Here is a 72,089-nt window from a genome sequence, read left to right on the forward strand (position 1 = left end):
GCAGCCCAAGGGGGCTGCGCGCCTCCCCCCTTCCCCTAGTCCTATTAGGACTAGGAGAGGTGGCCGGCCACCCCTCTCCCTCTTTCCCCCTTGGGAATCCTAGTTGGAATAGGATTGGAGGGGAGTCCTACTCCCGGTAGGAGTAGGACTCCTCCTGCGCCACCTCCTCCTGGCCGGCGCCTCCTCCCCCCCTTGGCTCCTTTATATACGGAGGCAGGGGCACCTCTAAACACACAAGTTGACACAAGTTGATCCACGTGATCGATTCCTTAGCCGTGTGCGGTGCCCCCTGCCACCATATACCTCGATAATACTGTAGCGGAGTTTAGGCGAAGCCCTGTTGCTGTAGTTCATCAAGATCGTCACCACGCCGTCGTGCTGATGAAACTCTTCCCCGACACTTTGCTGGATCGGAGTCCGGGGATCGTCATCGGGCTGAACGTGTGCTCGAACTCGGAGGTGCCGTAGTTTCGGTGCTTGATCGGTTGGATCGTGAAGACGTACGACTACTTCCTCTACGTCGTGTCATCGCTTCCGCAGTCGGTCTGCGTTGGGTACGTAGACAACACTCTCCCCTCGTTGCTATGCATCACATGATCCTGTGTGCGCGTAGGAAAATTTTTGAAATTACTACGAAACCCAACAGTGGCATCCGAGCCTAGGTTATTGATGTTGATGTTATATGCACGAGTAGAACACAAGTGAGTTGTGGACGATACAAGTCATACTGCCTACCAGCATGTCATATTTTGGTTCGGCGGTATTGTTGGACGAGACGACCCAGACCAACCTTACGCGTACGCTTACGCGAGACCGGTTCCCTCGACGTGCTTTGCACAGAGATGGCTTGCGGGCGACTGTCTCTCCAACTTTAGTTGAACCAAGTATGGCTACGCCCGGTCCTTGCGAAGGTTAAAACGGAGTCTATTTGACAAACTATCGTTGTGGTTTTGATGCGTAGGTGAGATTGGTTCTTACTTAAGCCCGTAGCAGCCACGTAAAACATTGCAACAACAAAGTAGAGGACGTCTAACTTGTTTTTGCAGGGCATGTTGTGATGTGATATGGTCAAGGCATGATGCTGAATTTTATTGTATGAGATGATCATGTTTTGTAACCAAGTTATCGGCAACTGGCAGGAGCCATATGGTTGTCGCTTTATTGTATGCAATGCAATCGCGATGTAATGCTTAACTTTATTACTAAACGGTAGTGATAGTCGTGAAAGCATAAGATTGGCGAGACGACAACGATGCTACGATGGAGATCAAGGTGTCGCGCCGGTGACGATGGTGATCATGACGGTGCTTCGGAGATGGAGATCACAAGCACGAGATGATGATGGCCATATCATATCACTTATATTGATTGCATGTGATGTTTATCTTTTTATGCATCTTATCTTGCTTTGATTGACGGTAGCATTATAAGATGATCTCTCATTAAATTATCAAGAAGTGTTCTCCCTGAGTATGCACCGTTGCCAAAGTTCGTCGTGCCGAGACACCACGTGATGATCGGGTGTGATAAGCTCTACGTCCATCTACAACGGGTGCAAGCCAGTTTTTGCACACGCAGAATACTCAGGTTAAACTTGACGAGCCTAGCATATGCAGATATGGCCTCGGAACACGGAGACCGAAAGGTCGAGCGTGAATCATATAGTAGATATGATCAACATAAATGATGTTCACCATTGAAAACTACTCCATCTCACGTGATGATCGGTCATGGTATAGTTGATTTGGATCACGTAATCACTTAGAAGATTAGAGGGATGTCTATCTAAGTGGGAGTTCTTAAGTAATATGATTAATTGAACTTAAATTTATCATGAACTTAGTACCTGATAGTATCTTGCTTGTTTATGTTGATTGTAGATAGATGGCTCGTGCTGTTGTTCCGTTGAATTTTAATGCGTTCCTTGAGAAAGCAAAGTTGAAAGATGATGGTAGCAATTACACGGACTGGGTCCGTAACTTGAGGATTATCCTCATTGCTGCACAGAAAAATTACGTCCTGGAAGCACCACTGGGTGCCAGGCCTGCTGCTGGAGCAACACCAGATGTTATGAACGTCTGGCAGAGCAAAGCTGATGACTACTCGATAGTTCAGTGTGCCATGCTTTACGGCTTAGAATCGGGACTTCAACGACGTTTTGAACGTCATGGAGCATATGAGATGTTCCAGGAGTTGAAGTTAATATTTCAAGCAAATGCCCGAATTGAGAGATATGAAGTCTCCAATAAGTTCTATAGCTGCAAGATGGAGGAGAACAGTTCTGTCAGTGAGCATATACTCAAAATGTCTGGGTATAATAATCACTTGATTCAATTGGGAGTTAATCTTCCGGATGATTGCATTATTGACAGAATTCTCCAATCACTACCACCAAGCTACAAGAGCTTCGTGATGAACTATAATATGCAAGGGATGAACAAGACTATTCCCGAGCTCTTCGCAATGCTGAAAGCTGCGGAGGTAGAAATCAAGAAGGAGCATCAAGTGTTGATGGTTAACAAGACCACTAGTTTCAAGAAAAAGGGCAAAGGGAAGAAAAAGGGGAACTTCAAGAAGAACGGCAAGCAAGTTGCTGCTCAAGAGAAGAAACCCAAGTCTGGACCTAAGCCTGAAACAGAGTGCTTCTACTGCAAGCAGACTGGTCACTGGAAGCGGAACTGCCCCAAGTATTTGGCGGATAAGAAGGATGGCAAGGTGAACAAAGGTATATGTGATATACATGTTATTGATGTGTACCTTACTAGAGCTCGCAGTAGCACCTGGGTATTTGATACTGGTTCTGTTGCTAATATTTGCAACTCGAAACAGGGACTACAGAATAAGCGGGCACTGGCAAAGGACGAGGTGACGATGCGCGTGGGAAACGGTTCCAAAGTCGATGTGATCGCAGTCGGCACGCTACCTCTACATCTACCTTCGGGATTAATATTAGACCTAAATAATTGTTATTTGGTGCCAGCGTTGAGCATGAACATTATATCTGGATCTTGTTTAATGCGAGACGGTTATTCATTTAAATCAGAGAATAATGGTTGTTCTATTTATATGAGTAATATCTTTTATGGTCATGCACCCTTGAAGAGTGCTCTATTTTTATTGAATCTCGATAGTAGTAATACACATATTCATGATGTTGAAGCCAAAAGATGCAGAGTTGATAATGAAAGTGCAACTTATTTGTGGCACTGTCGTTTAGGTCATATCGGTGTAAAACGCATGAAGAAACTCCATACTAATGGACTTTTGGAACCACTTGATTATGAATCACTTGGTACTTGCGAACCGTGCCTCATGGGCAAGATGACTAAAACACCGTTCTCCGGTACTATGGAGAGAGCAACAGATTTGTTGGAAATCATACATACCGATGTATGTGGCCCGATGAATATTGAGGCTCGTGGCGGATATCGTTATTTTCTCACCTTCACAGATGATTTAAGCAGATATGGGTATATTTACTTAATGAAACATAAGTCTGAAACATTTGAAAAGTTCAAAGAATTTCAGAGTGAAGTTGAAAATCATCATAACAAGAAAATAAAGTTTCTACGATCTGATCGTGGAGGAGAATATTTGAGTTACGAGTTTGGTGTACATTTGAAAAACTGTGGAATAGTTTCGCAACTCACGCCACCCGGAACACCACAGCGTAATGGTGTGTCCGAACGTTGTAATCGTACTTTACTAGATATGGTGCGATCTATGATGTCTCTTACTGATTTACCGCTATCATTTTGGGGATATGCTTTAGAGACGGCCGCATTCACGTTAAATAGGGCACCATCAAAATCCGTTGAGACGACGCCTTATGAACTATGGTTTGGCAAGAAACCAAAGTTGTCGTTTCTTAAAGTTTGGGGCTGCAATGCTTATGTGAAAAAGCTTCAACCTGATAAGCTCGAACCCAAATCGGAGAAATGTGTCTTCATAGGATACCCAAAGGAAACTGTTGGGTACACCTTCTATCACAGATCCGAAGGCAAAACATTCGTTGCTAAGAATGGATCATTTCTAGAGAAGGAGTTTCTCTCGAAAGAAGTGAGTGGGAGGAAAGTAGAACTTGACGAGGTAACTGTACCTGCTCCCTTACTGGAAAGTAGTTCATCATAGAAAACTGTTTCAGTGACACCTACACCAGTTAGTGAGGAAGCCAATGATAATGATCATGAAACTTCAGATCAAGATACTACTGAACCGCGTAGATCAACCAGAGTAAGATCCGCACCAGAGTGGTACGGTAATCCTGTTCTGGAGGTCATGCTACTAGAACATGATGAACCTACGAACTATGAAGAAGCGATGGTGAGCCCAGATTCCGTAAAGTGGCTTGAAGCCATGAAATCTGAGATGGGATCCATGTATGAGAACAAAGTATGGACTTTGGTTGACTTGCCCGATGATCGGCAAGCAATTGAGAATAAATGGATTTTTAAGAAGAAGACTGACGCTGATGGTAATGTTACTGTCTACAAAGCTCGACTTGTCGCAAAAGGTTTTCGGCAAGTTCAAGGAATTGACTACGATGAGACCTTCTCACCCGTAGCGATGCTTAAGTCCGTCCGAATCATGTTAGCAATTGCCGCATTTTATGATTATGAAATTTGGCAAATGGATGTCAAAACTGCATTCCTGAATGGATTTCTGGAAGAAGAGTTGTATATGATGCAACCAGAAGGTTTTGTCGATCCAAAGGGAGCTAACAAAGTGTGCAAGCTCCAGCGATCCATTTATGGACTAGTGCAAGCCTCTCGGAGTTGGAATAAACGTTTTGATAGTGTGATCAAAGCATTTGGTTTTATACAGACTTTCGGAGAAGCCTGTATTTACAAGAAAGTGAGTGGGAGCTCTGTAGCATTTCTGATATTATATGTGGATGACATATTACTGATTGGAAATGATATAGAATTTCTGGATAGCATAAAGGGATACTTGAATAAAAGTTTTTCAATGAAAGACCTCGGTGAAGCTGCTTACATATTAGGCATTAAGATCTATAGAGATAGATCAAGACGCTTAATTGGACTTTCACAAAGCACATACCTTGACAAAATTTTGAAGAAGTTCAAAATGGATCAAGCGAAGAAAGGGTTCTTGCCTGTGTTACAAGGTGTGAAATTGAGTAAGACTCAATGCCCGACCACTGCAGAAAATAGAGAGAATATGAAAGATGTTCCCTATGCATCAGCCATAGGCTCTATCATGTATGCAATGCTGTGTACCAGACCTGATGTGTGCCTTGCTATAAGTTTAGCAGGGAGGTACCAAAGTAATCCAGGAATGGATCACTGGACAGCGGTCAAGAACATCCTGAAATACCTGAAAAGGACTAAGGATATGTTTCTCGTATATGGAAGTGACAAAGAGCTCATCGTAAAAGGTTACGTTGATGCAAGCTTTGACACTGATCCGGACGATTCTAAATCGCAAACCGGATACGTGTTTACATTAAACGGTGGAGCTGTCAGTTGGTGCAGTTCTAAACAAAGCGTCGTAGCGGGATCTACATGTGAAGCGGAATACATAGCTGCTTCGGAAGCAGCAAATGAAGGAGTCTGGATGAAGGAGTTCATATCCGATCTAGGTGTCATACCTAGTGCATCGGGTCCAATGAAAATCTTTTGTGACAATACTGGTGCAATTGCCTTGGCAAAGGAATCCAGATTTCACAAAAGGACCAAACACATCAAGAGACGCTACAACTCCATCCGGGATCTAGTCCAGGTGGGAGACATAGAGATTTGCAAGATACATACGGATCTGAATGTTGCAGACCCGTTGACTAAGCCTCTTCCACGAGCAAAACATGATCAGCACCAAAGCTCCATGGGTGTTAGATTCATTACAGTGTAATCTAGATTATTGACTCTAGTGCAAGTGGGAGACTGAAGGAAATATGCCCTAGAGGCAATAATAAAGTTATTATTTATTTCCTTATAATCATGATAAATGTTTATTATTCATGCTAGAATTGTATTTACCGGAAACATAATACATGTGTGAATACATAGACAAACAGAATGTCACTAGTATGCCTCTACTTGACTAGCTCGTTAATCAAAGATGGTTATGTTTCCTAACCATGAACAATGAGTTGTTATTTGATTAACGAGGTCACATCATTAGTAGAATGATCTGATTGACATGACCCATTCCATTAGCTTAGCACCCGATCGTTTAGTATGTTGCTATTGCTTTCTTCATGACTTATACATGTTCCTATGACTATGAGATTATGCAACTCCCGTTTACCGGAGGAACACTTTGGGTACTACCAAACGTCACAACGTAACTGGGTGATTATAAAGGAGTACTACAGGTGTCTCCAATGGTCGATGTTGGGTTGGCGTATTTCGAGATTAGGATTTGTCACTCCGATTGTCGGAGAGGTATCTCTGGGCCCTCTCGGTAATACACATCACATAAGCCTTGCAAGCATTACAACTAATATGTTAGTTGTGAGATGATGTATTACGGAACGAGTAAAAAGACTTGCCGATAACGAGATTGAACTAGGTATTGGATACCGACGATCGAATCTCGGGCAAGTAACATACCGATGACAAAGGGAACAACGTATGTTGTTATGCGGTCTGACCGATAAAGATCTTCGTAGAATATGTAGGAGCCAATATGGGCATCCAGGTCCCGCTATTGGTTATTGACCAGAGACGTGTCTCGGTCATGTCTACATTGTTCTCGAACCCGTAGGGTCCGCACGCTTAAGGTTACGATGACAGTTATATTATGAGTTTATGCATTTTGATGTACCGAAGGTTGTTCGGAGTCCCGGATGTGATCACGGACATGACGAGGAGTCTCGAAATGGTCGAGACGTAAAGATTGATATATTGGAAGCCTATATTTGGATATCGGAAGTGTTCCGGGTGAAATCGGGATTTTACCGGAATACCGGGAGGGTTACCGAAACCCCCCGGGAGCTATTTGGGCCATAGTGGGCCTTAGTGGAAAAGAGAAGGGGCTGCCCTAGATGGGCTGCGCGCCCCCCCCCTTCCCCTAGTCCTATTAGGACTAGGAGAGGTGGCCGGCCCCCTCCTCCTCTTTTCCCCTCCGAGGAATCCTAGTTGGACTAGGATTGGAGGGGGAATCCTACTCCCAGTGGGAGTAGGACTCTCCTGCGCCTCCCCCCCTTGGCCGGCCAGCCTCCCCTCCTCTCCTCCTTTATATACGGAGGCAGGGGCACCTCTAAACACACAAGTTGACACAAGTTGATCCACGTGATCGATTCCTTAGCCGTGTGCGGTGCCCCCTGCCACCATATACCTCGATAATACTGTAGCGGAGTTTGGGCGAAGCCCTGCTGCTGTAGTTCATCAAGATCGTCACCACGCCATCGTGCTGAGGAAACTCTTCCCCGACACTTTGCTGGATCGGAGTCCGGGGATCGTCATCGGGCTGAACGTGTGCTCGAACTCGGAGGTGCCGTAGTTTCGGTGCTTGACCGGTTGGATCGTGAAGACGTACGACTACTTCCTCTACGTCGTGTCATCGCTTCCGCAGTCGGTCTACATTAGGTACGTAGACAACACTCTCCCCTCATTGCTATGCATCACATGATCCTGTGTGCGCGTAGGAAAATTTTTGAAATTACTACGAAACCCAACAATGTATTGTTAGTTATGTGAGTTGATGTACCGAAGGTTGTTTGGAGTCCAGGATGTGATCACGGACATGACGAGGAGTCTTAAAATGGTCAAGACATGAAGATTGATATATTGGAAGGTTATGTTTGGACACTGGAAAGGTTTCGGATTAGTTCGGGTATTTTCCAAAGTACCAGGGGGTTACCGGAACCCCTTGGGGGCTTAATGGGCCTACATGGGCTTTAGTGGAAGGGAGGAGGAGGCCGCCAAGAGGAGGGGCGTGACCCCCAAGCCCAATCTGAATTGGGAGGGGGCCGACCCCCTTTCCTTTCTCTCCCTCTTCCCTTCCTTCCCCCTCCTCCACTCCTTCATATACGGGGGAGGGGGGCACCCCATAGACACACAAGTTGATCTCTTAGCCGTGTGCGGTGCCCCCCTCCACATATTTCCACCTCGGTCATATTGTCGTAGTGCTTAGGCGAAGCCCTGCGTCAGTAACTTCATCATCACCCTCAACACACCGTCGTGCTGACGAAACTCTCCCTCGGCCTCAACTGGACCTAGAGTTCGAGGGACGTCACTGAGCTGAACGTGTGCAGATCGCGGAGGTGTCGTGCGTTCGGTACTTGATCGGTTGGATCGCGAAGACGTTCGACTACATCAATCGCATTACTTAACGCTTCCGCTTTCAGTCTATGAGGCTACATAGACACACTCTGCCCTCTCGTTGCTATGGATCTCCTAGATAGATTTTGCGTGATCGTAGGATTTTTTTGAAATACTATGTTCCCCAACGGTGGCATCCGAGCCAGGTCTATGCGTAGATGTTATATGCACGAGTAGAACACAAAGGAGTTGTGGGCGTGGGTGTATACATATTGCTTGCCGTCACTAGTTGTTTCTTGATTCAGCGGTATTGTTGGATGAAGCGGCCCGGACTGACATTACATGAACGCGTTCATGAGGCTGGTTCTACCAACGTGCTTTGCACACAGGTGGATGGCGGGTGTCAGTTTGTCCAACTTTAGTTGAATCGGATTCAATGAACATGGTTCTTTCTGAAGATCAAAAAGCAATCACTATACCGCGTTGTGGTTTTTGATGCGCAGGTAAGAACGATTCTTGCTAAGCCCGTAGCAGCCACGTAAAACTTGCAACAACAAAGTAGAGGATGTCTAACTTGTTTTTGCAGGGCATGTTGTGATGTTATATGGTCAAGCCGTGATTATATAAATTGTTGTATGAGATGATCATGTTTTCTAACAGTTATCGGCAACTGGCAGGAGCCATATGGTTGTCGCTTTGTTGTATGAAATGCAATTGCCATGTAATTGCTTTACTTTATCACTAAGTGGTAGCGATAGTCGTAGAAGCAATAGTTGGCGAGACGACAATGATGCTTCGATGGAGATCAAGGTGTCAAGCTAGTGGTGATGGTGATCATGACGGTGCTTTGGAGATGGAGATCAAAGGCACAAGATGATCATGGCCATATCATATCACTTATTTGATTGCATGTGATGTTTATCCTTTATGCATCTTATTTTTTTAGTTCGGCGATAGCATTATAAGATGATCTCTCACTAAATGTCAAGGTACAAGTGTTCTCCCTGAGTATGCACCGTTGCTACAGTTCGTCATGCCGAGACACCACGTGATGATCGGGTGTGATAAGCTCTACATTAACATACAACGGGTGCAAGCCAGTTTTTCACAAGAGGAATACTCGGGTTAACTTGACGAGCCTAGCATATGCAGATATGGCCTCGGAACACTGAGACTAAAAGGTCGAGCGTGAATCATATAGTAGATATGATCAACATAGTGATGTTCACCATTGAAAACTACTCCATCTCACGTGATGATAGGACATGGTTTAGTTGATATGGATCATGTGATCACTTAGATGATTAGAGGGATGTCTATCTTAGTGGGAGTTCTTAAGTAATATGATTAATTGAACTTTAATATATCATGAGCTTAGTACCTGATAGTATTTTGCCTGTCTATGTTGTAGATCAATTGCTCGCGTATAGCTTCCCCGTTTTATTTATGATATGTTCCTAGAGAAAACTATGTTGAAAGATGTTAGTAGCAATGATGCGGACTAGCTCCGTGATCTAAGGATTATCCTCATTGCTGCATAGAAGAATTATGTCCTTGATGCACCGGTAGGTGACGGACCTATTGCAGCAGCAGATGCAGACGTTATGAATGTTTGGCATGCTCGGTATGATGACTACTTGATAGTTTAGTGCGCCATGCTTTACGGCTTAGAACCGGGACTTCAAAAATGTTTTGAACACTACAAAGCATATAAGATGTTCCAAGAGCTGAAATTGGTATTTCAGACTCATGCCCGAGTCAAGAGGTATGAGACCTCTTACAAGTATTTTGCCTACAAGATGGAGGAGAATAGCTCAACCACTGAGCATGTGCTCAGAATGTCTGAGTACTACAATCGCTTGAATCAAGTGGGAGTTAATGTTCTAGATAAGATAGCGGTTGATAGAATTCTCTAGTCACTGTCACCAAGTTACTATAACTTCGTGATGAACTATAATATGCAAGGGATGACGAAAATGACTCCAGAGCTCTTCGTGATACTGAAATCGACGAAGGTAGAAATCAACAAAAACATCAAATGTTGATGGTTGAGAAGACCACTAGTTTCAAGTAAAAGGGCAAAGGAAAGAAAGGGAACTTCAAGAAGAATGGCAAACAAGTTGCCACTCCCATGAAGAAGCCCAAAGCTAGACCCAAGCCTGAAACCGAGTGCTTCTACTGCAAAGGAAATGGTCACTCGAAGCAGAACTACCCCAAATACTTGGCAGATAAGAAGGATGGCAAAGTGAACAAAAGTATATATGATATACATGTTATTGATGTGTACTTTACTAGTGTTCATAGTAGCCCCTGGTTATTTTATACCGGTTCAGTTGCTATGATTAGTAACTTGAAACAGGAGTTACAAAATGAACAGAAACTAGTTGAGGGCGAGGTGACGATGTGTGTTGGAAGTGATTCCAAGGTTGATAAGATCACCATCGCACACTCCCTTTACCTTCTGGATTAGTGTTGAACCTAAAATAAATGTTATTTGGTGTTTGCACTGAGCATAATATGATTGGATCATGTTTATTGCAACACGATTATTCATTTAAGTCAAAGAATAATTGTTATTCTGTTTACATGAATAAAATCTTCTGTGGTCATACACCCAAGGTGAATGGTTTATTGAATATCGGTCGTAGTGATACACATATTCATGATATTGATGCCAAAATATGCAAAGTTGATAATGATAGTGCAAAAAACTGCCGTTTAGGTCATATTGGTGTAAAGCGCATGAAGAAACTCCATGCTGATGGGCTTTTGGAATCACTTGATGCTTGCGAACCATGCCTCATGGGAAACATGACTAAAACTCCATTCTCCGAAACAATGGAGCAAGAAACTGACTTATTGGAAATAATACATACCGATGTATGCAGTCCGATGAGTGTTGAGGCTCGCGGCGGGTATCGTTATTTTCTGACCTTCACAGATGATTTGAGCAGATATGGGTATATCTACTTGATGAAACATAAGTCTGAAACATTTGAAAAGTTCAAAGAATTTCAGAGTGAAGTGGAAAATCATCATAACAAAAAAAATAAAGTTTCTACGATCTGATTGTGGAGGTGAATATTTGAGTTATGAGTTTGGTCTTCATTTGAAACAATGTGGAATAGTTTTGCAACTCACGCCACTTGGAACACCACAGCATAATGGTGTGTCCGAACGTCGTAACCGTACTTTAGTAGATATGGTGCGATCTATGATGTCTCTTACCGATTTACCACTATCGTTTTGGGGTTATGCATTAGAGACAGTTGCATTCACGTTAAATAGGGCACCATCTAAATCCGTTGAGACGACACCATATGAACTATGGTTTGGCAAGAAACCTAAGCTGTCGTTTCTTAAAATTTGGGGCTATGATGCTTATGTGAAAAAGTTTCAACCTGATAAGCTCGAACCCAAATCGGAGAAATGCGTCTTCATTGGATACCCAAAGGAGACTGTTGGGTACACCTTCTATCACATATCCGAAAGCAAGATATTCGTTGCTTAGAATGGATCCTTTCTAGAGAAGGAGTTTCTCTCGAAAGAAGTGAGTGGGAGGAAAGTAGAACTTGATGAGGTAATTGTACCTTCTCCCAAATTGGAAAGTAGTTCATCACAAAAATCAGTTCCAGTGATGCCTACACCAATTAGTGAGGAATTTAATGATGATGATCATGAAACTTCAGATCAAGTTACTACCGAACCTCATAGGTCAACCAGAGTACGTTACGCACCAGAGTGGTACGGTAATCTTGTTCTGGAAGTTATGTTACTAGACCATGATGAACCTACGAACTATGAGGAAGCGATGATGAGCCCAGATTCCGCGAAATGGCTTAAGGCCATGAAATCTAAGATGGGATCCATGTATGAGAACAAAGTATAGAATTTGATTGACTTGCCCGATGATCAGTGAGCCATTCAGAATAGATGGATCTTCAAGAGGAAGATGGACGCTTATAGTAGTATTACTATCTACAAAGCTCGACTTGTCGCAAAAGGTTTATGACAAGTTCAAGGTGTTGACTACGATGAGATTTTCTAACTCGTATCGATGCTTAAAAGTCTGTCCGAATCATGTTAGCAGTTGCCGCATTTTATGAAATCTGGCAAATGGATATCAAAACTACATTCCTTAATGGATTTATTAGAAAGAGTAGTATATGATGCAACCAGAAGGTTTTGTCAATCCTAAAGGTGTTAACAAAGTGTGCAAGCTCTAGTGATCCATCTATGGACTGGTGCAAGCATCTCGGAGTTGGAATATGCGCTTTCATGAGTTGATCAAAGCATATAGTTTTATACAGACTTGTGGTGAAGCATGTATTTACAAGAAAGTGAGTGGGAGCACTACAAACTTTCTGATAAGTATATGTGAATGACATATTGTTGATCGGAAATGATGTAGAATTTTCTGGAAAGGATAAAGGAGAATTTGAAAGGAGTTTTTCAAAGAAAGAATTACCTGTAAAGCTACTTACATATTGGGCATCAAGATCTATAAAGATAGATCAAGACGCTTGATAATACTTTCGATGAGTACATACCTTGATAAGATTTTGAAGGAGTTCAAAATGGATCAGTCAAAGGAGTTCTTGCCTGTGTTGCAAGGTGTGAAGTTGAGTAAAGACTCAAAACCCGACCACGGCAGAAAATAGAAAGAGAATGAAAAGTCATTCCCTATGCCTCAGTCATAGGTTCTATAAAGTATGCTATGCTATGTACCAGACCTAATGTATACCTTAGCATGATTTTGGCAAGGGAGTACAATAGTTATCTAGGAGTAGATCACTGGACAGCGGTCAAAATTATCCTTAGAGGACTAAGGAAATATTTCTCGGTTATGGAGGTGATAAAAGAGTTCGTCATAAAGAGTTACGTCGATGCATGCTTTTGACACCAATCTAGATGACTCTAAGTCTCGATCTAGATACATATTGAAAGTGGGAGCAATTAAGCTAGAGTAGGTCTGTGCAGAGTATTGTAGACATAGAAATTTGCAAAATACATACGGATCCGAATGTTGCAGACCCGTAGACTAAACTTCTCTCACAAGAAAAACATGATCACTCTATGTGAGTTAATCACATAGCGATGTGAACTAGATTATTGACTCCAGTAAACCCTTTGGGTATTAGTCACATGAAGATGTGAACTAATCACATAAAGATGTGAACTATTGGTGTGAAATCACATGACAATGTGAACTAGATTATTGACCCTAGTGCAAGTGGGAGACTGAAGGAAATATCCCATAGAGGCAATAATAAATTTGTTATTTATATTTCCTTATATCATGATAAATGTTTATTATTCATGCTAGAATTGTATGAACCGGAAACTTAGTACATCTATGAATACATAGACAAAACAGAATGTCCCTAGTATACCTCTACTTGACTAGCTCGTTAATCAAAGATGGTTATGTTTCCTAACCATAGACATGTGTTGCCATTTGATGAACGATATCACATCATTAGGGAATGATGTGATGGACAAGACCAATCCGTTAGCTTAGCACTATGATCGTTTAGTTTATTGCTATTGCTTTCTCCATAACTTATACATGTTCCTATGACTATGAGATTATGCAACTCCCGAATACTGGAGGAACACTTAGTGTGCTATCAAACGTCACAAGATAACTGGGTGATTATAAAGATGCTCTACAAGTGTCTCCGATGGTGTTTGTTGAGTTGGCATAGATCGAGATTAGGATCTGTCACTCGGATTGTCGGAGAGGTATCTCTAGGCCCTCTCGGTAATACACATCACTATGAGCCTTGCAAGCAATGCGACTAATGAGTTAGTCACGGGATGATGCATTACGGTACGAGTAAATAGACTTGCCGGTAACGAGATTGAACTAGGTACGATGATACCGATTATCGAATCTCGAGCAAGTAACATACCGATGACAAAGGGAACAACGTATTTTGTTAGGCGGTTGGACCGACAAAGATCTTCGTAGAATATGTAGGAACCAATATGAGCATCCAGGTTCCGCTATTGGTTATTGACCAGAGATGAGTGTTGGTCATGTCTACATAGTCCTTGAACCCGTAGGGTCCGCACGCTTAACGTTCGATGACGATATGTATTGTGAGTTTGATTTGATGCACCGAAGGTTGTCAGGAGTCCCAGATGTGATCACGGACATGACGAGGAGCCTCGAAATGGTCGAGACATGAAGATATATTGGAAGGTTATGTTTGGACACCAGAAAGGTTTCAGATTAGTTCAGGCATTTTCCGGGGTACCGGGGGGTTACCGGAACCCCCAGGGGGCTTAATGGGCCTACATGGGCTTTAGTGGAAGAGAGGAGGAGGCAACCAAGAGGTGGGGGGCCCCTCAAGCACAATCCGAATTGGTAGGGGGCCCGGCCCCCCTTTCCTTTCTCTCCCTCTTCCCTTTCTTCCCCCTCCTAGTTGGACTAGGAAAGGGGGGAACCTACTCCTAGTAGGAGTAGGATTCCCCCTTCGGGGCGCGCTATAGGAGGCCGTCCGGCGCCCTCCTCCACTCCTTTATACACGGGGGAGGGGGGCACCCCATAGACACACAAGTTGATCTCCTAGCCATGTGCGGTGCCCCCTCCACAGATTTCCACCTCGGTCATATTATCGTAGTGCTTAGGCGAAGCCCTGCGTCGGTAACTTCATCATCACCGTCAACATGCCGACGTGTTGACGAAACTCTCCCTCAGCCTTAGCTAGATCTAGAGTTGGAGGGACGCCACCGAGCTGAACGTGTGTAGATCGCGGAGGTGCCGTGCGTTCGGTACTTGATCGGTTGGATCGCTAAGACGTTGGACTACATCCACCGCGTTACTTAATGCTTCCGCTTTCGGTCTACGAGGGTACGTAGACACACTCTCCCCTCTTGTTGCTATGCATCTCCTAGATAGATCTTGCGTGATCGTAGGATTTTTTTTGAAATACTGCGTTCCCCAACAATAAGTGCTACTATGAATGGACTATCAGTATTAGTCTACATGCAAGTACCATAGTGCTGAAAATGATACCAAAAGACCCTTGAGAATAATCACAAAAACAAACACAAAAAGAAGGCAAAAAACTCGAATGAAAAGATAACACTTCCACAAAACTAAGAAGAACTAGAACAAAAAGTATCAGTCAAAGTTACTGGTGCAGTCAAGTACTAGTTTTAAACCAAATAAAAATAAAACTTGACCGCCCAAGGACAGGCAGGACCTAACGCTGCTAGATACTTGAACTCAGGCCCACGGCAGAACTGTCGGCAAATCCCTAGTAATCTGCACAACACAGGGCCACCCGAAGGGCCCACATGTCATGAGAGAGAGCGAGCGCCATGTACAAGCGCTCAGGTAAGTATTTAGAGGAGTTCGACCAGTAGGACTCGGCCGCGCTTATAAACAGGCCGAGAACCTCATCCCTTAGCGAGGCGGGACTAAACCCAGAGCACACGCACATCCAGCAGTCCCCAAATCGCCCGCGCGGGCCATTTGGGCCGGAAACGGCCCAATAGCCTCCATCGTCTACAAACACCCCACCAATAAGGCCAGTTAAACAAAGCAGAGCGCGAGGCAAAAGAAATATAAACTACAAAAAAATGTTCGAAAACTGAAAATATAAAAGTTCAAATACTAGTTCACAGGCAATAATTTTAAATACAAAAAATAAAAATAAAAATAATTTTAGCTCTGCACCACGAATGATAAAAAAGGAAAAATATGATACAAAAACAACAAAACTCTAAAAAGCAGATAACTTAATAGCCTATCTGTTAAATGTACATAATTTAAAACACTGAATTAAATATTACTTTCAAGTTCAACTACTAAAATGCAAGAAGTTCAAATAGATAATGTTTGTCAATTCTGCTAAATTTCTTATTTATATAAAATCTGACAAGTTCAACTACAAAAATGCAAGAAGTTCAAATACATATTTTTTGTCTATTCTGCTAAATTTCTTATTTATATAAAATCTGTCTACACCTCAACGAATGATTTCGTCATAAATAATCTCACCCCCCCCCCAAAAAAAACTCAGTTCAAACATACATTTGACATCAGTACTAAAAAAGCAGGAACAGTCAGGCCACTCACACCACTATGACACCAAATTTCAAAACCGTACGCTATATGAAATTACAATTCAGCTCACACAACACTAAACCATAAGTGCACTAAAAAGAGAATACAAAAACTATAAAGGCCGAACTTTGGTTGGGACAGATGAAAATAAAAGAAGTCCCAGTTTTGAGCAACAACTCCTAGGGCACTGAAAAAGTTTTGAGATCAACTAGCGTATAAGACTTTAGTGGAAAAAGAAGACTTAACCTCCACACAAAAAAACATCACAAAGTATACGTCACTTAAACAGTGCAAAATGCCATCATCACCACCCATGAGACGTGCAAGTGGGATAAGCAGCTGGTAAGTACAGCTTGACAAGACGGGCCAGTGCGACAGTAAAAACCCTTGATTTGGACGGTTGGTTCTTCTAGGCCACCGCCCGCGCCACCCACTGGGCGGTTGCCACAAGGGACTGCAACCAGCGACCCCAAGACCACTACACCCATGTCCCCGAAGAACCTCCTCCCACACATCCCCGTCTACGCACTGGGAATAATCCATTGCCTTCCATCTTTGCCTCATTCCTAGAACCACCACTACCGCTTCCATCTCCACTGCAGGCAAACCAGAAACTTCTCTCTCCCAAGCCCACAGTCACCGGAGTAGGGCAATGGCGGAGGAACCGCCCGCCAAGCATCATCATGGCGAGACGTCCGACAAGAGCAGCGACCTCGACGACGTTCACGTCCCCGGCGAGAAGCACGAGTACACCAAAACCCTCACAGGGGTTGAGCTCCACGGCAAGGAGATGCTGGAGATCGTCTGCACTAGTGAACCAGACAAGGCCGACGAGATGATGAGCAGGCTCAGGATGAAGGGCGATGACTTGTATCCTAGCTTCATCGGAGTTGATGTGGAGTACACTAGCGAAGATGAACCTCCCCAGATGATAGCAGTCCTGCAATTGTGCGTGGAGGAACTCTGCTTGGTGTACCACATCGCAGTGGCAACAAAATGGTAACCCATACTACTGTTCATTCATCTGTTCTACTAGTACTACTCCCTACAAATTTCATTAAACTTGTTTCCCAAGTAGATGAACTACTATATTTTGTGCAGTGGATGCACGAGTACATGTTTGTCAAGTTACATGCATTTCTGAAATTGTGAAGTGGATTGTTTAACCAGATTAGCATCTGAAACTGATGCACCGGATTAGCATTTGAAAATGTTTCACCAAATTAATTTCTGAACTTGATGTACTAGCATAGCTTCTGATCTTGATGCACAAGTATAGTTCATAGAATTGATGTATTAAAAGATGTTTTAAAACTTGATGTACACAAGTAGTTTCTGAACCTGGTCTGATGTAATTTTCAGGAGCAAGAAATGAAGTAAGAACTTGGTGAAGCACTGGTATAGGTCTTTTATTCAACAAAAAGAAAAATAAACTTGAAGTAAACAGCACATAGATCATTTACTCTGGTATAGGTTCTTGAACTTGGTCAACCATTCGGTGAAGCACTAAAGATACCAAAAAAGAAAAATGACATGGTGTTACTTGAATTTAATTTCATCCATGACTTATACTATATAAGCATCTACCTCATGGATTATCACTTGTAAACCAAAAAATAGAATAATTAAATCTTCAAAAAAGAACACTAATCTTCAATGTGTGTCTCCCCCTTGCAGGCCCAAGCGCCTCAAAAAAGTTCCTGCAGGAGCAGAAATTGTACACATTTGCTGGTTTCAGCATTGACTGTGAAAAGCGGATCTTGAAGAACTCTGGTTTGGAGATCAACCCCAAGAACTTCATCGACATGCAGCGCAAGTGGAATGTTCCAACCACCAGGAAAAAGTACGACTCCTTGGCCGATGTTGCAGCCAGCGTCATCCACCCATTCTACAAAGGCATGAAGAAGAAGAAGATCGACAGGGAGGAAGACCACAAACTGTGGGGGATCAGCCCACTGCCAGATAATCTCATCGAGTATGCAAGAATAGATGCGTACACCACATACAAGTCATGGAAGATAATCGACAACATCACAACAGGTTGGGAAATTGCAAAAGAGCAGGAGGATGACCCCTACTACCATTGCCACTTTGAGGGATGAAGAGACATGAAATTCTGCCTTCGTGTTGCTTGCGCTTGTGCTTGTCCTTTATCTTGTGGTTTCAAATTTGTAGTTTGCTTTTGTTAGGTTGAATAGATTGCTTATGTCATGTGTCTCAGGGTTTGAGCAACTTTGCATATGTCGTCAAGTACAATGTTCACTTATGTCATTAAACAAGTTTGCTAGCTTCCTATTTTGTTTATCCATCATTTGAAGTTGAAGTAGGTTGTGAATGAAACTTGATGGCTGCTATGCAGCCACTAGTCATGGAGCAACAAATCACACATTGATATTTTCACAAAAACAGTGGCAGACTAAGGACAACAACAAATAGTAGCCTTGGACACTCAGTACAACTTAGTCCTGTATGGTAGTACTATCACACTAAAAAAATCAGTTTTTAGTTTCATAAGAACACTAAAAAGACTAAGTTACAACCGAGGTCAACATTTAGTACTAACAACATCATGCTAATAGTAGTTAGAAAATTACTAATTACTGCAACAGGAAAAGCAGAGAACCATTAGTACGTATTTCCAAGTCACTAGCTTGCTAGGATTGAAAAGTATCGGTAAACTTGAACACACAGTACATCCATTCTACAAAAATAGAAAGGAACGGGAAGCTTCAGTTCGCATTCCCTAAAACAGTGACACACTAAGAATAACAGTAATAACACAATTGAAATCTTAGTACAACTTAGTCTATACGGAAAGTATTATGATGATACCAAATATTGCCTTGAGAAGAACCACAACATATAAAAAAGAAGGCCAAAACTAAATAAAAAAGATATCAGTTCGACCAAGGAGAAAAGTCACAAGAAAGACAACAGAAGCATCAGCCCACATTGACCAGTGAGGTACTAGTTTCAAACAACAACAAAAAAATGATCAAAGTACTAGCACAATTGAAATCTCAGTACAACTTAGTTTATTCGGTAAGTGCTATGATGATACCAATCAATTCCTTGAGAAATAAGGTCAAGACTCAACAAAATAGATTACAGTTCAACCAAGGACAAAAATTCACAAAAATAAACAACAGAAGCATCAGTCCACATTGACTAGTGAAGTAATTATGAACTTAATAGGGCTATTTGTTAAATGTAGCTAATTTAAACCAGTGCTTTAACTTTTACTGTGAAGTTCAACTACTAAAATTCAAGAAGTTCAAACAAAAATTTGGCTCTCAGTTTTGCTAAATTTCTTATACTTAAATAAAATCTGGCTAGAGATCACATAGCAATTTCGTCGTAAATAATCTCAATCACAAAAAAACTCTAGTTCTAATAAATTATATGACATCAGTTCTACATAACAAGGAAGCGTTACTCCACTCATGCTAGATCCACAAGTGCTATTGTGAAACTAAATTTTAAAAGCCTTATGCTGAATGAGATTACAAATTCAGTACTCACAGAACTATACCATAAGTACAAGAAAAGAGGGTATAGAAACTATAAAGGTCCAACTTAGGTTGGGACAGATGAAAATAAAATAAATCTCACTTTTTCAGCAACAACTCGTAATGCACTTGAAAAAGGTGTTTTCAGTTCAACTAGTGTATAAGACTTCAGTGCAAAAAATAAAACTTAACCAAAACGAATTCCCAATGAAACATACACAAGTGAAATAGCTATTCAACCACACTATCATCATGGAGAAAAAGTTTGTTAAATATTGTGACACACTTAAAAACATCACACATTATACCAGTTATTACATAGTAGTTGACAAGACATCCAAACACTACAAACAAAGCCTACAATGGTTTCAAGAGATATATCACACAAGTACCCCATTCACTACGAAAATGATGACCATTTTTTCTACGCATCAGGAGCCAAAGCCTGAACCTCCTCGGGAAGCTCTAACAACATAACCTGGTTATTCCGGTTGAACACAACTGTATACAGATCCTGAGCGTTCCAATCAACAATACGAGGCTACAAAACAATAAAACAAATTATCAAAAATCATGATACATAAAAAAAAGAATAGACAATCAGCCAAACACAGAAAGTGAAAAGCTCAACTAGAACCCACATCATTATTTCAAATGTTCTCAATGATCTTTTCACCATCATTGGTTCCCGCATACTTCAGAGTATAATGGCCACATGCATTCACCCCTTGAAGCGGAACCTTGACAAACATTGGTTTCTTTGCAAAAACATCCCATTTTGGCTGCTTGCTCGCATTATACTGAGCATCACCATACACAGCCTTCATTACTTGGACCAATCTAGAGATCTGTAAAAAAAGAAAATAAACCACACATTTCCAGGTCTCAGAAAAAGTAGAAACAAAGAGGCGGAAAAATTAATCCTGTACAGATAATAAATGTCACTCACAATCTTCTTGCAGTCTTTATGATATGTGTTCTTTGAAGGATGATGGTTCTTCTTATAAGGTAAAGAGTCAAGCATGTCAACGCTACTTCGGTACCGATTCATGACATATAAGGAAAGTGGTTCACTTTCTGATCCTTTGATAAAACCATATGTTTGAATAAAGGCATCATGATATAAAAACAAATGACCAAAAAAGAGATATTAAATATTCAAAATAAAAACCAGCATCCATCAAACAAAATAAAATAGAAAATCAACTAGTAGATCTCACAAGGTCGGCACTGAGCAAGTCTTCCTTATCTTTAACATAGCTCTTGAACTCTCTCGTTGCACTCTCCACATTAAACTCTTTATCTTCATCACCATAAAACGTACAACCAAGCACAACCTGCAAAAAGCCAAAAAGAAATAGACAAGGGGGAAACGATCAATAAGCAAAGTATTATTAAAACTCGTAAAACAATAGGCAGTCTCGTTTCACAAAAACAAATGATCTGATTGATTACTGTGATGAAATATGGACTCAGCAATATCCTTTTTCCACATGCAAAATCAGCATTTCTCTCGGGATCTAGCTTCCAATCTTCAATGAGGAAGTCCATTACATCACCCTCCATCATTTGACCAGGTGTAAAAACTTCCCAGATGCATTTCCTAGTGAAGGTAGTTACGTTGTCATCGGGCTGAGGTATCATTGAGAATGCAGTCCTGTAGCACACACAAGAACAAAAAAGTAGGAGAAGCAAGATAAGGCATTCATAGTAGTTCAAGTTGTATAAAAAGGAGCAGTTGAGGTCATATTTATCTAGCAGTTAGAAACAATAGAAGAAAAGAAGAGGAAACATAATGAGCGATACTCACTCGGCATACTTCTCACGTCCTTCATCACTATGCAACAAATTATACAACTTGCGAGCCTTGTCCATGTGAGGGAATTTATGAGGACGAAGCTGCTGCACAGGGGAGCAAAACTTTATAGGACCTCTCAGTGCACGCTTCGTGCTTGTAACATTGCCAGAATTCAAAGCACGATCCTTCCTAGCAACACCAGCTCTACGTGCCACTATTCCAGAAAGGGGAGATACACCCTTGGCAGCAGCGCTCCTGGTGACTCTTCCCATGCCAGCAATCTTGTCAAACGCATCATCATCACTATCTATCAATTCCAAAATGGGATTCTTGGGTGTAGAGGGGCTCTCTGCACAAGCAGCCGTAGAACCATTCAGAGCTCCCAACCACCCCTTCATAACACCAGATCTTGTCTTTTCGGGAGAACACCACTGGCTAAAATCAATAGCTACACGCTCGAGCTCTGAGAACTGACTGCCAAAGATCCTATAGTCATGCTCACCAAGATCCAGCCACTCACCTGCAAAATAAAAAAAGAATGAGCGCATCAAGGGTAAGTTCAAATACATAATTCATGACAGTACTAGTCAAGAAGTGCATGCTGCAAAAAATTACAAGAGGTCATGCATATCTACAGGCTTCGATGCCGAACAAACCCCGGAAGTTAACATCAAACACATTCCTAGTTGCGCAGGTATACAACAAAGTCTTTCTAATGTCAAGAATGTCTTTGTGGTTGTAATCCAACATTTCAATCACACCATCCTCCTGGCAATGATAGGTCTTGCAGTTTTGTAGCATAAAGAAGCCACAATCATGCCTGTTAACAAAAGAAAAAACAAAAGGGTACATCACAAATTCGAAATACAGGAACACCATCCTCCCGGCAACAAAAACAACTAATAAAAAACATTAAAAACGGATACTCACATGTTTTTCTGCTGTGGCACCCGCACAAACTCGCAAGAGAAACCATCATTATGCGCCGGCGAGAACGGTTTCGCCCTGTCTACGCTGGACTCCCTCCAAAGCTTCTTTATGTTATCTGTCATAGTCCTTAAGAATCTAACTGCATCACTCCAGCTTTCATCGCGGAGTGAATCAAGACACTCGAAAGGACGGAACCTGAAATTCAGAACAATCAAGCACCAATGCCCAGATTTTTCACTAGGCTGCATGGCAGCCGCAAATGACGGTTGATCAAAAGTAGGGAAAAGAAGCTGACAAAAAAATCACAGAGGAAAAATGAATTTAACAAATCATAATGAAACAAAAAATTCAGCCTCCAAACAATAAAATAAAAATACGAAAATTAAAATTCAGAAGTACAAACAAATCAAATAATCATAAGTTCTAATTGAGTAAGCAACCCACTCCAAAAAATAAATGCTACTCAATTTTATACCCACCGACCAAACTTGCAACAAACATATCAGTTCAATTTCATTGCGACAAATAGGTGCAACTTTTAAAAAAGAAGCACAAATCATTCATAAGTACAATGGTTAAAAGCAGGCTACTCAAGTTCATTCCCACCTCCCAAACTTGAAAGAAAACATGTCAGTTCTAGTTCACGAGTACAATAAGTTCAAGTTCACCTACTTGATCAAAACCATCAGCCCCTGACCTTGTGAACCACTGTAGCACATTGGCATCAATATTTCCATCATGGATCTTGGTCTATTGTACAAAAAGAACAACAACAGTTAGAAAATTGCCAAAATAACTTATCATCCTATGTAGAAAGCAAAATACTGCCCATCACCCATCTGGGAACTATCAACTTATGAGTGTCTCGGTACTTCTGACGTATAGAATATGAAACAACGTCAGCACTGTCTGAGTTGAGCATGCCAGTGGGGACAAACGCTTTAGCAACAGAACCAACACTGGCATCACATTCACTATTTTGAAACATCGGCTTGTCACTACAAAAACACAAAAGATGACATGAATTAAAACTACTGCAATACCGACAATAGTCATATGAGAGAAAGAAAAAGAGACAAAAATGATATGCGCAAAATCCCAAACTAACTGTTTCCCATGGTTCGTGCGCAACCTCGTAACAACGAAGAAAAACAAATCAACCTTAGCAACATTAGCACCTTCTGCTTGCAGAAAAAGAACAACAAAAAAGTTCAAGCACTACAAGCGAACATGTCCAAAATGCCATAAATGAGAAGTACGCCTCATTTACAAGTCCTTACCTGCACTATCAGCGTTTGACGACAGGAGTTCCTGTGATGACACCAATATGCCTCTAGTTTCAGGGTTTGACGACGGAAGATCTTGTGAGGACAGCAATATGGCTGCGCTTTCAGGGTCTGAAGAAAGAAAATCCTGGGACGACATGAGCGCCTCCTGCATCAAGGGGCCAGAAGAAATCGACAGAAGTAAATCATCATCCTCAGATGGCACCTCCTCCACGCTAGAGGCATCTTGCAATGCATCACCGTAATCAAGCCCTCCAGGCGAGAAATTTTCCGGCGACAAATGTTCACAATCAGAAAGATTTTCATTGCCAGCAATACCAACACCAGACGATTTGGCATCAAGTATGCTGATAGCACCAACATCCTTATCAGCAACTTTGGTACCAACATCACACCCACTACTCAATGGAACACCACAAGCATCATCTCCACCACTAACGGCAGCCTCACGCTCAAAATCAGTCATCTGAAAAAATAAAAATTTAGAAAAAGTGAATAATATGAGCAAAACTAACAATCAAAAAAGCTAGCAAGAGGTGCACAGGCTAACTGTTACAGCTAAAAAGAAACAGCAGCGAAAACTGCATAAAATAATAATGCATAACACAGAAAACAAACCTTAGCAGCATTCACAGCAACATCATCAATCTTACTGCTACTAACATTCAAAGGAACATCACCAATGGTCGAACAAGGCTCTTCGCCAACAACAGGACCCTGATTCATAGTAATGAAGCAAAAAAAAACAATGCTATTATTAGCAACAATAAACACAAGGAATTAAACCACACTAAAAAAAAGGTAGGTATCACCTACAAACTCTTGACGGTGTGGGATAGAAAACTGAACATGTAAGGCACAATGGTGCACATGAAAATTCAAGAATATATATAAACACAATAAAAATAAAAATAACCTTGCACTTATTAGTAGATGGATCATTAACTCCACAGTCAACAGCAGCCTCAACATTATGACTGGTCTCCTGCATGAAAGAAAAATTAATAAACAGATGAACATGAGAAATTTCTACTACAATACTGATAGCAGAACAACATGGTAAAAAATGCAAACATCAATGACTGACTCACATCAACAACAGGGGGCTCCAAGCCAACATCATTCGTATGGTGGTCAGAAACATTAGCCTCACTACCATCACCAGCCCTGCTGTCGGTGGCAGCAGCCTCAACATTATGATTGATCTCCTGCATGAAAGAAAAAATAAACAGATGAATATGAGAAAGTTCAACTACAATACTGACAGCAGAACAACATGGTAAAAATGCAAACAACAACGACTGTCTCACATCAACAACAGGGGGCTCCAAGCCAACATCATTCGTATGGTGGTCAGAAACATTAGCCTCAGTACCATCACCAGCCCTACCGTCGGTGGCAGCAACCTCATCCTACTCAATCTGCCTGATAACAACATTAGCACTTTCTTCATATGGCTTGCAGCGAGAGTCTTGCATAGTTTTGAAACGCTTCATGTTGTTCAACAGACGAACCGAGCTCTGAATTAGTTGAGCAGCACCATCACACATATCACTAATTAAAATTCTCTCGAACTCAATATAGTCCCCTGCTTCCTCAACATTAAATTGATGACCTTCAGGAAAGATACCATTGATACAGCTCAGACGCTCAACTGTAGTTGGGACCTTTTGCAGCTCAGAACTCACATTACTAAGAATATGCTCAGCACGCTCCAACGCAGAAATAGCTACATCAATACCAAAACACTACCTCTGTGAAGTACTAGCCTTACTAGGGCCAGGGGGAACATAACCAGCACCCTCAACACCACGGCCATCTCTCAACTCATCATGCAGAGATGAAATCTTGGGAACCTGAGACGACGACATCTCCAGGACTGGCTGTTTATACACTCGAGAAAGACAACTTCCTCTTGAGTGTTCCACTACAAACAAGGGGAAAAAGTGATAATTAATCAATGCAACACACATGGAAAAATAAACGTTATATTAACATATTTAATCAATAGCACTAACGATCTTCCACTATCAGTGCCAACTTGTTAGTATTTACAAAACATGCCAGTTGACCAAGAGATTCAGTTCAACCACACATGACACAACAGTACTAAAAATCGTACCTAAACCTCACAAAGCTTAAGAAATGACAAAATCTAAACATGTAACTCTGTAGTACACATCTTCACTCCATCAAAAATAGCTCTACCTAAATAAAAAAAGTCTGCAAGACACGATAGGAATAAAACTCACAGGAAGCTTCCCAAACACCCAAGCCTTTGGATCTCCGTTGCCTTTTTTATCAAATCTGCATCAGCCAGATCGGAAAGCTTGTCAGGATCCATGAAACATATGCGGGGGACTCGCATGTAAGGCTTCGCAGTCTTGCCATGGATAAGGCAGTCAAGGTACATTAGTACAGGCCCTATAGCACAGCCTGTGATTGCCTTCCCAGGGTAACACCATCTTGGTACCTGACAACAACCCTTCTAAGCTCATCGACCATCAGCTGGTAATAATCCATGTTAGCCATGTCCTCAATGACGATATCCTCAAACATTGCTGCCTCTCTGGAAACACGCGGGGCGGCACCATGCAACACAACCTTCATAAACACAATAATGAAGAACACTTTGGGAGCAAGGTCATCTTTGCTAGGATCCTTGACAAGCACCTTGAGCCTATCCCTCAAATCCTTTGTCTTGATATCTCTGTTCCTACTAATGTCAAGCTCCAATCTTAACTTCATCAGAGCGTCGCCATATCCGTCCTCTGACAGCCTTGGTGCAGAACAACCACCACGAGGGAACCCAAATAGTTTTTGTATACCATCGCTAGTGATGCGAAGCTTCTTATTAGCCTCACCCATGTCAAGAGTCATCGTATCAAGATCTATCTTCAGGTACCAAACTCCCATCAGAGGGCGGGAAATGTTAGACTTCACCTTCTACTCGAAGATAGAACCAAAACCAGCTGCATGAACCCTAGCCACATGGCGACTCTCAAGCAATTTAGCACAAGCATCAATCTCTCTCAATGAACATCGCACAGTTATGTACAATCACTCTAGGTCGCCTTCATCCAAAGCAACTTTTCTGGCATTGCCTCTCACCGGCTTGACCGGACTCATAACGCTAACAGGCTGTAAATGAAAATAAAGAAGGCACAACTTAATTAAATGCATATAGAAAACAAAACAAACATATGAACGAAACAAGAAAAAAGAAAGATTGCACAAGTTCAACTCTTAAAGCAACATCAGTACCACCCTCAATTGATGCAAACAATGACCAGCCCTCACTTGGCCAGCATACCAACCCAGACACAATTAAATCATTGCAAGTACAACTAGTAAGTCACATACAGTACAAAAACGTACCACTACGTATTCATCTTCAAAATCAACTTCGATATCATCTTCTTCAGATACATGATCTTGAGCTTTGACACGAGCACGCTTCTTCACACCTTTGTTCACCTTCACAGGAGCAACTTTACACTTCTTATTTTCCTTCAACAAAGAGCGCTCTCGACGAGGAGACGAAGAAGGCTTCTTATTTGACAAAACTCATGGACTCCGGCGAACAGGAGAGCGACCAAGTGTGCTTGGACCAATCTTCACGGCAACACTATCTCCATCAGCATTGCTATTACCAGGTTGGGAACCAGCTTTCACACGTGGGCTACGCCTCTATGTGCCATCAGGATTTGGATCTGACATCTTCCTCTTCAAAACAACTTTCTTTTCCTTAACTGCATCATGAGTAAACACTTGCGTCAAACGAGTCTGCAACAGGTTTGTCTTCACAGGCATCTCAGTTCCATGAGATCCAGCATCCACAATTGAAAAGGCCGCATCACCCACCTGCATCACCTACACCTTTAGGAGCTTGAGCAGCATCCTCATCGCTTCATTGCACGCAGGCAGCCTTTTGACGCCGTTCCAACTCCTTTCTCCTCTGGAAATCACACTTCTTCTTTATTATCCTTTCATCCTCGAGCTGTAACTGCATAGGAACATCCTCAGCCTGAGTAACAGGCTTAGTGCCATCAACACTCTGTGACTGAGTAACAGACAACTGCAAGCTCCCATCACCATCATCAAAGTTAAGAGAATACATTCCATCATTAATATCTTTGACACCATCAACAATGTCCTCATGAGCAGCATGGCTATCATTAACTTCATAAACCAATAACATAAGCACACACATATAAAATTAAAACACAATTAACATTGTAGAGACAAGATAAATAAGGCGCATAGCATCAGACACAAACAAAAGGAACAACTGATGTAACTAAACATATTTATGCATTCAAGGCTGTTAAAAAAAGAGCAAATATAAGGGAAACACCAGCAACACTCGCAAGTTCTTCTAGATGATTTGGTGTCTCAAAAATAACATTCATAAGTTCTTGAAAGCGTTCTGGTTTGTTAGAATCATGAGGCACCGGTACTCCAACATTTGTAACAACATCATAACAAGCAAAGAAAGTAAAAAAAGAAAAGTACATGAACAAGCAATCAGTTCAACTATATGAGCACTACAAGTGCACCCAATAAAACAATATCAACCCACCACTAGCACACGAAACTTCCAATTACAACTATTTCAACATCATAATAGTTCTTCCCAGACTGCTACAAACTATTCAAATGCCAGGACAACATTTCAAACTACACATGGTGATCAGTACTGCAACCTGTCTGCAGGTCACAACAACCTAAAAACTAGACACACAACACATTCCAGGGCAAAAATTAACACCTATCAAAATCCATACAACTTGTAAAGTCCATACGACAACACCTATACAACTAAAACCCTATTAAGCACCAGATCTGATGAAACATCATATGAATTACAGGAAAAAATACATGCATTCAACTTGTCTGGACTGGATGATGTACCCATTGAGATCTACAGACCTAAAATCTGCCGAACCAGAACTGCAAGACACATGAAAAAAATTAGGGTTCTTACCTACTTCAGAAATGGAGCACGCCATACAAAGCAAAACTCTTACCAGCAAACACAAAATCCACCACGGAATCCAGTATCACGAACGCGAACCGCTCGTTGAAGAGCAAAGGAACCCTAGCGAATCCAGCCTGAGACAGCACGAGAGCAATAACTTAGAAATACAGCGAAAAATCATACATAAGGGTACGCAAGAGGAGCCGATGGCAGAGCAAAAGGAGAAAACAGAGAACCCAGACCTCCACCCCTGGAGTTCAACCCGCCGGCCGATGCTCCCGCGGCGAAACAGGAGAAGCAACTTCTATGCGAGAAGAGGAGAGGTGGGGAACAAAGAAGGAATCGATTTGAGGAGGGTAGGGGAGCGGAAAGGAGGAGATCGGAGGTTAAAAGGTGAGTGGGAGAAAACCGATGGCTAAAGCCCATGATCGTGGAAGAAAAAGAAAAAGGACAAAGCCCACTATCTCTGGGCAGTTACTAAAGATAATAGCAAAAATTAAATACAATAAAAAATATAGATGAAGAAAACAAACGGCTAAAGTACAAATAATAACTCATAATAGTACAATAAAAATTATCAAAAAAGAACAATTGAAATAATACTTCATAACATTGCTGGTTTTCCCCCTAAAAAGATAAGATAATGGGGGCAAGTCATGTTACAGACTCGCCTTCGCATGCAACGCCGAAACACGCCGCGGCATCGCCTGCTACGGCTCGTTCCTGGTTCGGCCTCGCCGGGATGGGGGAGGGGGGTCCCGACCCCCCTCCCCCCAAGCTCGGCCTTGCGCTAACGCGACAGTGCACTTGTTTGACAGGCGCAGTGCGGTTATTCTGTTCCCCCCACATGCACCCACACACCCTAAGATAAGATAATGGGGGTAAGTCCATACAAGGAAGATGTGTCAGTACAACTATGCCCCTCAGTGTGGTGCTGGTTTTTCCCCTAAAAAAGTTAAGATAATGGGGGCAAGTCATGTTACAGTCTCGCCTCCGCATGCGACACCACGGGACGCTGCGTTGTTGCCTTCTACGACTCGTTCCTCGCTCAGCCTTGCCGGGATGGGGGAGGGGACCCCCCTCCTCCTCGCTCGGCCTCGCGCCACACGGCAGTGCGCTCATTTGACAGGTGCAGTGCGGTTATTCTGTTCCCCCCACACGCACCCACACACACCGTAAGATAAGATAATGGGGGAAAGTCCATACAAGGAAGATGTGTCAGTACAACTATGCCCCTCGGTGCGGTGCTGGTTTTCCCCCTAAAAAGATAAGATAATGGGGGCAAGTCATGTTACAGACCCGCCTCCACATGCGACGTCGCGACACGCCGCGTCGTCGCCTGCTACGACTCGTTCCTGGCTCGGCCCCGCTGGGATGGGGGAGGGGGGTCCCTCCCCTCCTCCTCCTGGCTCGGCCTCGCACTAACGCGGCAGTGCGCTCGTTTGACAAGCGCAGTGCGGTTATTCTGTCCCCCCCCCCACACACACGCACCCACACACCCTAAGATAAGATAATGGGGGCAAGTCCATACAAGGAAGATGTGTCAGTACAACATTGCCCCTCGGTGCGGTGCTGGTTTTTCCCCTAAAAAAGATAAGATAATGGGGGCAAGTCATGTTACGGACTCGCCTCCGCATGCGACGCCGCAGCACGCCACGTCGTTGCCTGCTACGGCTCGTTCCTGGCTCGGCCTCGTCGGGATGGGGGAGGGGGACCCCCCTGCTCGGCCTCACGCTAAGGCGGCAGTGCACTCGTTTGACAGGCACAATGCGGTTATTCTATTCCCCCCACACGCACCCACACACCCTGAAAATGATAGATGTTCTTCCGTCCATACAAAAAATGTGTCAGTACAACTATGCCCATTAGTGCGGTCCCTATATATCTTACACAGATATTCATTAAAAAAATCCAAAAAATACCGAAAAAGAATAAGAACAAAGAGAAAGCGAGGGAAACACATTATAAAAAAAGATGCCAGTTCTAGTAGAAGACAACATTCAGTACTAAAAAATGCTTATATTAGGCAAAAAAATCATAAAAACTAGAAGGAAAAAATGCTAAGAATCAAAAATATTGACCGCCCAAGGGACAGGCCGGCCAAACGCAGGTGGGTACCAGGACTCAAGCCAACCACGAAACAACCGGCGAATCCTTTGTAAACTAAACTGCGCGGGCCAACCAACCAGGGCCCACAGGTCATGACAGAGGGCGAGCGTCGTGTATAAGCGCTTAGGTAAGTATTCAGAGGAGTTCTACCAGTGAGCCTCGGCATCGCTTATAAACAGGTCTAGAGCCCCCTCGACTAGCGAGGTGGGACTAAACGTACAGTGCACGCGCACGCCGCACTGCACAGCCGCGCAGACGAGCTATCTGGGCCGAAAACAATGGCTCCGGTGGATGGCCCAATACAGTAGTTCGCCCCATTACAAAACTCCAATCCATCACAGACGACCAATTAAAAAGAAACAAATGTAGATAATTTTTAAAAAACCTCATAAGAAATCAGTTCAAAGCAAATAATGTAAAAAGTTCAAACACATGTTAATTGTAAGAACTAAAAAAATTAAAAAATACTTTTTTTGGAAAATTAAACGTAGAAGATTGTAATAAAAATTTCAGAAACAAATTGATAAAAAGTTCAACTAGTAAAATTCATAAGGTTCAAGTAAAAAATAGTACTGTGCAACAAAGATTAAATTCTTTTTATTTGAAAAAATACTAGAACTATCACTATTCAACTAAAAACTAAAAACTGTGCTCTAAAATTCATGTCAAATTGTAGGAAAAAACGCTCTACAACAAACGAATGCGATTGGCCATTGACATCATAAATAGTTCAGTACTATCATTAACATCATGTAAGTTCAACAATCTCAAAACCCAAAAGGGGTCCTACAACCATCATGAGCGTATATTTTCCATCTGCGAGCTATGTACATGAAAATATCCCAATCAAAAAAAGGATGCCCATCAGTTTAACTATAATTGTTCCAGTTCAAAATATAAAGAATATATAAAAAACACTTGTGCTTGAGCAAAAGAATAGGAAGCATTACATAAATTAAAAAATAGCGCATATAATAACATACAAACAAATTGTTCGAAACCATCTGGTAATAACATAGAATTCAACAATCTCACATGCATTGTTTTAAAGAAACATACTGCTACATAATCAAACACACACAAATCTCACAACCAGCATCATTTGCCACATTTAAACCTACATCACATAAATTATGAACGTCAGAGAGTCATCTTCCCTGGAGAACATAACCATAACCACATCACCATCCTCAAATCCAGACTCTGCAATAAACTCCTTCCACCCAGTAGTTAGGTTGATGCAAGCATCAAAGTTGATGTGGCAGGCAACTTCCGTCAACTGATACCCGTTTTTGTTTGAAGTCTCCATCTTCAGAATCTCTGAACTAGGAGCAACAATCCTGATTCTGGGTGACATTTTCTGCAAATGGACATGGGAGTAGAAAACAAAGTGAGCACCTAGTATAACTGAATTTTTACAGAGATCTAGGAACGGTTGCATAACAAAGTGAAAAGGAAATATCTGAACCAAAAGAAAAACACCAAATTAACTAGTCATATGACCCGACTAAACTAAAGAAATATACATATCAATACACCTACAGTAAAAACATCTAACAAAAACAAAATAAGGACTATACAAAATGGGTAAAAATGGTTAAGTAATGAACAAATACACACACAAATCCCTACTGTTAAATTCTGACAAAACCAAATAAAAATTGTAGACAAACTATTGATAAAACTTACTACAGATTCAGTCCATGGGATTCAAAATGAGACCTACAAAAAGAAGAAAACAAAAAGAATAGAAACACATACCCATGATTCCTTCAAGTCCCCAACTGCCAGGCGACAAACATAGGGTGCACAAAACCCATGGTTGCTGTACAGAAGACATGAAAGTTGCCCATGGCGCTGAGTCTCGGTGAGCTCCGAACCAGGTTCGTACACAAAGCTGTCAGCTATGCGCGCCATATTTGCCAGACATCCGCATGAACAATCCTCCATGGAAAAACACATGAAAAGGGAAGAAAGCAACAACGAGAAGAGGGAGGAACCTAGATCTGATTCTAGAAAAAGGAAGAAAAAGGAGGGGGAGACTGAGCCACACACCACACATAGATGGATATAATTTATAGCTAGGGAGACTCGCAGATTATAAAAATAATAAATAGGCAGGTGGGCAGCCAGCTGGTAGAAAATTGTTATTATACAAGTCATGCAACATTTGACCGCAAATCAGTTCAACCTCAGATAAAACAGCAGTTCAAAAGTGCACATAACAAACATATGTAGATAAGACAACACATTCAGAGGTAGACAGTTGAATTCATTTAGTTATTCAACCATCTGCTCCCTCACAACACAATCATAAAAAACATAAAAATTCAGTACTTCAGTCATAACGATCAAAGAAACGACGCCATTTGGCCCTGGTGGATGGATGTGGAGCCGTGGCTATTCTCGCCCTAGCTCAACTAATGATCTGAATATGGTTCCTTCCCCTGCCCTTTGGGAAAAGTAGCTCCAATTCATTGGAGTTGCAAGTATCCATCACCTCGCGCGCAAGGCGTCTGTTGAACTCTTCCTCCACTTCCTCCTCGGCAGCACGCCATGCCCTTTGCCTGTGCCTCCACCTCCTCCTATGCTCCACTACTGCATCCCTCACATCAACGACATCCCCCTCCTCCCCTGTGACCTCTCCCAGCTCAGGATCCATCTGGCCTTTCTTTTGGTTCCAGCTGGTGGAATGAAAGTGACAGAGGGCTCGGGCTTTATACTCAAAGTGCAGAGGTATGGGTAGGCAGCCAGTAGAACATACTTACTCCGATGTCAACGCACAGTAATACAACTTTGACACGAAGCAGTCCAACTACACATACGGCAACAATTCAAAACAACACTAAAAACACGCAACTTAATTACACAATTTGACCAGATTACAAGAAATCGCAGGCTACCCACCAAACACCACCTCCGCCAACGACCAAATCACATGGGAATCTGGGGTAGAAACAACTCAAGAAGCAAAATTGACAACACAAATATTTTCATACAATCCTCATCTCTCTCCCTGCAACGCCAATTCGAAAGTAAAACAATAGAAAAAGAAGAACACATTTGCATGGCGGACGTGGAAAACAACCAAGAACACAAAAACTTGTAATCAAAAATTATAGATAAAAACATTCTCCAAAAACTCTAACACACCGATAATTCTCACATCCAAAACAACACATAAAACAACAAATCGAGCGTTAAATTGACGGATACGAACACCAGGTAAACAACAACGCCCAAAACACATCCGTCGCTAAATGCCCACGCCGTCACCTCCGGTGACTTGAGATCGGAAAACACGACCAGGTGAGTGCGCGCACATGCGGAACCCCATACATATCTCCTATGGCAACGAATGGCCCACAACACCGTGCCGGAGAACTCCCGGAAGCTCCCCATTGCATCCCCTGTTTCCGTCCGTCGTAGAAGCGGGAAAATCAGTTCAGGTAGAAAACGTGTCAGTACAAGCTGTAAACTACGTCAGTTCAAGTAGGGTAATAGAATAATATTCTGTTACGTGAAACAGAATAGCCCATATATATATATATATGTGTGTGTGTGTGTGTGTATAGGACAACACTATTATGATCATGGTATTAGAATAGTTATTTCTGATCACGACGTGCCCTGAACTCAGAAAGCCCCCCCCCCCAAAAGCCCATCCTTCCATCGATGATGTCCGGCATCCCGCGACACCGCCTTGCTTCCGCTGCCGATCGCAGGTCACCGCCGGTCGGAGTTCGGGCGCCACCGCCTGCCGGAGCTCGTGCGCTGCCGCCGACTTGAAGCTAGCGCACTGCCGTCAGCCCCGACCTCGTGACCTTCTGTCGTGCTCAGGCGCCTCGCCCGATGGTGCCAGCGAGCAAATTGCTCCACCCAACGCGTCATTACGCCATCCTCCCTCATCCGGCACATCGCCACTCTCCACTATGGATCCCATTGGCGAACCATGCCGCCTCCCCATCATGGAATTCCATCTGCCCGTCTCTCCCCATGCCCCCACTAGATCATGGCTATCTCCAGTCCCGCACCTGCTCCCCTGACATCCTGCTGCGGTGCCTCCGACCCTTGTGCTTCTCGTCGCCAATTCAAGTTTCTGAGCGCAACGAACGGAGGAGGTGACCTTGCAGCCTAGCTGCTCTGAACTTCTTGTCTTTACGCCAGCGCCCCTGCCCCTCGTGCCGGAACCCAGTTCTTGCAGCAGCAGCGTGCCTTGCAATCGCCACCTCCTTCCCGTGAAAATCCCAGTACCCTCGTGTATTATTCCGTACCCAAAAATCTATCCAAGCTGGTGAGTCTAGCAGCCGCTGTGTCAAAGGGCCATGGACAGAGGAGCTCTGCTGCTGAGCATTCTCCAAGCCATCCTCCTCCCTCTCCAAGCTCTGCTGCGCACAGCGGAAAGCTGCCTCGGTCCATGCCCAATCTCCGCTGCAGGTTGTGTGCACCTCTGCCATGCTGCTCGCTCATGATGCCAAGCTACTGCTGTGGATGTAGGTGAGTACAGGAGAATGCAAAAGGCAAAAATGAGAGAGAGAGAGGTCAAAGTGCTATTGTGGATTTCACTTTGTTAATGTGTTTGCGTTCTTCCAGTGAGATCATGCGCTTGTGGTTTGATACAACCCAATGCGCTTGTAGTCTTGTATTTTTATGGACAAACACACAGTTTGATTTGTACTCTGTTTTGGATTTTCGTTTGAAAAGTATGTGCATGTTGACAGAGACAATATGTACAAAATAAGTTCAGATATTATTGCCCCGCAGGTTCATGTCTTCACAAGATGTACCACTATTTTTCTCTCTCAAAAAGTGTGTGTTTTAAGCACTACAACAAATTCAAAACCCCCAAGAAAATCATGGGGAAAAATATAGAAAGTCCATAAAGGTTAGGGACAAGGTTGAGAGAGGATTTTTGTAGGTGTGTACACACTATTTCTCCTTTTTAGTACTGCTGAGCAAACACGTTGTTGTACGCATACCTAAAAAGTTCAAAAATTATAAAAAAAGGATTTCCAAGTTTCTAAAGAAACCTAGAGGTTCAAATATAAAAAAACTAAGAAGTTCAATGTTTATTACAAAACCAAGAAGGTTAAATTAAAAAAACAGTGTTGTTCAATTTTTTTTAAAAAAATCACCATTTCTAAGTAAAAAGAACCAGAAGTACAAATTTAAATAAAGGATTAGTTCGATGTTTATTATTAAGGTAGGATTTTGTCTGTTACTAAAATGAATAAAACCAAGAAGTCCAGATTTACAAAATTGAGCAGTTTGATATTTATGAAAAACTCAGATTTTCCTTGTTATTAAAGAATAAGATCAAGAAGTTCAAATTTCAATAATGTAGTAGTTTGATCTACACTAAAAGCTCAAAAATGTTCTCATTTCTAGGAAAAATAAAAGTATGAAGTTTATTTTTTTAAATGTTTGATGTTTATTTCAAGATTGATTTTTTTTCCTTCCTAAGAAGAAATTAAGAAGTTCAAAATTTAAAAATAGAGAAGTTCGAAGTCGTCTCCCTCCGGCTCCGCTTCTCAACATGCAGGCTATGAGCTCGAGCTCCTCTTCCAGGTGCCTCCCCTCCCTGCGAGCAGATGACCCTCCTCCTAGCGCTCCTCCTCCGATGCCCCACCCAGCCCAACGCTCCACCGGTGACGCCCCCACACCTCCCAGCGCTCAACCGGTGCCGCCCCCATGAAGGACGGCCGTGGCATTCCACTCGAGCCACGCGGCTCCTCTTCAGCGTCAAGTATTGCCCCTCCATCTCTACAGTAAACTCTCTCCCCATGAGGATTTGAACTTCTTTGAATTTGCCGAAAATTTACTTGCAAAATTGGTGATAACAAACCGTTTCAATATTTATTACCTTGAAGTTCAAATTTAAATAATAGGGCGGTTCAATGTTTATTACAAACCTATGATTTTTTCTAGTACTATAAAATAAACCAAGAGGTACATTAATAAAAAATGGAGGAGTTCGAAAAGTTTATCAAAATGGTGTTTGTGACGCCCTAAATTTGAACGTACACTAATCATGCACGCAAATGTGTACGACCAAGATCAGGGACTCATGGGAAGATATCACAACACAACTCTAGACACAAATTAAAATAATACAAGCTTTATGTTACAAGTCAGGGGCCTCGAGGGCTCGAATACACAAGAGTCAGCGGAAGCAATAATATCTGAGTACAGACATAAGTTAAGCAAGTTTGCCTTAAGAAGGCTAGCACAAAAGCAGCAACGATCGAAAAGGCAAGGTCTCCTGCCTGGGACCTCCTAACTACTCCTCGAAGCCAAACTCCACGTAGAAACATCCTCGAGATCCTCTGGCTCATGGACTCCATCATCTGGTTGCGACATACGAGAAAAATGGAAATGGGGGAAAAGAGGGAGCAAAGCAACCATGAGTACTCATCCAAAGTACTCGCAAGCAAGGATCTACACTACATATGCATTAGTATCAATGAAATGGGTAGTATTTGTGGACTGAACTGTAGAATGCCAGAATAAGATGGGGATAGCTAGTCATATCGAAGACTACGCTTCCGGCGGCCTCCATCTTGAAGCATGTAGAAGAGAATAGCTGTTAAGTTCACCAAGTAACAACGTATAGCATAATCCTACCCGGCGATCCTCCCCTCGTCGCCCTGTGAGAGAGCGATCACTGGGTTGTATCTGGCACTTGAATTGGTGTGTTTTATTATGTATCTGGTTCTAGTTGTCATAAGGTCGGAATACAACTCCGGGTCGTCCTTTTACCGAGGGACATGGCTATTCGAATAGATAAACTTCCCAGCAGGGGTGCACCACATTACCCAACATGCTCGATCCCTCTGGCCGGGCACACTTTCCTGGGTCATACCCGGCCTCGGAAGATCAACACATCGCAGCCCTACCTAGGCACAATAGAGAGGTTAGGACACCGGTCTAAATCCTATGCGCGCAGGGGTATGGGCCCATCGCCCATTGCACACCTGCACGTTGCTTACACGGCCGGAAACCAGACGTAGCCTCCCTAATTCAAGGGCAGGCATTCCAGTCCAATCCGGCGCGCGCCGCTCAGTCGCTGATGTCAAGAAGGCTTCGGCTGATACCATGACGTCGAGTTCCCATAACTGTTCCCGCGTAGTTGGTTAGTGCGTATAGACCAGTGGCCAGACTCAGATCAAATATCCAGATCTTGTTAAGCGTTTTATTAGAAGTACCCGCGAACGCCGACCAGGGACCAGGCCCACCTGTCTCCTAGGTGGTCGCAACCTGCCCTGTCGCTCCACCACAAAGTAACCATCAGGGGGCTGTCGGGAACCCAGGCCCATCACTACCTGGATGGAACCACCTGCCCCTTCAGCCCCCATCTCCGATAAAACGACGGCACGGCGATGCTGGCAAAGGTTGGCTCGCCAAGGCAAAGCCCTCGGTCTAGCTAACGTGACGGAGCTGGTTGGCTAGTGACGCCGAAGTCTCCGAAGTATAGGTTGATGAAGAGATGGCGAAGCCCCCGGTCCAGCCGAGATGTCGAAGCCTCGGTGTCAGCCGATGAGTCGAAGTTGGTCGGTGTGATGGACACCGGCTTGAAGGAGCAACAGTGCGGCCCTGCCGATGCAGGTCGTGACGTGGTCAATGCCGGCTTGATGAAGTGACCGTGCGGTGATGTCGGTGTGCCCGCTCCGTGTAATCCGTGGGGCGGCGATGTTGGTGATGACTTATCATTTGCGACGATGAACTCTTGTTCGGCTTGCCGAGATGATGATCCGAAGAAGTTGAGCTCGACTCAACAAAGTGACGACGTGTCTAGCGCAGGTCGGCAGCCGTGGAGCAATATTGTCGGACTGGTTTGACACCAGCATAATGTTGAAGATCATGTTCAAAAGATTTTAAAGTTAGTGGGATGTGTTCGGGAACAAAACACAACACCCCATACAAAACTTCCTTCAAAAAGGATGACCGAAATCCCGTTCATAAAAAAGATGAACTCGGGTCGGATTCGTTTTCGCGCAGAAAATAGATCCGAAAGTTGATGCACTAATTGGAAGGTTCCCGGAGTTTGGATGGTCGGATCGAGCTAAAATTTTGAGGGGTGGTAGATATAGGAATTCCGCAGCATATCAATGGTTGGATCTTCCAAAGGACGTCCGAGCTAGAAGCTGGACACAACGCCCGAAACTCGTCCAGATTCTCGTCTAGATTTGACAGGGCTCCGGTATATCGTAGTTTGTCAGAGATTCCTCCATTGGAACTCGATAAAAATTTCTAGGGTTGTTGTAGACTCAACTCCGCACACACCAAAGCAATCGTTAAAATGACACTTGAGGAGGCGATGGCGGCGGACACAAGTTCGATGTCCAGAAAAACAGCACGGTCGCCCGAGGGCAATGTTGACGTTGAGCCCCCGGGCTCCCTGGATGATTCCTCGATCTTGATAGAGATCAGAGCTGATGTTGATGAAGGCCCTCATCCGAACATGATGATGGGAGGTAGGGCGCAGTCCTTGGTCGAACCAAGGTGACCAGTTGAGCTGGTGACGAAGATGCCGAAGTCGCAGTTGATCTGCAGGCGAGCCATCGACCTTTTGTCGATCACACAGCGGAACTCTCAATGAAAGCACCAATTTCGGTGTCAAAACCGGCGGATCTCGGGTAGGGGGTCCCAAACTATGCGTCTAAGGCGGATGGTAACAGGAGGCAGGGGACACGATGTTTTACCCAGGTTCGGGTCCTCTTGATGGAGGTAAAACCCTACGTCCTGCTTGATTTGTTCTTGATGATATGAGTATTACAAGAGTTGATCTACCATGAGATCGGAGAGGCTAAACCCTAAAAGCTAGCCTATGGTATGATTGTATGTATATATGATCTATCGACTAGCCTGACCCTGGTTTATATAATGCACCAGAGGCCTAGGATAACAAGAGTCCTAGCCGAATATGCCGGTGGGGGAGGAGTCCTTGTCTTGATCACCAAGTCTTGTCGAATCTTCCTTGTATGCGGTAGCTGTCCGGATTGGCCTATGAGTATACGGCCATGGGGGTCCTCGGCCCAATCCAACTGATCGGGAGACGACGTGATGAGTACCCCCTAGTCCAGGACACCGTCACCGGCGAAGGGGAAAACATCCGGGAAAGTATTCCCTGTATTTCGTGTTTTCGGGCAGACGGACCGGGGGAGACGTTGCATGTTCGCTATGCTAAGAACGTGTGGCACACGAACAGACTGCATACTTTGATTCGTCTTGAATTTCTGAGCAACTTTCATGTAGAAAACTTTTTCATCCGAGCTATGGTTTATTTTCTAAGATATTTCAAAGTTTTAAATGTTTTTTTAGATTTTCTTATTTATTTTTAATTTCAAAAATCAACAGTTAAAAACTAGGTGCATCCGGTGCAGTGCACCAAATGTGCACCAGTGAGGCTGGCCAGTGGGTCCAGTGAACTGCTGACTCAACGGTTGACTGGTCCATGGTTGACCAGTCAAAGGTCCTGCGGGACCCAATTGTCATACTCTATAATATTTTAACAGTGTTTAGTTAATTCCTAATAGGCTTATTAGAGAGTGGCCCACCTGTCATAAAGCTATATCTAATCTAATAAAAAAATAACTTAATCAAAGGGGCCCATATGTCATAGTGCAGCAACTAACCTAACTAGTACTACCTATTAGTCCCTAATCTAATTTGCACAGCCGGCTACTGGTGGCTGTGCACACCCACACACACAGCAAGGCCGCCGTGGCCATTAGCAGCAGCAAGTTGCGCACAGCAGTGACAGCACCTACCAATAGCAGCAGCGGGAGAAGCTAAGCAGCTAAGCAATAGAGGGTAGTAGCTAAGCAGCGGCAGAAATAGAAGGCAGCAACAGGGAGGCGCTAGGCAGTGGGCGGCAGCAGGGGCGGCGTGAGGCGGTGTCCGGCGAGCAGCTGCAGGCGGAGGCGAGGCCAGGGACGGGCGCGCGCTGGTAGTAGTATGCAGCAGCAACAGATGGTAGTTAAGCAGCAGCAGCTCACGCACGCACGTAGGTATGCGGACATGCGAGCATGTGCTCGGGGACGACAAATGGCTACCGAATCGAGGCGGGGGAAAGAGGGATCCGGCGGAGTTGCTCACCGCGAGACAATTGGCGCGCTTGGGGAGGGTCAAGGTGGACTGGAGAGGCGATGGTGATGGCGAGACGGCGACGGCCGAAGCAGAGGGAGGCGCCCGATCTGGCGATGGAGACCCCCGCAGCTCGAGCTGGTGGTCAGGAACGGCATGGATGAGCGCGGGGAGGACCGTGGACATCAAGGGGTGGCACGGGGGGGGGGGGGGGGGGGGGGGGGGGGCTCGGCGCATGGGAATGACGACGGCACATCGATGCTGAGCTCGGTTATTACAAGCTCCAAATTGAAAACGAGGAAAGGGAAGAGGGAAATATCGCTAGGGTTTGATCGACGGGCGCGGCGGTGTTGGCCTTATACTCCATGGGAGCCGGGGGATGGCTGGCACACGTCATGGCTTAGCCACGGCCAGCGGATGGTTGCCACAAACCCCGCCTCCCTGTAGCAGAGGTTGGGGATGACCCGAGTTGGGCTGGGCCTAGTGCCCTGTTGCATTAGAGCCCGCTAGCACGGAAGGTTTTTGCACTTTTCTCTTTTTTAGTTTTCTGTTATATTATCTCACCATTGATTCACATTTTATTTTATTACCAAATGAGTTTTGTTCAACATAAAACTTGTCACATAAATAATGGTCATTATTTTGGAGAGGCCCACAAAGTTTCAAGTGGTTTGGGAAATGTAAGACTACTTGTGGTTATTTTAAACGACCAAATTAAATGTTGCTGGTCCACCAAAATATTGCTAGGGCCAAAATAAAATTCCAATTTGATTCGATTTCTTCATAAAAATTACTCGAGGGTTATTTGTAGTATCACGAACATTTCTCTCTCTGTTTTGGTTATTTTAGTGCATTTAAATATTATAAGAAATGTTGGTTTCTCCACCATTATTACTAATGAGTTATTAGTCACCTTTGGAACATTTTAGTTTTTATGTTTGAAAACTTTTATTGTTTGACTTCATTTTGAATTTGAGTTCGAACGAGATTTGAATCATCGCGAGATTGACAACAGTAATCGTGGTGTCATGGCATCATTAATAGAGATTTACTGTAGCTTAATTATCTGGGCGTCATAGTGTTTCTACATTTTGCTAAAAAGTGGAGAAGTTCAAATTTAAATAACATAGAAGTTCGAAGTGTTTATTCCAAAAACCTTTTGTTAGTGGGTCGTGGCCTGGGAAGTTTAAACCTTTTCTTTGTGGAAAAAAATGTTGGTTGCAAACAAGATAAACAATCCAACATATGATACACCAGGATATGGTTGGTTTTTTAAATTCATTTTGCACATGAATGATCATTGGAGACATTGACATATTTGTCTTGTTATTTCTCACTATGTTCATTTTTTAGGTGTTGGAAAATGTGTAGCAGAAGTTCTTGTCAAACTAACGGGGCGATTCAACATTTATATAAGAATAAAAAATTTCATTATCAAAATAAATCAAATTTTTCATTTTTTAAGAATAAAAATGACGAAGTTCAAATTAAAAAAGAGGAGTAGTTCGATGTATACGAGAAACTCAAATTATTACCGTTCTTAGGAAAACAAAACTATGAAGTTCTATTTACAAAAAAATGTTTGATGCTTATTTAAAAACAGTTTTCCTTTCTAAGAAATATGACTAAGAAGTTGATATTAAAATAATAGAGAAGTTCAAAGTATATTAAAAACTCAGATTTGTTGCAAGAAGTTCACGTGCACCTCTGTGCACGGTTCATAATTTATATTGCGGGACGTCCAACCTCCAATTACATGTTTTAAAATGGCAAGAAATGACGTCCGATGTTCAATTGCATAATTCAATGTATAGACAAAAATGTGATAGAAGTTCATAGTGAAAACAACGAGAAGTTCAAGTACTATAAGGAATGCATTTCAGGTGAGAATAAAAGTATAGAAAAAGAAAAGATTAAAATGTATATTGAAAGAAGTTCAGGTGCTCTGTCTGGGGAAATTCAACAAAAATTGCGACAGAGGTTCACCTTGTATTTCCATGTTCAAAAACACAAAAAATAAATTGTTTTTCGCGTTATAAAATAATTTTCTCAATCCACAAACAAGTTTAGTTATTATTTGAGAGCAATTTGATTTCAAAAAGAAAATAAAAAATTCAAATTATAAAAATTGAAAAAGTTCATGTACTACATGGTGTGTTTAATATGAGAAAAATGAATTAAAAGGTAAGGTCCAAATTTTTTGTTGTTACAAGTTCAAGTCCTCGGTTGGAGAAGTAAAAAAAATATTGTGAGAGAGGTTTGTACAAAAAGAATATCATTTGTATAACACTAAAGAATGGATGAGAAAATACAAATGAAAATACATCACAGAAGTTCAACGTGAAAACAGCAGGAAGTTTAACTACTACACTGAATGAATTTCAGATGGAAAACTTTTAAAATCGTCGCGAGTATGAAAAATGATCAACACGGGAAATTTGCGTGTTTACAACAGCTTTCCATCGGTATATCACTTGCCCAATTCCGGTGAGTGTATGGAGAGTTGCGAGCAAAAACATTTCTGTGAAAAACAGAGTGAAGTTCAAGTAGACATGCCAAGAAGTTCACGTTCTTCACGCGGTCCATTTTCTAAGAATCTGTTTCGCGATAAAGGCTGAACGCATGATCTCGTCATTTTCGAAATTACTTTGAAAACGGCTAAGAACCAGAGAAAACCATCTACATGAAAAAAATTGCATTTTCCGTAGCTTTTCAACGGTATATTATTTGCCCCATTTTGATAAAGTTTGTAGAAATTATGGCCAATTTTTTTTTAGCCATTTTCAAAATTGGCTTAAAACCGTAAGGAATTGGGAGAAACAATATATACCAAAAAGTATAGCATTTCCTCAAACTTGCCAACGCCATATTATTTGCTGCATTCGAACGTACAGTTGAAAAATTAGCTCGAAAATATGAACTCGATGGAACTTATACCATTTTCTAAATTACTTTTAAGCCGTTCAAAATTAGGAAAAACTTTCAACTTGAAAAGGTAGCGCATTTTCATAAGCTTTCCAACGCCATATCATTGGTCTCAATTGGATTAGCCGTTTAGAAATGACATCGAAAATACAAACTCGGCTGTTCGGTTTACAAAATTTATGATTTTCCAAATTACTCTTTAACAAAAGGGAATTAGAGAAAACTTTCAACATGTGGAAGGAGCGGTTTTGCAACAGCTTTCCAACGCCATATTATTTGTCTCATTTCAATAAACGTTTTAGAAATGCAATCGAAAATACGATTCATGTTTTTTGTATGAAGAAAAAACGGTTTTCAAAACTGCTCTTAAACCGCTTATATTTTGCCAAAAATGTAACTTGGGCCATGATACTCATGTCCATAGCTTTCCAACTGTGTATCGCAAGCCCCATGTGGGCAATGTTGGCGGAAGTTCAACCTCGCTCCGGGGGAAGTTCAGGTCGAACAAGTGAGGCAGTAAAATTTCAACAAACGCAAGTTCATCACATCCCGAGAGCAAACCCGACAATGAACAAGATTCCTATTTAAAACGGGCATTTAGTTGGTAAAAACCATTTCCAGATTATACTTACATCACATAGAACATGATTGAACAGAATAATTTGCGCGGGGAGACACGGTTGCGAAGATTGCCCAAAGGTCGGGTTCCTACACACGGAAGTTCAGGATGTGTAACTCAGGAAGTTCTGGTTGTGATTAGAATATTATTCTGATCCTGTGATCAGAATAGTGTTACTATTCATCACCCAGGGTGCAGAATAAGTTATTCTTCACCTGAGGTAATCTTAGGATCATTTCATAATTAAATTACATTTGAAATTCAAATAGTTACATTCCTATTGATTCACTACATAAAATTTGACATAAGAAAATAAAAATATAGGTCATAAGACAAGAAAATTTGTAGTTTATGTGTATTTTACACTATGTATTTACGTTTGTAATTTTATATAACATAAAATATTTTTTATGATGATTATATATTTTCTTGCGGTCTCTTTTTACGTCGGAAATAACACAAAACTTACGGGGGGGGGGGGGGGGGGTGAAGAATAACTATTCCTCACCCAGGTTGATGAATAGTCTATCCCTATATATATATATATATATATATATATATATATATATATATATTGTGTTACTATTCATCACCCAGGGTGCAGAATAAGTTATTCTTCACCCGAGGTAATCTTACGATCATTTCATAATTAAATTACATTTTGAATTCAAAAAGTTACATTTCTATTGATTCACTACGTAAAATTTGACATAAGAAAATAAAAATATAGGTCATAAGACAAGAAAATTTGCAGTTTATGTGTATTTAGACTATGTTTTTACGTTTGTAATTTTACATAATATAAAATATTTTTTACGGAGATTATATATTTTCTTACGGTCCCTTTTTACGTCGGAAATAAGAAAAAACTTACGGAACATAAAATTACGGTGCATTGATGGTAAAATAGAGGAGGGGTGAAGAATAACTATTCCTCACCCAGGGTGATGAATAGCGTGACCCTATATATATATATATATAGGGTGGGTCTATTATGATAACACCCCTTAAGACTTATTCTGCACATCCCCATCTTATTCTGCTAACACTCCATCGTACAGCGCACAACAAACCGAACCGCGTTGAGAACAGAAAAAAAGACCCAGCCACTCCATCCACCTTCTTTCTCCCGCACCCATCCCACTCCCTCCACCTTATCCACTGTGACCCGAACCCACTGCCCTCCTAGCTCCTCCCCGGCTGTGCCATGGCCGTGCCTCCCCGGATCCACTACCTCCCCGCCCACCCCGATGTAGGATCAAAAGTATGTTTAGAGGGGGGTGATTAGACTACTTGACCAATTAAAAATCTATCCTTTTCCCAATTTTAGTATTTGGCAGATTTTAGCTATCTTAGCACAAGTCAAACAATCTTAACACAATCCAAGCAAGCATGCAAAGAGTCTATGAGCAGCAGAAAGTAAAGCATGCAACTTGCAAGAATGTAAAGGGAAGGGTTTGGAGAATTCAAATGCAATTGGAGACACAGATGTTTTTGTCGTGGTTTTGATAGGTGGTGCTATCGTACATCCACGTTGATGGAGAGTTCAACCCATGGAGGGTAACGATTGCGCGAGTCCACGGAGGGCTCCACCCACGAAGGGTCCATGAAGAAGCAACCTTGTCTATCCCATCATGGCCATCACCCACGAAGGACTTGCCTCACTAGCGGTAGATCTGCACGAAGTAGGCGATCTCCTTGCCCTTACAAACTCTTTGGTTCAACTCCACAATCTTTGTCGGAGGCTCCCAAGTGACACCTAGCCAATCTAGGAGACACCACTCTCCAAGAAGTAACAAATGGTGTGTTGATGATGAACTCCTTGCTCTTGTGCTTCAAATGATAGTCTCCCCAACACTCAACTCTCTCTCACAGGATTTGGATTTGGTGGAAAGAAGATTTGAGTGGAAAGCAACTTGGGGAAGGCTAGAGATCAAGATTCATATGGTAGGAATGGAATATCTTGGCCTCAACACATGAGTAGGTGGTTCTCTCTCAGAAAATATGTATTGGAAGTGTAGGTATGTTCGGATGGCTCTCTCCACGAATGAAGAGTGGGTGGAGGGGTATATATAGCCTCCACACAAAAACTAACCGTTACACACAATATACCAATCTCGGTGAGACCGAATTGAGAAACTCGGTCGGACCAATTTAGCAAACCTAGTGACCGTTAGGATTTTCGGTGGGACTGAGATGCAACTCGGTAGGACCGATATGGTTAGGGTTAGGGCATAACGTAATCTCGGTGTGACCGATTACACAAACTCGGTGGGACCGATTTTGGTAATAAGCTAACCAGAGAGTTGGTCAGGTAAACTCGGTGGGACCGATCGCTCATTTCGGTGAGACCGAAACATTACGAAGGGAAAACAGAGAGTTTACATTGCAATCTCGGTGGGACCGATCGCTCATCTCGGTAGGACCGAAATATTACGAACGGAAATAGAGAGACTACAACCCCATCTCGATGTGACCGAAATCCCTATCGGTGAGACCGATTTGCCTAGGGTTTGTGGTAGTGGCTATGACATTTGAACTCGGTGGCGCCGAATAGAAAGAATCGGTGGGGACGAGTTTGACTTTGGGTTTAGGTCATATGTCGATGTGGGAAGGTAGTTGAGGGTTTTGGAGCATATCACTAAGCACTATGAAGCAAGAACCTCATTAAACAACACCTCATCCCTCCTTGATAGTATTGGCTTTTCCTATAGACTCAATGTGATCTTGGATCACTAAAATATAAAATGTAGAGTCTTGAGCTTTGAGCTTGAGCCAATCTTTTTGTCCTTAGTATTTTGAGGGGTCCACTTTCCTCATCCATGACATGCCATTCATTGAGCTTTTCCTGAAATATTAATCTTGGAATAGCATTAGCTCAATGAGCTATATGTTGTTAGGAATTACCAAAACCACCTAGGGATAGTTGCACTTTCAATCTCCCCCTTTTTGGTAATTGATGACAACATATAGATCAAAGCTTCGACAAATGATAATAAGAGTGAAAAACATTGTCGCTTTGAGAAGTATGTGAAAAACAAGAGCTCCCCCTAAATTTGTGCATAGTTTATGATTTGCTTTGGACTGCAAATGCACAAAGAGTTAGGCTCATGGGTTACTCTTCCATGTCACATACATCTTGGTGGAGCGCTCAAAATGATAATAATTAAATACATGCACTCATCACCAAGCAAAGTGAATGATCAGATAGGGATAAAATGATAATGTCATCCAACAAGCATTAATGTAGCATATGATCAAACACATGATCATCCAAGTATGAAAGTATCTCAAACAAGCAAAGCAAATAAAGTTCAACCACCAAAGCAAGAGAGAATAAAAAGCAACGCTCTCTCTCAAAGCCTATGATCTATACATTTTTCTCCCCCTTTGGCAACAAGTTACCAAAAAGTTCCTAGAAAATGCATAGCACTAAATCGTCTCTCAGGCTTGGTCTTCAGGTGGTGGTTGTCGGATTTCGGGTTCTGGCAGACCCTTGAGGTTCGAACACTGGGGTGCAAGTGGAGATTTCGCCTTCTACCTACCTGCACCCCTCCGCCTCGCTGAGATCTAAGCTATGGGAAGAACATCGACATAGGGTTTATACTGGTTCGGGCCACCGTTGTGGTGTAACACCCTACTCCAGTGTGTGGTGTGGTGGATTGCCTCTTGGGCTGATGATGATGAGCAATACAAGGAAGAACAGCCTCGCAAGGGTCTGTTCTTGGTTGGGAGGATGAACTGCTAGGGGGAGTTCAGTCACCCTTCTCTCTCTGTGTGTGTGTGTGATGTTACTCGATCCGATTTTCCCTCTCCGATTTCCGATCCCTTCACCCTGTGGGTGGCTAGTCCTATTTATAGGCAAAGTCCCTAGGCCTCTTCCCAAATATTGAGCGGGAAGGGCGCCAACAATTGGCCATTTTGAAGGGGAACATCTGGTACACTTATCCTGACTAAAGTTAGTCCTCGCCTGCCAAAGACTCTGGTGGTGACGCTCGCTTGGGCTCCACAATGACTTCCTCCCTGCTGTTGGACTGGTCTTGGTCTCGTTGCACCGAAACAGGTGCCTTTGCTTGATGCTCTCGCCTGCACTTGATCCCTTTGCACCAAAGAGGAAAGGAGGACACTGCGCGGGCTGGCGCCCGCCTGGCGCCCTTGGTCGTCATGGCTTGCGTCGCGGGCACCTCGTGAGGTACCCCGCCTTGATCTCTCCGCCTCCTCGCGAGCCAGCCTGATGTGGCCGTGCCTGAGGAAGCTCCGTGTCGTCCGCCCCGCGAGGCTTGGCCCCTCGCGAGGGTCTTGGGTCTGTGTCGATGAAGACGGGCCGTGTTGGGCCCCCTTTGAGCCACGCCGCAGGCAGGCAAGTCTAGGACCCCCATTCCCAGAACGCCGACAGTAGCCCCCGGGCCCAAGGCGCGCCCGGACTTGGCCGTGTAGGGAGGCGAAAGGGCAAGGGTGAAGCGCTGCGGGCCCTAACAGCCTACGGCCTTGGGCGCCGCATGGCGGTTGATTGGGCGTGGGCGTCTCCACTTCTCCATGGCGCCTTGGCAACTGCACGGATCGGACAAGTCCCTGCATGCAAAGCGGGTCATGATTACCTGCGATTGTGGAGGTCGGCGGTTGGCCTTCACCGGCCATAAGTACGGAATGGCGCGCGCCCTTCCAGTCCATCCCTTCTTGCTTCTCCTTCTTCCCGGTCCTTGCTCCGTCTTGCTACGATGGCTCCGATCGGCCGGTTCTCGTCGGCAGAGAAGGGAAAGGCTCCCTGAGAGGAACCAGACCCGCTCCCGCCGAAGAAACGGCTCGCCCTCCGTGGCCGGGACGAGGGGGCCCATCAGGTGGTGTCGAGGCCCTGGTGCGAGCGGGCACCGCCGGGGTTCCCGCTTCCCTTGTACTCCCACATCGAGAGCCCTGAAGGAGTTGATGACGATCGCCACGGGCGGCGCCGCCGTCGGTGCTGACGAGTCACGAAGGTGTGGGTCGTCCCCCATGGGGTCCACACCGAGGGCTCCTCCCGAGAGTTCGTGCTCCGCGCCGCCATGCCTCCTCAGTCTTGAATTCGCCTTCCTCCCTTCTTCGCCTCCATCATCCCGCAGGGAGAACTCCTGGAGCTTTGGCTGCAGCACGCCGGCTGCAGCACTGTCACGACCGAGGCAGAGGTCGCGGTCGTTGCTCCGGGCGAGGTCTTCATGACTCGAGGCTGGAGCGAGATCGCCCGGGTTTGCAGGACAAGAGGTGCCTTCGCGATCCACTTGGAGTACGATGGTGCTTCAGTGATGTTCTTCAAGGTCTTCGATGCGAACGAGCGCCGGCTGGAGTGCTACCCCAGGAAAGGTGGTCGGGACCCTGCTACGGCGAGGACTGGGCCCGCCGACCGCTCCCTTGGCGGCTCCTCAAGCGGCGGAGGTGTTGGAAGTTCCAGCGACTCCGGCGAGCTCTTCGCGACTCCGGAGACGAGCGATGACAGCTACGAGCCCCCGAGCCGGTGCCGCTCCTGGAGCAGGGCGAGCTCGTCAGGCCGTCGCTGACTCTGATCTGGATGGGGTTGGCGCCGGTGCTTGAAGGCCCACTGTTATGATGGCGTCTTTTGCAGGGGTGCGTGTAGTTAGCGTCCCTTTAGGATCTGTTCCCTGCGAGGAATCAAAGACGCATCCCGTGGGGGCTTGTAAGGTGCCTGTGATCCTGTTTTGTTAATATAACCCTTGTCGTAGAATTGTGCGAGTTGCTCATTCCGTTTTAGCTCAGTTCTCCCTTTCGAACCTCACGAGGGCTTGGTGCTCTGCGCCGACAGGTCCCAGTCCCAAGGCGGCTTCAGCCGTCGTTGGTATGCCAGGTCGTGATGCCGTGGTCAAGGCCAGGAGGTGAGCGACCCGGGGTCCGGTAAGATCCCCTGAGTCGCAATGCTCAGGAGGTCCCCTTTGGCGCTCAAGCAGCCGTTGTTCAGTGAGAAAGGGGAGCAGCGTCGCTAACACGGGATTGCATTAGGTGCGGGGATGGTGCCACGGTAGCTGGTGCTTCTAGGTGGTGACTTATCTCGAGAATCAGGGGCCGTTCTCTGGTGTGTCACCGGGTCCGTGCATCGGCAGGCGTGAGGTTGCTCGGCGAGGTCCTCGCGTGTCCCTCCCCTCTCGCCTTTGCTCCCCTTTCTGCTCTACATCCTCGGGTCCCGGCCCTCGAGCGAGTCTCAGCCGTTGCTGGTATGCCAGGTCGCGATGCCGTGGACAAGGCCAGAGGGTGAGGGCTGGAGAGCCAGTAGGAGCCCTAAGTCGCGATGCTCAGGCACCCCCCTTTAACGTGCAAGCGGTTCGCGCGGATGAGAGTGAAGGAGACATCGCAAGGGCCTCTCCTGACGCAGCTCCTTTAGGAGATCATGTAGACCTATCATAGAAAGAACAAGGGGTTGCCATGACAATTGACAGTCAGCCGTTGGTTGCTTAGGACGGGCGATGAGGCACTGAAGGCTTGACGAGGTGGCGCCATGCGGGGCTGCCGTGGCCAGAGCTCAGCCATTCAGGTTTGTCGGCGTTGCAAGGACGGACCCATGCGCAAGCGTCGTGCCGTTTGGGAGCAGCTCCATCAGTTGGCGTCAGTTGAGCGGGCAACTAGGTAAAATTCATTAGCCGTGAAGGAGTGGATTCATTCAAATAGATGCTGGGAAGGTGGACATCACTGGGTCAGGCCCGAGCGACTTGGGGATGATGCAGCCCGAGGGGCGCCCCCAACAAAGTAAGCTAACAACATGAAATAAAAGGGATACATGCCGCAGGGACGGACCCACGCGGCCTGGGAATAATGCAGTCCTGGGGGCGCTCCCAGCTGGAAGTGAAACTTGAAAGATGTCACCTGATGATGTTGAGGACGAAGGAGTGTTGGTGTAGCAGACTCGGTGGGCTGCGGAAGCCGATCCTCACGAGCCCCCAGGCCCAGGGGCCTCGGGAGGCTCCGGAGGCGCTGGTGGTTCCTTGCGAACCATCTCCATCTCCGCCAGGGCTGTGGAACGCCCGACCTCTTGAGCCTCCATGATGCCCCTCGTGAGGCGCTGGTACGTGGCAGCTGCGTTCGGCAAGCCGTAAGGCATGCGAACGTAGCTGTGGGGTGGACCTTCGCAGCGCCCCACTCGCGAGGGCCAGAGGTGCTCCAGAAAGGCGACTCGATTGAGCCCTGGTATGTTGATGCAGACGCACAGCCCACCATGCTCGCCTGGATGTGGAGCCACAGCTGGTAGGCGGCGGCCGCCTCTCATGACTCTTGACTCCTGTAGCTCCTGAATGGCCTTGCTGACGAACTCCTGAGGGTATGGCTCTCCTTGCTTTACTCCTTCCTAAGGGAAACATGCTTTGAAACATGCCTCCATGTGGTGCCCAAGCGCCTCCCTCATGACCTTAGCCAGGTCGGTGGCCCTCCAGGGGAGAGCCCCTGAGCCCTGCCTGAGGAGGGCACCGGGCGCGCTTTCCTATGCGACGAAAGGAGGTTCCCCCTGGGCAGGCGCGGGCCCTGAGGGGCCTGCCTCCTGAGGGGCCGGGCCGGACGATGTCTTCTTCTTCTTGGGGGCGGTCTCGGGGAGCCTCCTGCTTCCACGATCCGGGTCTTCTAGTGACGCGGCCTGAAAGGCTCGTTCCAGGGAACACACCGCGTCCTTCTCTTCACAGGGCACCGTGATGACTCTGCCACTTCCTGGCATCTCGAGGATGTTGTAGCCATGGTGAGTTACGGCCATGAACTTGGCCAGTGCTGGGTACCCAAGGATGGCGTTGTACGGCAGGCGAATGTGAGCGATGTCGAAGTCGATGAGCTCGGTGCGGTAGTTGTCGCGTGTCCCGAAGGTGACTCGGAGGCGGACCTGCCCAATCGGGACCGTGGAGCCGTCGGTGACTCCGGAGAAAGGCTTGGTCGGCTGAAGCTAGTTGTAGGGCACTTGGAGATTGTTGAATGTTTCCACGGACAGGACGTTGAGCCCTGCCCCGCCATCGATGAGGGTCCTGGTGACCACCACGTTGCTGATGATTGGGGAACAAAGCATCGGGAGGACTCCGGCTGTAGCTGCACACTTGAGCTGATCTGCTGAGCTGAACGTGATGGCGCACGTCGACCACCTGAGAGGGCGCGTGGCTTCCATCTTGGGAAGGACTACATTCACTTCGCGGGCGAACCGCTTGAAGATGCGTTGAGAGGCTGGGGCTTGAGCCCTGCCCAGGATGCAGGCGACTGCGCGCGGCTCCTGGAAGCCCCCAGCCCCCTCGTCCTGATGGCGGTCCTCGTTTCTCCTTGGCTGCGGCGGCAGCGGAGGGAGGCCTGCATTGCCTTGCGGGCGGTCCTCGCGAGGCTGATCCCTCCAGTCTCCCTCGCGAGGCGGCTCTTGCCAGCGATCCTCGCGAGGTTGATCGCGCCACCCTTGGCGCGGGCCGCGGTCTTCCCAGCGTCCTGTGTTCCTTCCTCCTCCTCGACCGTAGCCTCGGTCACCACGGTCGGGGCGATGGCCGATCCTTCCTTCTCGCACAGCTCGGAGCTCTTGACATTCGTTGGTGTTGTGGGTGTGGAGGTCGTGGTACACACAGTACCGACTGCCCTTGGAAGGTTCGGGCAGATCTCTGCCCCGCTTGGTGTCTGGTTCTGCCGCGAGCACGACAGCCCCCTTGCGCTTCACATCCTTGGCCTTGGGCTTCTTCTCTTCTGGGTCTGCGGCAGGCAGCTCGAGGAGGGAGAGACGCCCTTCCTCAGCCCTGGCGCACTTGGTTGCCAAGTTGAACAACTCCAAGGAAGTGCACAGGTCTTCATGCATTGCCAGCTCCTCCTTCATCTTGACATCGCGCACGCCGTCAGAGAAGGCTGAGATGATGGCCTCCTCGGTCACCTTGGGAATCTTGAGGCGTGCATTGTTGAAGCGCTGGATGTACTTCTGCAGGGTCTCTCCGGGTTGTTGCTTGATGCGGCGCATGTCGCTCACGGCGGGTGGCCGGTCACGAGTACCTTGGAAGTTGGCGATGAAGCGGGTGCGCATCTCGTCCCAGGAGGAGATCATGCCTGGGGCTAGGTTCAGGAGCCAGGTGTGGGCCCCGTCCTTGAGCGCCATGGGAAACCAGTTCGCCATGACCTTCTCGTCTCCATTGGCAGCTTTGATGCCCAGCTCATAGAGCTGGAGGAACTCCGCAGGGTCGGCCGTGCCGTCGTAACGAGGAGGCAGGTTTGGCTTGAACTTGCCGGGCCACGCGACGCTGCGTAGCTCGACGGTGAATGCACGGCAGCCTGTTGTGGCCACGGGAGGCCTTGGGTGGCGAAGATCTTGGTCTTGCATGCCCTCATGCGCTGCAGCTGGGAGCAGCGCGGGGTCTTGACGCGCGGGAGCAGGAGCATGGTCGCGACGTGCTGGAGCAGGGAGCACCCGGGTAGCTTCTTGCAGGCGAGGGACTTCTTGGCAGCTCTGCTCTTGCCACGCTGGCACCTGACGGAGCGGGTTCCGCCCAGGGGTCACGCGCCTTGGAGCCATGGCGCCTTCTTAAGGAGGAGGCGGCCGGGGCGCCGCCGGAGCTTCGTCGCCCGCGCGGGGTGGGGTGCAGTGCAGCAGAACAGACGTCGCAGGAGAGCCCCCTGCGGCGCGGACGAGCTCGGCGACACGGTCGAGCCATTCTTCGTAGACGTCGTCGACGGGACGGTAGTGCAGGAGCTCGTTTGCCGCGATGAGCGCAGCTCGAGCCTCCATGGGTGCGCGGAGCGCGCGGGACGAAGAGCCAGCTGGGGTGAGCGAGGGAGTAGCGGTGCGGTCGTCTTGCCGCACGGACGGATGCTGAGATGACGCTTGTTGCTCATCCCCCGCCGGGCCGGTGGCGGCATTGACGGTAGGTGACGGGGAACGGCGAGGACGCCCGCAGACAGGAGCCGTCTGGGCGACGCGGGAAGCGAGAGATGCTCGGCGCTCGGCGCGGGCCCGACGAGCGTTAGACATGGACGCGATGGTCGGAGGAGAACGGGGTGGTGGAAGACGAATTCCGGCGCACCCCTACCTGGCGCGCCAGATGTCGAATTTTGGGTTCCGGCAGACCCTTGAGGTTCGAACACTGGGGTGCGCGTGGAGATTTCACCTTCTACCTACCTGCACCCCTCCGCCTCGCTGAGATCTAAGCTATGGGAAGAACAGCACAAGAGACACAGGGTTTATACTGGTTCGGGCCACCGTTGTGGTGTAACACCCTACTCCAGTGTGTGGTGTGGTGGATTGCCTCTTGGGTTGATGATGATGAGCAATACAAGGAAGAACAGCCTCGCGAGGGTCTGTTCTTGGTTGGGAGGATGAACTGCTAGGGGGAGTTCAGTCACCCTTCTCTCTCTATATATGTGTGATGTTACTCGATCCGATTTTCCCTCTTCAATTTCCGATCCCTTCACCCTGTGGGTGGCTAGTCCTATTTATAGGCAAAGGCCATGGGCCTCTTCCCAAATATTGAGCGGGAAGGGCGCTAACAATTGGCCATTTTGAAGGGGAACATCTGGTACACTTATCCTAACTAAAGGTAGTCCTCGCCTGCCAAAGACTCTGGTGGTGACGCTGGCTTGGGCTCCACAATGACTTCCTCCCTGCCATTGGACTGGTCTTGGTCTCGTTGCACCGAAACGGGTGCCTTTGCTTGATGCTCTCGCCTGCGCTTGCTCCCTTTGCACCAAAGAGGAAAGGAGGACACTGCGCGGGCTGGCGCCCGCCTGGCGCCCTTGGTCGTCATGGCTTGCGTCACGGGCACCTCGTGAGGTACCCCGCCTCGATCTCTCCGCCTCCTCACGAGCCAGCCTGATGTGGCCGTGCCTGAGGAAGCTCCGTGTCATCCGCCCCGCGAGGCTTGGCCCCTCACGAGGGTCTTGGGTCTGTGTTGATGAAGATGGGCCGTGCTGGGCCCCCTTTGAGCCACGTCGCAGGCAGGCAAGTCTGGGGACCCCCATTCCCAGAACGCCGACAGTGGTGTCCGGATAACTCCAAGAATGAATGCTTTAGTCGAAGTAGATGGAGCCGATGGAGTAGGTGCTGGAGCTGGTGGCACTGAAGCTGGAGCTGGTGCAGATGAAGTGGCTCTGTTGTCTGGAACTTGCACTGCAGCAGACCTCTGAGCTCTAGGCACTCTGGCAAATGCATCAGTGGTTGTCTTGCCCTTCCTCTCCTGCATATCATCCTGAAGTTGCTCCACAACAGACTGAATCTCAGTTACCTTCACATCCAAGTCATAGAACTTTTGCTCCACGATCCTCTCCAAGCTCTCCTGGTTTTGAGTCAGGGTGGCCAGTCCCTTCTCAATCCTCAGAGTGGAGGCAATCAAGTAGCCAAGCTGATCTTGCTTGCTCTTCAGAAGATACTGAGATGCTTCTTCAGTAGTTGGCATCCTTGCAGCCTTTTCAGCCTTTGCCTTCTCCTTCTTGGCTTGTGCGTGCACAGAAAATGGTTCATTTTCATCCATCACAACAATGTTGTCCTCAAATTCTGGGTAGATAGGCATGTGCTCCTTGTCCAGCAGATATGTACCAGTGCCCATCTTGGAGTTAATTAGCTCCTGGATCTGTGGGGCATACCCACAACTCCTCTTCTGATCTACAGTTGTCCTCTTGATAGTTTCAACTATTAGGCTCATGACTTTGAACTTATGTGGGACATCAAAGATGTGAAGAAAGTTAATTGCATGGCCTCTGATCATCTTGTGATCTCCTGACTTTGGCAAGAGAGTGTGCCTGAGGATCCAGTTGATAGTAGGCAGTCCTGACAGCAGGTAATGTACAGATCCAAACTTGTGTGTCTCAAGAGCAGCATCTGGGATCTCCTTGTACATATGTGCCATGGAGTTGTGATCCTTCTTCTTGTTGGCATAGACATCCAAGTCATCTTCACTCTCTTTTGGGGCATTGATCAACTTCGCCCATTCAGCAACCGTGGACTGGTACCTCGTACCTTCGGACATCCAGACAATCCTTCCATCTGGGTAGAAGTGAGTTGTGGAGTAGAACTGCATGATGAGCTCATCATTCCATTTTGTGAGCTTCTGAGCCACAAACTCATCAACTCCACAAGCCTTGAAACTGTCATACACACCTGGATAATGTTCATCATTCTCTTTGATGTAGTCCCAGTCGACCCATCTCATGTCACACACTATGAGCTTCTTGTCAAGCAACACTGTCTCATAGAAGTCCTGTTGTTCCTTTGTATGGAACCTGTAGTCCACAGCAGTCCTTCTCCTAGTGGCATATGGATCAGACTCTCTCCATAGCCTCAATCCCGAGTCCTTCCTGATCTTCATGTTCTCAGCAACTGGATGAGCATCATTGTGATCTGGGATTTTTGGCTTTAGCTTCCTCAAGACATGTGACTCATCATCTTCTTCTTCCATTTCAGCTTCAAGCACTAGGGCCTTGTTCTTCTCCTCAGCAGGCATGTTCCTGGTTCTCCTCTTTGGTTTTGGCTTTTGAGCTGGAGCAGCAGCCTTTGGAGCAGTCTTAGGCTTAGATGGAACAGCCCCTGCCCTAATGGCATCACCCATAAGCTTCTGAGCTTTGGGTGTTGGTGCAGCTATTGGAAATATGCCCTAGAGGCAATAATAAATTAGTTATTATTATATTTCCTTGTTCATGATAATCGTTTATTATCCATGCTAGAATTGTATTGATAGGAAACTCAGATACATGTGTGGATACATAGACAACACCATGTCCCTAGTAAGCCTCTAGTTGACTAGCTCGTTGATTAATAGATGGTTATGGTTTCCTGACCATGGACATTGGATGTCGTTGATAACGGGATCACATCATTAGGAGAATGATGTGATGGACAAGACCCAATCCTAAGCCTAGCACAAAGATCATGTAGTTCGTATGCTAAAGCTTTTCTAATGTCAAGTATCATTTCCTTAGACCATGAGATTGTGCAACTCCCGGATACCGTAGGAGTGCTTTGGGTGTGCCAAATGTCACAACGTAACTGGGTGGCTATAAAGGTACACTACAGGTATCTCCGAAAGTGTTTGTTGGGTTGGCACGAATCGGGACTGGGATTTGTCACTCCGTGTGACGGAGAGGTATTCTGGGCCCACTCGGTAGGACATCATAATAATGTGCACAATATGTGATCAAGGAGTTGATCACGGGATGATGTGTTACGGAACGAGTAAATAGACTTGCCGGTAACGAGATTGAACAAGGTATCGGGATACCGACGATCGAATCTCGGGCAAGTATCGTACCGCTAGACAAAGGGAATTGTATACGGGATTGATTAAGTCCTTGACATCGTGGTTCATCCGATGAGATCATCGTGGAACATGTGGGAGCCAACATGGGTATCCAGATCCCGCTGTTGGTTATTGACCGGAGAGTCATCTCGGTCATGTCTGCATGTCTCCCGAACCCGTAGGGTCTACACACTTAAGGTTCGGTGATGCTAGGGTTATAGAGATATTAGTATGCGGTAACCCGAAAGTTGTTCGGAGTCCCGTATGAGATCCCGGACGTCACGAGGAGTTCCGGAATGGTCCGGAGGTAAAGAATTATATATAGGAAGTGCTATTTCGGCCATCGGGACAAGTTTCGGGGTCACCGGTATTGTACCGGGACCACCGGAAGGGTCCTGGGGGTCCACCGGGTGGGGCCACCTGCCCCGGGGGGGCACATGGGCTGTAGGGGGTGTGCCTTGGCCTATATGGGCCAAGGGCACCAGCCCCAAGAGGCCCATGCGCCAAGAGAAGAGGGAGAGGAAGAGTCCTAAAGGGGGAAGGCACCTCCGAGGTGCCTTGGGGAGGAGGGACTCCTCCCTGGCCGCACCCTTCCTTGGAGGAAGGGCCAAGGCTGCGCCTTCCCCCTCTCCCTTGGCCCTATATATAGTGGGGGGAAGGGAGGACAGCCCAACCTAAGCCCTGGCGCCTCCCTCTCCCTCCCATGACACATCTCCCTCCTCCTGCAGCGCTTGGCGAAGCCCTGTTGGAATCCCGCTACTTCCACCACCACGCCGTCGTGCTGCTGGATCTCCATCAACCTCTCCTCCCCCCTTGCTGGATCAAGAAGGAGGAGACGTCACTGCTCCGTACGTGTGTTGAACGCGGAGGTGCCGTCTGTTCGGCGCTAGGATCATCGGTGATTTGGATCACGACGAGTACGACTCCATCAACCCCGTTCTCTTGAACGCTTCCGCACGCGATCTACAAGGGTATGTAGATCCACTCCTCCCTCGTTTCTAGATGACTCCATATATAGATCTTGGTGACACGTAGGAAAATTTTGAATTTATGCTACGTTCCCCAACAGTGGCATCATGAGCTAGGTCTATGCGTAGTTTCTATGCACGAGTAGAACACAAAGTAGTTGTGGGCGTTGATTTTGTTCAATATGCTTACCGTTACTAGTCCAATCTTGATTCGGTGGCATTGTGGGATGAAGCGGCCCGGACCGACCTTACACGTACTCTTACGTGAGACTGGTTCCACCGACTGACATGCACTAGTTGCATAAAGGTGGCTAGCGGGTGTCTGTCTCTCCCACTTTAGTCGGATCGGATTCGATGAAAAGGGTCCTTATGAAGGGTAAATAGCAATTGGCATATCACGTTGTGGTTTTTGCGTAGGTAAGAAACGTTCTTGCTAGAAACCCATAGCAGCCACGTAAAACATGCAAACAACAATTAGAGGACGTCTAACTTGTTTTTGCAGGGTATGCTATGTGATGTGATATGGCCAAAGGATGTGATGAATGATATATGTGATGTATGAGATGATCATGTTCTTGTAATAGGAATCACGACTTGCATGTCGATGAGTATGACAACCGGCAGAAGCCATAGGAGTTGTCTTAATTTATTTATGACCTGCGTGTCAACATAAACGTCATGTAATTACTTTACTTTATTGCTAACCGTTAGCCATAGTAGTAGAAGTAATAGTTGGCGAGACAACTTCATGAAGACACGATGATGGAGATCATGGTGTCATGCCGGTGACGATGATGATCATGGAGCCCAGAAGATGGAGATCAAAAGGAGCAATATGATATTGGCCATATCATGTCACTATTTGATTGCATGTGATGTTTATCATGTTTATACATCTTGTTTACTTAGAACGACGGTAGTAAATAAGATGATCCCTCACTAAACTTTCAAGAAGGTGTTCCCCCTAACTGTGCACCATTGCGAAAGTTCGTCGTTTCGAAGCACCACGTGATGATCGGGTGTGATAGATTCTTACGTTCACATACAACGGGTGTAAGCCAAATTTACACACGCGAAACACTTAGGTTGACTTGGCGAGCCTAGCATGTACAGACATGGCCCCGGAACACAAGAGACCGAAAGGTCGAGCATGAGTCGTATGGTAGATATGATCAACATGAAGATGTTCACCGATGATGACTAGTCCGTCTCACGTGATGATCGGACACGGCCTAGTTGACTCGGATCATGTAATCACTTAGATGACTAGAGGGATGTCTATCTGAGTGGGAGTTCATAAGATGAACTTAATTATCCTGAACATAGTCAAAAGGTCTTCGCAAATTATGTCGTAGCTCGCGCTTCAGTTCTACTGTTTAGATATGTTCCTAGAGAAAATTTAGTTGAAAGTTGATAGTAGCAATTATGCGGACTAGGTCCGTAAACTGAGGATTGTCCTCATTGCTTCATAGAAGGCTTATGTCCTTAATGCACCGCTCAGTGTGCTGAACCTCGAACGTCGTCTGTGGATGTTGCAAACATCTAACATACACATTTTGATAACTACATGATAGTTCAGTTAAATGGTTTAGAATTGAGTCATCGAAGACGGTTTCGAAACATCGCAAAACATATGAGATGTTTTGAGGGCTGAAATTGGGATTTCGGGCTCGTGCCCACGTCAAAAGGTATAAGACCTCCGATGATTTTCTTAGCCTACAAACTAAGGGAGAAAAGCTCAATTGTTGAGCTTGTGCTTAGATTGTCTAAGTACAACAATCCCTTGAATCGAGTGGGAGTTGATCTTCCAGATGAAATAGTGATGGTTCTCCGAAGTCATTACCACCAAGCTGCTAGAGCTTCGTGATGAACTATGATATATCAGGGACATATATGATGATCCTTGAGATATTCGCGATGTTTGACACCACGAAAGTAGAAATCAAGAAGGAGCATCAATTGTTGATGGTTGGTGAAACCACTAGTTTCAAGAAGGGCAAGGGAACAAAGGGATACTTCATGAAACGGCAATTCAGCTGCTGCTCTAGTGAAGAAACCCAAGGTTGAACCCAAACCCGAGACTGAGTGCTTCTGTAATAAGGGGAACAGCCACTGGAGCAGAATTACCCTAGATACTTGGTAGATGAGAAGGCTGGCAAGGTCGATAGAAGTATATTGGATATACATTGTGTTGATGTGTACTTTACTAGTACTCCTAGTAGCACCAGGGTATTAGATACCGGTTCGGTTGCTAAGTGTTAGTAACTCGAAACAAAAGGCTACGGAATAAACGGAGACTAGCTAAAGGTGAGCTGACGATATGTGTTGGAAGTGTTTCCAGGGTTGATATGATCAAGCATCGCACGCTCCCTCTACCATCGAGATTGGTATTAAAACCTAAATAATTGTTATTTGGTGTTTGCGTTGAGCATAGACATTATTGGATTATGTCTATCGCAATACGATTATTCATTTAAAGAGAATAATGGTTACTCTGTTTATTTGAATAATACCTTCAAATGGTCTTACACCTGAAATGAATGGTTTATTGAATCTCGATCGTAGTGATACACATGTTCATGCCAAAAGATAGTAATGATAGTACCACCTACTTGTGGCACTGCCACTTAAGTCATATCGGTATAAAACGCATGAAGAAGCTCCATGTTGATGGATCTTTGGGCTCACTCGTTTTTGAAAGGTTTGAGACATGCGAACCATGTCTATTGGTGTATATGCATGAAGAAACTCCATGCAAATGGACCGTTTGGACTCACTTGATTTTGAATCACTTGAGACATGCAAATCATACCACATGGGCAAGATGACTGAAAGCCTCGTTTTCAGTAAAATGGAACTAGAAATCAACTTGTTGGAAGTAATACATTTTGATGTGTGCAGTCCAATGAGTGCTGAGGCGTGTAGTGGACATCGTTATGTTCTTACTTCACAGATGGTTTGAGTAGATGTTGAGTACATTTACTTGATGAATCACGAGTCTGAATTATTGAAAGGTTCAAGTAATTTCAGGGTGAAGTTGAAAGATCGTCGTGACAAGAGGATAAAAGATCTATGATATGATCATAGAGATGAATATCTGAATTACGAGTTTGGCACAGAATTAAGACATTGTGGAAATTGTTTCACAACTAATACAGCCTGGAACACCGTAGTGTGATGTGTCCGAACATCATAACTGCACCCTATTGGATATGATGCATACCATGATGTCTCTTATCAAATTACTACGATAGTTTATGGGTTAGGCATTAAAGACAACCACATTCACTTTAAATAGGTCACCACGTAATTCCGATGAGATGACACCGTATGAACTATGGTTTAGGGAAACCTAAGCTGTCATTTCTTAAAAGTTTGGGGCTGCGACGCTTATGTGAAAAAGTTTCAGGCTGATAAGCTCGAACCCATAGCAATAAATGCATCTTCATAGGACACCCAAAACAGTTGGGTATACCTCCTGTCTCAGATTCGAAAGCAATAAGGGATTGTTTCTAGAATCGGGTCCTTTCTCGAGGAAAAGTTTCTCTCGAAAGAATTGAGTGGGAGGATGGTGGAGACTTGATGAGGTTATTGAACCGTCTCTTCAACTAGTGTGTGGCAGGGCACAGGAGTTGTTCCTGTGGCACCTACACCAATTGAAGTGGAAGTTTATGATAGTGATCATGAAACTTCAGATCAAGTCACTACCAAACCTCGTGGGATGACAAGGATGCGTACTACTTCAGAGTGGTACGTAATCCTGTCTTGGAAGTCATGTTGCTAGACAACAATGAACCTACGAGCTATGGAGAAGCGATGGTGGGCCTGGATTCCAAAATGGCTCGAGGCCATATAATCCGAGAGAGGATCCATATATGAAAAACAAAGTGTGGACTTTGGCAGAACGGCTCGATGGTCGTAAGGCTATTAAGTACAGATGGATTTTAAAAGGAAGACGGACAATGATGGTAGGTGTCACCATTCAGAAAGCTCGACTTGTCGTTAAGATGTTTTCCGACAAGTTCAAAAAGTTGACTACGATGAGACTTTCTCACTCGTAGCGATGCTAAGAGTCTGTTGGAATTATATTAGCGATTACTGCATTATTTATGAAATCTTGCAGATAGGATGTCAAAACATTGTTTCCTCGATGATTTTTGAGGAAAGGTTGTATGTGATACAACCGGAAGGTTTTGTTAATCCTGAAAGATGCTAATAAGTATGCAAAGCTCCAGCAATCCTTCTAAGGACTGGAGTAAGCATCTCGGAGTTGGAATGTATGCTTTGATAAGATGATCAAAGTTTTGGGTGTATACAAAGTTTATGAGAAACTTGTATTTCCAAAGAAGTGAGTGGGAGCACTATAGAATTTCTGATAAATATATGTTGACATATTGTTGATCAGAAATGACGTAGAATTTCTGGAAAGCATATAGAGTTATTTGGAAAGTGTTTTTCAATGGAAAGCCTGGATTCAGCTACTTGAACATTGAGCATCAAGATCTATAAGGATAGATCAAAACGCTTAATGGTACTTTCAAATGAGCACATACCTTGACATGATCTTGAAGGTGTTCAAGATGGATCAGTCAAAGAAGGAGTTCTTGCCTGAGTTGTAAGGTATGAAGTTAAGACTTAAAGCTCGACCACGGCAGAAGAAAGAGGAAGGACGAAGGTCGTCCCCTATGCTTTTATCATAGGCTCTCTACAGTATGCTATGTTGTGTACCGCACCTGATGTGTGCCTTGCCACATATCTGGCAAGAGGGTACAAAGGTAATCTAGGAGTAGATCACCAGATAGCGGTCTGAATTATCCTTAGAGGAATAAGGACATGTTTCTCGGTTATGGAGGTGATCAAGAGTTCGACGTAAAGAGTTACGTCGAAGCAAGCTTAACACCTATCCGGATAGCTCTGAGTAGAGATACCGGATACGTATAATGGAGCAACAATTTAGAATAGCTCCATGTAGAACAGTTATTTGAAATGGCTCCAAATATAGCGTAGTAGCTGCATCTACAAGATGACATAGAGATTTGCGAAGTACATACGGATCTGAAAGATTCAGACCCATTGACTATAACATCTCTCACAAGCATAACATGTTCAAACCCAGACCTCATCGAGTGTTAATCACATGGTAATGTGAACTAGATTATTGACTCTAGTAAACTCTTTGGGTGTTAGTCACATGGGGATGTGACCTTGAGTGTTAATCACATTTCGATGTGAAACTAGATTACTGACTCTAGTAAACTCTTTGGGTGTTAGTCACATGGGGATGTGTCCTTGAGTGTTAATCACATATCGATGTGAACTAGATTATTGACTCTAGTGCAAGTGGGAGACTGTTGGAAATATGCCCTAGAGGCAATAATAAATTAGTTATTATTATATTTCCTTGTTCATGATAATCGTTTATTATCCATGCTAGAATTGTATTGATAGGAAACTCAAATACATGTGTGGATACATAGACAACACCATGTCCCCAGTAAGCCTCTAGTTGACTAGCTCGTTGATCAATAGATGGTTACGGTTTCCTGACCATGGACATTGGATGTCGTTGATAACGGGATCACATCATTAGGAGAATGATGTGATGGACAAGACCCAATCCTAAGCCTAGCACAAAGATCATGTAGTTCGTATGCTAAAGCTTTTCTAATGTCAAGTATCATTTCCTTAGACCATGAGATTGTGCAACTCCCGGATACCGTAGGAGTGCTTTGGGTGTGCCAAACATCACAACGTAACTGGGTGGCTATAAAGGTACACTACAGGTATCTCCGAAAGTGTCTGTTGGGTTGGCACGAATCGAGACTGGGATTTGTCACTCCGTGTGACGGAGAGGTATCTCTGGGCCCACTCGGTAGGACATCATCATAATGTGCACAATATGTGATCAAGGAGTTGATCACGGGATGATGTGTTACGGAACGAGTAAAGAGACTTGCCGGTAACGAGATTGAACAAGGTATCGGGATACCGACGATCGAATCTCGGGCAAGTATCGTACCGCTAGACAAAGGGAATTGTATACGGGATTGATTAAGTCCTTGACATCGTGGTTCATCCAATGAGATCATCGTGGAACATGTGGGAGCCAACATGGGTATCTAGATCCCGCTGTTGGTTATTGACTGGAGAGTCATCTCGGTCATGTCTGCATGTCTCCCGAACCCGTAGGGTCTACACACTTAAGGTTCGGTGACGCTAGGGTTATAGAGATATTAGTATGCGGTAACCCGAAAGTTGTTCGGAGTCCCGGATGAGATCCCGGACGTCACGAGGAGTTCCGGAATGGTCCGGAGGTAAATAATTATATATAGGAAGTGCTATTTCGGCCATCGGGACAAGTTTCGGGGTCACCGGTATTGTACCGGGACCACCGGAAGGGTCCCGGGGGTCCACCGGGTGGGGCCACCTGCCCCGGGGGGCCACATGGGCTGTAGGGGGTGCGCCTTGGCCTATATGGGCCAAGGGCACCAGCCCCAAGAGGCCCATGCGCCAAGAGAAGAGGGAGAGGAAGAGTCCTAAAGGGGGAAGGCACCTCCGAGGTGCCTTGGGGAGGAGGGACTCCTCCCTGGCCGCACCCTTCCTTGGAGGAAGGGCCAAGGCTGCGCCTTCCCCCTCTCCCTTGGCCCTATATATAGTGGGGGGAAGGGAGGACAGCCCAACCTAAGCCCTGGCGCCTCCCTCTCCCTCCCATGACACATCTCCCTCCTCCCGCAGCGCTTGGCGAAGCCCTGTTGGAATCCCGCTACTTCCACCACCATGCCGTCGTGCTGCTGGATCTCCATCAACCTCTCCTCCCCCCTTGCTGGATCAAGAAGGAGGAGACGTCGCTGCTCCGTACGTGTGTTGAACGCGGAGGTGTCGTCCGTTCGGCGCTAGGATCATCGGTGATTTGGATCACGACGAGTACGACTCCATCAACCCCGTTCTCTTGAACGCTTCCGCGCGCGATCTACAAGGGTATGTAGATCCACTCCTCCCTCGTTGCTAGATGACTCCATAGATAGATCTTGGTGACACGTAGGAAAATTTTGAATTTATGCTACGTTCCCCAACAGCAGCATCTTGTTCCTCTTCCTCTTCAGAATCTCTCATGATTGAGGATCTCCCAAGCACTCTGGCAGTGGTCTTTTTGACCCTCTCTTTCCTCTTCTTCTCTGCCACAACCTGCTCTTTGGGTGCAGATCCCAAAATCTCTTGAGTAGATGCTCTGGCCTTAGACATTGGAATTCTCTTGGCAGGAACCTTTTGCTTCATGCCTGGCTTGGTGGCAGCAGCTGTGCCATATTCCTTCTTCAGGACTTTCCTCTTTGAGGTGGTTTCTTCTTCCTCAGCCACATAGTCTTCATCCTTTGACTCTGGAGTTCTTTTCTTGCTGGCCCTGGTGGCGGCTTTGGGTAAGTTGCTCGGGGTGCTCCTGCTGCCATCATCTGAGCTGCTAGAGGGACTAGTGCCCTCACTCAAGTGAACCTGCTCCTCTGACTTATTCTGGTTGTCACTCTGATCAGACATATTGCAAACACTGACAGCAGACCTTGTGAATAGATTGTAGATGAGATAGAGTGGATGAGCATCACAAAATGCAGAGGTTTTTGCAAAAGAATGAGCCAAAAACTTAGTTTTAGTTTTCCACAGAAAGCATTTCGGATCTACCGATTTGTAAACTCGGTGATACCGAAGCAGCTGTTGGAACCTAAACTAGTGAACTCAGTCAGACCGAGTCACAGTTCGGTGGCACTGAGACTGCTAGGGTTTCACAAAGTCCTGAACTCGGTCACATCGATTTGCAATTCTCGGTCAGACCAGAATCACATGTGAAATGGCCTGAGCCGAATCGGTGGTACCGAGTTCTACAACTCCGTGGGTCCGAGATGGTTTCAGCGGAAACCTAACCCTAAATTTTCAATTCACGACTAAACTACAGAGTGTTTTGACTGATAAGAATGATCTCAATCGTGGCAAGATACATGGCGAACACAATGTGCTAGGAATTAGATAGGGATAGCACAGTGATCGAGTTCATACCCTAGTTCGGCGATGAACTCGCTACGGCGGCAACGGAGGGGATGATTCCCATTGACGGCGGCGGAGACCAGCGGCAAGAGGCGGCTGGCGACGAGGAAGACGATTCGGAGACCCTGGAGGCAGAGCGGGCTAAGCGCGGGTCGAGGAGGTTCGGAAAGTTTTCCAAAATTTGACCAATGGATATATATAGCCCGACCCTGTCGGTGTGACCGAGTGGAACAACTCGGTGGCACCGAGATGCATAACTGCAAGCAGTTACTACAACTCGGTGTGACCGAAAAGTTCAAATCAGTTGCACCGAGATTGAAAACCTAGATCGACTTAGTGATCTCGGTATGACCGAAATGGGTGAATCGGTCAGACCGAAATGCACAAAGAAGTTTTGGAAGTTTAAGTCTATGACGAATCAGGGACTCCGAGTGCTCCTCACACAGAGTGGTTCGAATCTGACTTGATCAAATTTTGTGATGCAGCATGAATAGAGTTTGAGACGAGAAAAGCATAGATAGCTAGAGAAGGTTCTTAGGCATTCTTGTCCATCCACTTGGCCAAAAGAAAAGGAAAACAATCAACCAAAACAACAAGTGGATGTCCTCGAATGAGTAAATTATGCAACCAACATGCTCACACAATAAAATGGCAATTGAAATATGTGGCAAAGCATGCACAAACAATTCTAGCATCTATCAAGTAATTGGCGATGACTAGGTCATCTATATATGAGTATATTGACTTAGGAGTCAAATGAGAACATTTGATCATAGGTCATACTCATCGTTTAAGCACAAGTGGGGTTACCACTTTTACATAAAGCATTGTTGTGTTCACACCATTAGAGTTGCTTTAACTCAATTGCTAGAGTAAAGCTCCCCCTAGATGTGAGATCCCCCCTAAGAGGGATGAACTAACCTTGGGTTTTGTCGATGATGACTTCATGTAGGTGTTGAAGATATGGATGCTCTATGTTGATGTAGATCATTTGGAGCTATCCTTTGGAGTGAGTTGCACTTTCAATACCTACACGGGTTAGTCCCACAAGGAACAAACAAGGATATCCATAGACATAGAGTGATGCACACACAAGATGATGTCTATGAAAGCTTTAGGTTACCTTGTCCCTTGTCTTACCAACAAGAGGGTTTGTGACTCCTTGAACTAGTGCAAGATGTGGAGGTTGATTGCACTTGTTCTTGCCAAAATGATAAGAGTGAAGTATGTTGGCGGAGTCACCCTCAAGAACTCTCTAGTTCTTCTTCTTCGGGATCCACACCATCTTGATGGGAATCCTCGGAGTTGTAGTTGTACTCGATGAAGTGGAACTTGATGTAGTCTTGGGAACCCACTTGACCAAGGCCTTAGGAGCTTCTTCAAATGCATCAATTTCCTCTTGAAGCTTGTCCTTGCCTTTTTGCTTGTGGTCTTGTGGTGGAAGATCATCTTGAGCTTGTGTCCCTTTGGAAGAAGTAGGATCATACTTCTCTTGTTGAGGAACAAACTTCGTCTTGGGGTATTGATCTTCTTCCCACTCAACTCCATTGGCATTGAACTTTTGTTCAAAACCAATACCTTGATTCTTCCGGTGCCTTCCTTGCTTGCATACAATTTCCTCGAATTTCTTACTCCCGGCAAGGCTCTTGTAAACACCTTTCTCTATAATTCCCTTCAATAAGCTATTTTCTTGCTCAACTGTAACTTGGCTAAGAGAATCGTTAGTGGAATCAAGAGAACTACTAGAAGCAACAACATCGGATTTAGCATGATTGTTGTTACTACTAGAAGAAGAATCTTTCTTGTTCTTGTTACTAGACTTGACTTGAGGCATCTAAGTGGATAAGAGTAAACGCTTGGCAATGTAAGAAGAACATTTCTTGTGAAGATCATCATTGATTGCCTTTAAGAACTCATGCTCTTGCTCAAGTGTAACGCCCCAGATACGACTTTCCAAATTTGTATCCAACTCTTGCCGTTTCCGGCGTTAAGTTATATTTATTTCCTTGGGTTCGGATTTTGTCTCCATGTGTTATTTTCGTTTTTCTTGCATCTCGTATCATGTCATCATGTGGATTGCATTTGCATACGTGTTCGTCTCATGCATCCGAGCATTTTCCCCGTTGTCTGTTTTGCATTCCGGCGCTTCGTTCTCATCCGGAGGTCATTTCTAGCTTTATTTCGTGTGTGAGGATTAAACATTTCCGGATTGGACCGAGACTTGCCATGCGGCCTTGGTTTACTACCGGTAGTCCGCCTGTCAAGTTTCGTATCATTTGGACTTCGTTTGATACTCCAACAGTTAACCGAGGGACCGAAAAGGCCTCGTGTGTGTTGCAGCCCAACACCCCTTCTTTTTGGCCCAAAACCCACCAAACTCTGCTCCATGTCCTAGAGCGTTCGATCACGATTGCGTGGCCGAAAACCGCACCTCATTTGGACTCTCCTAGCTCTACTTATGCCTATATATACCCCCTCCATTTTCGGATCTCGTCTTCCCCCTCCAAACCCTAGTCTAAAAAAAACAGATCCGCGCCGACGGACGTGTCCGCCCCGGCTGGACAACGTCCGCCGCCTTCGCCCACACCAACCATCCGCCGCCACATGTCCCTCGCGGGACCGCTTCGCCGCCGCCGCCGCGAGGCCCGCCGAGCCCGACGCGGGCCCCCGCGGCCCAGTCCTCCGCCCCGCCACCATCTGCCCAGGCGCCACCATCCTCTTCGCGTCCGGCCGCCGCAGGAGCCCGGAGCCGCCGCGCGCGCTCGCTGCCGGCGCCGCCTCACCGCCACGCCGCCCGCGCCCGGTCGCCCCTCGCCGCCGGCGCCGCCCCGTCCAAGCCGCCGCCGTCCTCGGGAGCCGCGCCAAGGCCGGCCTCGCTCCGGCCCTCTCCTTCCTCTCCGGCCACGAAGGTCTCCGGCGAGCTACAGTAAAACCGGCGATCCTCGTAATTCGTGCCAGATCCAGATCTGGGTCATCTCGGTTGACTTCTCCCCCCGAACCCTAATTTTTTATGCCTACTTTGACCGTCCGTAACTTTGCATCCGTAGCTCCGATTTGGGCATATGATATATCAAAATGTTCGCCTCGACGAGTACATCATTTCATTCCATTGCATCATTTTCATTTGAGATCATATTGATACCCAAAATGCTGTTAGAAGGAGGCTTCGTGAGTTAATTGTCAGATCTGCTAGTTCATCTTAGACTTTTGTCATTTTTGCCATGATTATTGTGTGCATGTTATGCCTGTGAGTCCTTCATATGTTTTGTTAAGCATTTTGTCTTCTTTCCAGAGGTGCAACCCATGCATTTTTAGGATGTGTGTGGTGACTTGTGCAAGCTTGCAAAGTGAGGCACCCGGTAAATCTGTTTTTAGGGACTTAGTTGTTTTCACTAAGTCTGGGAGATTTTAGTTCATGATGCCATATGTTCAGCTTGTTTCCTAGTGATCCGTGCCTCTTTTGAGGATGATCAGTAAAGGAGTTTTGTTAATCATGTTATGCTCTATCCATCCATGTCTTTGTTTGCAATTATGGAGCACCCTAGCTTGAGTCAATCAAGCTCTACTTTTGCTTCGTGGTGAATCTGGGCAGATCGTCAACTCATTTGTGATTTTGTCGGCGTTGTTGTAGTTGATCTGTGTATGCTATGCCATTGTTCTTGCCATGTCTAGCTTGTATTTTGTGCCTTCTTAATGGCTGTATGCTTGCCTTGCCATGACTTGCACCGTGGTGAGTGCATCGAGCTCGTTTACATGCCTTCGTGAGTTATATTTCAGCATGTCTCAGTTTTCACTAAGTCTGAAAACTGATTGAGTTTTAGCTATGTTCGTGTGCCCGTTAATATATTTTGTGATCCCTTTTGGCCCCAGGTCACTTTGGATCTTTTGTTAAGCTTGTTGAGTAGCTCCATGCCATGTTCTTACTTGTCATGTTCAGGTCATGTATCATGTTGTTTTGCTGCTCCGAAGAGAGCATCGTGATCTGAAATTTCAGACAAGTGTTAATTTCACTAAGTCTGGAATCTGTTTTGCATTTGCGTTTTTGCCATGCTTGTTTGAACCTCTTAATGGATGATTTGGCCGTGGCTCAGTGCTAGTCTTTTGTTAAGCATCTTGCGGGCATCCCTGCCATGTATTTTGTTGTCATGTTTGGTGGCTGTAGCATGTTCATTTCGTTGCATTTAGATGCCTACTTGCTGTAAATCGCAGACCGGTGTCAATATCTTAAAACGCTTGCCATTTCCAAACCGTAACTCCGATTCCAATGATCTTTATATCGTTTTCAAGCGATTTCATCCCCTCTATCCAATGGCACCCTTGGAATTCCAAGTTGAGGCCAGGTTCATGCATTTCCTGTTATATCTTGCATTTTGCATCCCGCATCGCATCCCGCATAACATATCATCATTTCATCATATTGCTTGGTCTTGCACGTGGTTGATTGTATCCTTGTTGCTTGTTTGTCTTGTTGGGTAGAGCCGGGAGACGAGTTCACTACCGAGGAGCCCGTTGAGTTTGCTTGTGAGGATCCAGTCAACTCTGACAACTGTGCAGGCAAGATGATCATACCCTCGAAATCACTACTATCTTTGCTATGCTAGTTTGCTCGCTCTTGCTTTGCCAATGCTACGATGCCTACCTTTTGCTTGTCAGCCTCCTAATTGCCATGTCAACCTCTAACCCACCTTGTCCTAGCAAACCATTGATTGGCTATGTTACCGCTTTGCTCAGCCCCTCTTATAGCGTTGCTAGTTGCAGGTGAAGATTGAAGGTCGTTCCTTGTTGGAACATCATTTATTTACTTGTTGGGATATCATTATATTGCTATGTTATCTTAATGCATCTATATACTTGGTAAAGGGTGGAAGGCTCGGCCTCTCGCCTAGTGTTTTGTTCCACTCTTGCTGCCTTAGTTTCCGTCATATCGGTGTTATGTTCCCGGATTTTGCGTTCCTTACGCGGTTGGGTTATAATGGGAACCCCTTGATTCGCCTTGATTAAAGCTTGTCCAGCAGTGCCCAACCTTGGTTTTACCTTTTGTCACCTAGCCTTTTCTTTCCCTTGGGTTCTGCAGACTCAAGGGTCATCTTATTTTAACCCCCCCGGGCTAGTGCTCCTCTAAGTGTTGGTCCGACCGAGTAGACTGCGGGGCCACCTCGGGGCAACTTGAGGGTTGGTTTTACTCGTAGGATGTCTCATCTGAGTGTGCCCTGAGAAAGAGATATGTGCAGCTCCTATCGGGATTTGTCGGCACATTCAGGCGGTGTTACTGGTCTTGTTTTAACCTGTCGAAGTGTCTTGAGTTACCGAGATACCGAGTCTGATCGGAACGTCTTGGGAGGA

The sequence above is a fragment of the Triticum aestivum genome, chromosome 6A (genome assembly GCF_018294505.1).
Source record: "Triticum aestivum cultivar Chinese Spring chromosome 6A, IWGSC CS RefSeq v2.1, whole genome shotgun sequence".
Lineage (NCBI taxonomy): Eukaryota > Viridiplantae > Streptophyta > Magnoliopsida > Poales > Poaceae > Triticum > Triticum aestivum.